The sequence below is a fragment of the Hevea brasiliensis genome, chromosome 10 (genome assembly GCF_030052815.1).
Source record: "Hevea brasiliensis isolate MT/VB/25A 57/8 chromosome 10, ASM3005281v1, whole genome shotgun sequence".
Lineage (NCBI taxonomy): Eukaryota > Viridiplantae > Streptophyta > Magnoliopsida > Malpighiales > Euphorbiaceae > Hevea > Hevea brasiliensis.
Genome location: NC_079502.1, coordinates 13,143,172 through 13,215,260, shown reverse-complemented (window position 1 = coordinate 13,215,260; position 72,089 = coordinate 13,143,172). Strand labels below are relative to the sequence as shown.

The window sequence follows — 72,089 nt, the reverse complement described above, 5'->3', positions numbered from 1 at the left end:
TTTTGCTTTAGGTTTTAATTAAATTAAGCTCAACCAATAATTTTAAAATCCTTTTTTCTATGTTTACAGACTTTTTAATTAGTCCAAGTCCTGAGTTCTTCTTGTGGGTCAGCCTAGCACTAAGACTTTGGGCAGCATATGTACTCGTGTCGATAATAAGCTTAACATAGTGAAACCATCAAAAGACTTATTATGTAAAACCCTAGGCAAATCCCACATCGGTAAAACACGGGAGAGATGCTGGGTTTATAAGTTGGCAGTTCGTAACTCCTAGTGACGCATTTTAAAACCGTGAGGGCTTCGGCCCAGAGCAAACAATATCACTAGTGGGCCGGGCTGTTAAATTTGTGGTATCAGAGCTGGACTCCCTCTAGTACGGTGTGTGGTGCGAGGACGCACCAGGCGAAAGCTGGTGGGCTTGTCATGACCCAGGGATGGGGTTGGGACGTGCTTGTTTAACCAGCTATGCACTGGGGTGGAAACTTCGTGTCCCACATCGAAAAATGAGAAGAAAAGATTTGGGCCATATATGTGGGAGCCTTCCTCACCTGGTCAGCGCGCTTTTGGGAATGAAACCTCCCAAGGGACAAATCCCTGAGGCCCATGGGCCAAAGTGGACAATACTAACTGGAGAAGGATCGGGCTGTTATAATTTGGTATCAGAGCCGCTCTGCGTGCAACCTTGAGCGATGGTGGGGCAAACCTCAGCGAGGACGCTGAGTCCCATAAGGGGGGTGGATTGTAACACCCTAGGCAAATCCCACATTGACAAAACATGGGAGAGATGCTGGATTTATAAGTTGGTAGTTCGTAACCCCTAGTGACGCATTTTAAAACTGTGAGGGCTTCAACCCAGAGCGAACAATTTCACTAGTGGGCCGGGCCGTTACATTTGTGGTATCAGAGCCACTCCGCGTGCAACCTTTAATGATGGTGGGACAAACCTCAGCGAGGACACTGAGTCCCATAAGGGGGGCGGATTGTAACACCCTGGGCAAATCCCACATCGGCTATAACACCCTAGGCAAATCCCACATCGGCAAAACACGGGAGAGATGCTGGGTTTATAAGTTGGTGGTTCATAACCCCTAACAATGCGTTTTAAAACTGTGAAGGCTTCGACCCAGAGCGGACAATATCACTAGTGGGCTGGGCCATTACATTTGTGGTATCAGAGCTGCTCCGCGTGCAACCTTGAGCAATGGTGGGGCAAACCTCAGCGAGGATGCTGAGTCCCATAAGGGGGGTGGATTGTAACACCCTAAGCAAGTCCCACATCGGAAAAACATGGGAGAGATGCTGGGTTTATAAGTTGGTGGTTCTTAACTCCTAGTGATGCGTTTTAAAACCTTGAGGGCTTCAGTCCAGAACGGACAATATCACTAGTGGGCCGGGCCATTACATTTGACAAATGTAATGGCCCGGCCCACTAGTGATATTGTCCGCTCTGGGTAGAAGCCCTCACAGTTTTGTCCCATAGGTGAAATGGAGAACTTCCCAGGAGGTCACTTATCCTAGGATTTCTCTCAAGCGAGCATGCTTAATCTTGGAGTTCCTCCAACTCTCCAGGCCATTCCACCAAAAGGCGCCTCTAGTGATTAGTTCCCCCATTTTCTATATCATTACTTTTTGAACCAAAGACCATCTTCGTACTTTGCTGATGTGGGATTTTCCTAAGGGACCTTTCTCCCCCCTTTTGGGACTCAGCGTCCTCGCTGAGGTTTGCCCCACCATCGCCCGAGAGGACACACGAGTAGCTCTGATACCAATTGTAACGCTTAACCTTGGAGTTCTTCCTACTCTCCAGGCCATTCCACCAAAAGGCTCCTCTAGTGATTAGTTCCCCCATTTTTCATATCATTACTTTTTGAACCCAAGACCATCTTCATGCTTGTGGGATTTGCCTAAGGGACCTTTTCAAATGTAACGGCCCAGCCTACTAGTGATATTGTCTGCTCTAGGCTGAAGCATTTACGGTTTTAAAACGCGCCACTAGGGGTTACGAACCACCAACTTATAAACCCAGCATCTCTCCCGTGTTTTGCCGATATGGGATTTTCCTAGGGTGTTACAATCCACCCCCCTTATGGGACTCAGCGTCCTCGCTGAGGTTTGCCCCACCATCACTCAAGGTTGCATGCGGAGCGGCTCTGATACCACAAATGTAATGGCCCGGCCCACTAGTGATATTGTCCGCTCTGGGCTGAAGCCTTCACGGTTTTAAAACGCGTCACTAGGGGTTACGAACCACCAACTTATAAACTCAGCATCTCTCCCGTGTTTTGCCGATGTGGGATTTGCCTAGGGTGTTACATCGGTAAAACAAGGGAGAAATGCTTGGTTTATAAGTTGGCGGTTCGTAACTCCTAGTGACGCATTTTAAAACCATGAGGGCTTCAGCCCAGAGCGGACAATATCACTAGTGGGCCGGGCTGTTACATTTGTAGTATCAGAGCTAGACTCCCTCTAGTATGGTGTGTGGTGTGAGGATGCACCAAGCAGAAGCTGGTGGGCTTGTCATGACCCAGGGATGGGGTTGGGACTTGCTTGTTCAACCAGCTACGCGCTGGGGTGAAAACTTTGTGTCCCACATCGGAAAACGGGAAGAAAAGATTTGGGCCATATATGTGGGAGCCTTCCTCACCTAGTCAGTGCGCTTTTGGGAATGAAACCTCCCAAGACACAAATCGGTGAGGCCCATGGGCTAAAGCGGATAATACTAACTGGAGAAGGATCAGGATGTTACAATTTGGTATCAGAGCCGCTCCGCGTGCAACCTTGAGCGATGGTGGGGCAAACCTCAGCGAGTACGCTGAGTCCCATAAGGGGGGTGGATTGTAACACCCTAGGCAAATCCCACATCGAAAAAACACAGGAGAGATGCTGGGTTTATAAATTGGCAGTTCGTAACCCCTAGTGATGCGTTTTAAAACCGTGAGGGCTTCAACCCAGAGCGGACAATTTCACTAGTGGGCTGGGTCGTTACATTTGTGGTATCAGAGCCGCTCCGCGTGCAACCTTGAGCGATGGTGGGGCAAACCTCAGCGAGGATGCTGAGTCCCATAAGGGGGGTGGATTGTAACACCCTAGGCAAATCCTACATCGGCAAAACAAGGGAGAGATGCTGGGTTTATAAGTTGGCGGTTCGTAACTCCTAGTGAGGCATTTTAAAACCATGAGGGCTTCAGCTCAGAGCGGACAATATCACTAGTGGGCTGGGCTGTTACATTTGTGGTATCAGAGCTGGACTCCCTCTAGTACGGTGTATGGTGCGAGGACGCACCATGCGGAAGCTGGTGGGCTTGTCACGACCCAGGGGTGGGGTTGGGACGTGCTTGTTCAACCAGCAACGCACTAGGGTGAAAACTTCGTGTCCCACATCGGAAAACAGGAAGAAAAGATTTGGGCCATATATGTGGGAGCCTTCCTCACCTAGTCAGTGTGCTTTTGGGAATAAAACCTCCCAAGGCACAAATCTGTGAGGCCCATGGGCCAAAGCGAACAATACTAACTGGAGAAGGATTCGGATGTTACAATTTGGTATCAGAGCCGCTCCGCGTGCAACCTTGAGCGATGGTGGGGCAAACCTCAACGAGGACACTGAGTCCCATAAGGGGGGTAAATTGTAACACCTTAGGCAAATCCCACATCGACAAAACACGAGAGAGATGCTGGGTTTATAAGTTGGCGGTTCGTAACCTCTAGTGATGCATTTTAAAACCGTGAGGACTTCAGCCCAAAATGGACAATTTCACTAGTGGGCCAGGCCGTTACATCTAGAGTCTTCTATTCACCCTTCCACACCCCCCCTATCCAGGTCCTTTCCCTTATTTCCTCCCTTCCTAACCAACCCAACACCCCAAAATTCTATGAGCTTTTCTAGATCTTCTTCTTAAAAGCTTGTTGACCCTCTCCTTCCACTTTCCTTGTTTATAAGATGTGTTGGAGATATGGAGGGATGATTGGTTTATGGGGGGAATCAAAGGTTCAAATGAGTTCTTTCTCTTCTCCTTTTCATATTTGATGAATTAGAGTTGTCTAACTTAGAACCTAAAGTTAGATTAGTAAAATAAAATGAAAAATGAGAATTTTAGGTTTTAGGTAAAATTATTAAATCTTTGATTAAATTGGTAGATCTAAGTTATTTGATGTTTATCATAATTTTTTAGTGTTTGAAGTAATTAAATATGGTTAGAAAGGGATTAAGAAAGATTGGATTTGAGTTGGAAGGGAAGGCTTAAGAATCGAATTTGGTAGCTGTAAGATGAATTCTAGAAATGTAACACCCTAGGCAAATCCCACATCGGCAAAACACAGGAGAGATGCTTTAACAGCCCGGCCCACTAGTGATATTATCCGCTCTGGGCCGAAGCCCTCACGGTTTTAAAATGCGTCATTAGGGGTTACGAACCACCAACTTAGAAACCCAGCATCTCTTCCATGTTTTGTCGATGTGGGATTTGCCTACGGTATTACAGATGCTGGGTTTATAAGTTGGTGGTTTGTAAGCCCTAGTGACTCGTTTTAAAACCGTGAGGGCTTCGGCCTAGAGCGGATAATATCACTAGTGGGCCGGGCTATTACATTTGTGGTATCAAAGCTACTCCACGTGTAACCTTGGGCGATGGTGGGGCAAACCTCAGCGAGGACGCTGAGTCCCATAAGGGGGGTGGATTGTAACACCCTAGGCAAATACCACATCGGCAAAACACGGGAGAAATGCTGGGTTTATAAGTTAGTGGTTCGTAACCCCTAGCGACGCGTTTTAAAACCGTGAGGGCTTCGGCCCAGAGCGGACAATATCACTAGTGGGCCGGGCCGTTACATTTATGGTATCAGAGCCGCTCCGCGTGCAACCTTGAGCGATGGTGGGGCAAACCTTATGAGTCCCATAAGGGGGGTGGATTGTAACACCCTAGGCAAATCTCACATCAGCAAAACACGGGAGAGATGCTGGGTTTATAAGTTGGTGATTCGTAAGCCCTAGTGACGCATTTTAAAACCGTGAGGGCTTCGGCCTAGAGTGGATAATATCACTAGTGGGCCGGGCCGTTACATTTGTGGTATCAGAGCCGCTCCGCGTGCAACCTTGGGCGATTGTCGGGCAAACCTCAGCGAGGACACTAAGTCCCATAAGGGGGGTGGATTGTAACACCCTAGGCAAATCCCACATCAGTAAAACACGGGAGAAATGCTGGGTTTATAAGTTGGTGGTTCGTAACCCCTAGCGACGCGTTTTAAAACCGTGAGGGCTTCGGCCCAGAGCGGACAATATCACTAGGGCTTACGAACCACCAACTTATAAACCCAGCATCTCTCCCGTGTTTTGCCAATGTGGGATTTGCCTAGGGTGTTACAAGAAATTTCAAGTTCAGCAGCCAAACTTGCATAAGTTGGGATGCCAAACTTTATGTGGATAGTGATGGAAATAGTGGATGGTAAGTTAGGCCACCGAACTTACCTTGCCTGAGGATGTCAAGTTTAATTGATTTTATTTATAACCTAAACTAAGAAATAGGTTAACTAAATTAATTTATAAGATGTTTTTGGCATGCAACAATAACGTGAAATGAATTATAACAACATGAAGGCATTGTATAGTACCTCCAGGAATGTTTCTATAATTTATAGGGCACTGGATTTACGTGATTGGACTATAGAAGGAGTTAAGGACCTTAATTAGAGAATTTGTGACGCCCCTTGTAACACCCTAGGCAAATCCCACATCGGCAAAACACGGGAGAGATGCTGGGTTTATAAGTTGGCGGTTCATAACCCCTAGTGACACTTTTTAAAACCGTGAGGGCTTCGGCCCAGAGCAAACAATTTCACTAGTGGGCCGAGCCGTTACATTTGTGGTATCAGAGCCGCTCCACGTTTAACCTTGAGCGATGGTGGGGCAAACCTCAGCGAGGACGCTGAGTCCCATAAGTAATTATATATGGTGGGGCAAATCTTGAGCACAGAGATGGTCTTGGGTTCAAAAAGTAATGATATATGAAATGGGGGAACTAATCACAGAGGCTCTTTTTGGTGGAATGGCTTGGAAAGTTGGAAGAACTCCAGGGTTAAGCATACTCGCTTGAGAGAAATCCTAAGATGGGTGACCTCCTGGGAAGTTCTCCATTCCACCTATAGGACAAAACCGTGAGGCTTATGGCCAAATGTGAACAATTCCTCTAGTGGTTAGAGCCCGATCGTTACACCCCTTACCCGTCTATTGTATAGCCGACCAAGAAGTGCCACATTCAGTGCTGGAGCACCCTATCTTGTCTTGTCATGTCTATTGTAAATTTTAATGTCATTTAAATCAGGTAATTTATGTGTAGAAATTTTTTTTTATTCATAATCATCTCACATATTTCCTTATCATATTCTCTTTTATCATATCATTCACAACTATTTATGAGATCTCAAAATGAAGTGTCATCTATTGCATTCATGTGAAATTCATAGACAATAAATTATAAGTTTTCATTTCAAGTCCAAATGAAATACATCATAAACTAGTAATTATATCATGACTAAACATAATGAACTAAAATACTACATAAATTACCTGATTTAAATGACATTAAAATTTACAATAGACATGACAAGACAAGATAAGGTGCTCCGGCACCAAATGTGGCACTTCTTGCTCGGCTATACAATAGACGGGTAAGGGGCGTCACATTTAGTGGTATTAGAGCCGCTTCGCGTGCAACCTTGAGCGATGGTGGGGCAAACCTCAGCGAGAATGCTGAGTTCCATAAGGGGGGTGGATTGTAACACCCTAGGCAAATCCCACATCGGCAAAACACGAGACAGATGCTGGGTTTATAAGTTGGTGGTTCGTAACTGTAACAGCCCGATCCTTCTCCAGTTAGTATTGTCCGCTTTGGCCCATGGGCCTCACAGATTTGTCCCTTGGGAGGTTTCATTCCCAAAAGTGCGCTGACCAGGTGAGGAAGGCTCCCACATATATGGCCCAAATCTTTTCTTCCCGTTTTCGATGTGGGACATGAAGTTTCCACCCCAGTGCGTAGCTGGTTGAACAAGCACGTCCCAACCCCATCCCTGGGTCGTGACAAGCCCACCAGCTCCTGCCTGGTGCGTCCTCGCACCACACACCATACTAGAGTGAGTCCAACTCTGATACCAAATTGTAATAGCCCGATCCTTCTCCAGTTAGTATTGTCCGCTTTAGCCCATGAGCCTCACAGATATGTCCCTTGGGAGGTTTCATTCCCAAAAGCGCGCTGACCAGGTGACGAAAGCTCCCACATATATGGCCCAAATCTTTTCTTCCCGTTTCCGATGTGGGACACGAAGTTTCCACCCCAGTGCGTAGCTAGTTGAACAAGCACGTCCTAACCCTATCCCTGGGTTGTGACAGTAACCCCTAGTGACGTGTTTTAAAACCGTGAGGGCTTCGGCTCAGAGCGAACAATATCACTAGTGGGCCAGGCTGTTACATTTGTGGTATCAGAGAGGACAATATCACTAGTGGGCCGGGCCGTTACATTTGATATTGTCCGCTCTGGGCCGAAGCCCTCACAGTTTTAAAACGTGTCACTAGGGTTTACAAACTGCCAACTTATAAACCCAGCATCTCTCCTGTGTTTTGCTGATGTGGGATTTGCCTAAGGTGTTACAATCCACCCCCCTTTTAGGACCCAGCGTCCTCACTGAGGTTTGCCCCACCATCGCTCAAGGTTGCATGCGGAGTGGCTCTGATACCACAAATGTAATGGCTCGGCCCACTAGTGATATTGTCTACTCTGGACCGAAGCCCTCACAGTTTTAAAACGCGTCACTAGGGGTTACGAACCACCAACTTATAAACCCAGCATCTCTCCTGTGTTTTACCGATGTGGGATTTGCCTAGGGTGTTACAGAATTTGACTTCTTGACTTAGCTTAGGCTTGTTGTAGGGCCTAGATGGGCATTATGATTATTGTTGTGGGCCTAAGGCCCTGTGTTTATTTTGCTTTGGAGGGAGGATAGGTTTAGCTATAGGGAAACTGCCAGATTTTTTATTGGATAATTAAGATATTTAAGAAAATTAAGTTAATTGAGTAATTAAAATTAATTTATGATAAAGTGTCTTATAAGTTATAGTACATTTGTATAGGTTCATCTGACCAACAGTGCTAGTTGTCTTAGCAAGCCCCACAACAGTGAAGGGTTAACCAGTAATGTAAGTAGAACTTACTTAAACTGTTTTAATTGAATTATTTAAAATGTATTTTCATGTCCCTTGTATATTCATGCATCATGGTAGTTAAATAATATCTTCTCTTATAAATTGCACAATGGTTCATATATGCAAGTACTATATATCATGAAGATGCTGCATTATAAATTGTGTTGTGCTGATGGTTTCACCATAAGAATTATGGCTTTTAATGACCAATTGTTTACTATTGGATTAAAAATTCCTGATTGTAATTTCTTTTTTTTTTTTTCAAAAACTACAGGTTTCTGTAGATTTGAACTCTGTGTCTTTCTATTAGTTGCTCTCCAATTAATATAATGCTCACCCAAAGAGGTATAATGTTCTGACTATCGAATTACAGATTATATTAGAATAAATATAAAGAAAAATTCAAAATTATGGATTTCAACTATATATGTAATGGCATTTCCTAATTGGGTATAGGTTTTTGGTTCATCATAGATGCAGTTCACAACACATCAAATCGGTTGCAATATCCTGGGACATTAAAATTCCAAAGCTAGCTCTAATTAAATGGAGGGTTGTGCATGAATAGGTTGCTAATAAAGAAAAAAAAAAGTGGGCATTATATTTGGTATATAATAGCATTTGCAAAAATTATGAATCACCTTGATACTGCAAGGAAGATTTTCATGTACAAAAGGTTTTTAAATTTAGGATTCTTGGTAGTTTATTTTTATGGATTTGAACTTGGTACTTGTATTTTACATAAGCATTATGTATAATAGGTTACGTTGGGTTTGCAGTAAAAGTAACTATGGATGCCAAAGCAAATCTATTAACATGCTTCGTGTACTTTTTTACGCAGGTAATAACTCAATGGGTAAATAGTTGAATGACACTTTGAGTATCAAAATGAGCGAGAATCACTATGGAATTCATTTCTTTGTTACCTTTTTCAAATGCTCATAATTTCTCCTTCAGGTTCCTTTGCGTTCTTTTGGTGTGTAATTCTTGTGCAATATGGATCTCTTATGGCTGTGGTTCTCACTAATTGTAAATATTTGATGTATTTAATTTCTTATTTTTTTGCTTTCATTGCACATTCTTTTACTTATTTTTCAAATTTCCTGTTTCCTTTCATTTATTATTATTTTTTTATTTTGTTATTTTGATGTGCTTCTGTAACACCCTAGGCAAATCCCACATCGACAAAACACGGGAGAGATGCTGGGTTTATAAGTTGTTGGTTTGTAACCCCTAGTGACGCGTTTTAAAACCGTGAGGACTTTAGTCCAGAGCGGACAATATCACTAGTGGGCTGGGCCATTACATTTGTGGTATCAGAGCCGCTCCGCGTGCAACCTTGAACGATGGTGGGGCAAACCTCAGCGAGGACGCTGAGTCCCATAAGGGGGGTGGATTGTAACACCCTAGGCAAATCCCACATCGACAAAACACGGGAGAGATGCTGGGTTTATAAGTTGTTGGTTCGTAACCCCTAGTGACGCATTTTAAAACCGTGAGGACTTTAGTCCAGAGCGGACAATATCACTAGTGGGCCGGGCCATTACATTTAGTGGTATCAGAGCAGAGGTTTAGGCGGTCCTAGACCTAGATAGATAGAAAGAAATAGTTGTATCACATGCATGGGCCTTTAAATAGAGTCAAGGTGACACTAATGCAGATCTGTTTCTTTGTCTGTTTTATAGGATCGATGGCATCTGATCCTTCAGAGTACGGACCTCTAAGACCGATATAGGAGGAAGTAGAGAGTCACGCACCTGCACCTGCACCTGCGTTTAATCAGGGGCGCAGTAGCAGTAGAGTAGAACCATCATTGGGTACTTTAGTAAGGACACAACAGGCCTTCCTAGAGCAAATGACTCAATTGCTCCTTCAGGTCACTGGAGATATGCCACCACCTCCCCAGCTAGTATATAGGACCCCAGTAGAGAGAGTTAGAAATGATGAGCAGTTTAGGAGAGACAAGCAGTGCAAGAGAGGGTCTGGACCTGGTCAATCCAGCGTAGCTGCTACAAAGAGCAAGAGACCCAGGGGGTCTCAGGGTTAGATTCAGAGTAGAGAACAGAGGCAGAGGTTCCGATTCGCCCCGAGGAGAGGAGGTCAGATGAGTGTATCAATTGACAATTCTGTGGGTCCTATAGCACGGATATCAATCCCGATGTCAGTTTGTACTAGGAAGAACCACAGAGGAAAGTGTAGATTAATAACAGGTGGATGTTTCAGATGTGGGCCCATAGAGCATTTTTTTTTTAGAGATTGCCCATGGAGGAGTGCTCCCACAGCTCCACACAGACTCAGAAGTCTGCCTCGACAGTACAGAGGGGTAGAAGAACGATGAGACCAGAGGTAGCTGGTACATCACTGAGAGCTTCTAAGACTATAGAACACCCCGAGGCTGAAGTAGCATCCCGCGTGTACGCTATGGCTCGAGAGGAGCCAAATCCGGTAGATGTTATCAGAGGTACATTTCCTAATTATAATACCTTTAAGTATGTATTGATAGACCCTAACTATGTTCACCCCTATATATGCATTATACATTCTATTGAAAGAGGATGCCAATAGATGGGTCAGAAGATGACATACTTGTCACCAACCCTTTAGGTCACCAGATGATTGTAGATTATCAACCGAAAAGGATTGTGTTAAAGATAATAGATGGAAATGAGAAGGGGGCTGTATGTGAGATGAAAGAAGATGAGCACAGAACTGGTTGAAAAAAAAAAAAAAAAGAGATAGTCTATTGGGATATACCGTGGTAACTATGCAATGCTCTTGATGTTTGTGCTGTAAGCTGCAGATTACAGTACCGACTTGGGACTATTATGTAGAGCTACGTATTTCCAATAGTAAATTGAGATAAGGATAAGATTGTAGAACTAGGATTAATAAGACAGACTAAAAAAAAAAAGTAAAGTATTATAACACAAAAAGGTGAAAAGACAAGGAGATAGCGGTCCCTCGATTAATTATACTGTGTAAATTTCGAGGATGAAATTTTATTTAGAGGGGAAAAATTGTAACGTCCTCACCAAAGGTAGTCCGTACATTTTACTGTTCTAATGACTAATGTCTGTTCGGATAATTAAAATGTCTGGAACTACACTTAAACTATAGTGAGGAGGCATAAATTAATGAAATAAATATTAAAAAAAATGTAGGAAAAATTTTGAGAAAATAAAATAAAATTTAGAGAATTTATTTATTTGGTACAAAAATAATAAAAATAACCCGATATGCACCATGAAGGGCATTTTGGTCATTTCACCCATAGAGGTGAATTTTGACATAAATATCAAATTAAAATTAGGAAATAAAATAAATAACATAAATTAAATTTATGAATTTGAATTTGAAAAATGAGAAGAGAAAGAAGAAGAAAAGAAAAAAAAAAGGAAAGAAAAGAAAAGAAAGGAAATAGATTTATGAAATTTAAAAACAATAAAGTACACATAAATGTATATATATAAATACCCACAAGAGACAAAACCCCACCAACCATCTTCTTCTTCCCTCTTCTCTCTCTCTCTCTCTCTCTCCTTGCCGTCCACCATGGGAGCTCTCTCCCTCCATTTTTGTCTTCCCTAAAGCTTGATTTTCCAAGCTTCCTCCTCACCAAAACCCATAGACCCCTTCACAAAAAATTTAGCCCACACCATAAGGAAGCTTTAGATACCCATAAGAAGAAGAAAGATTAAAGTTTGAAGTGGGTCACAAGAGGTTAGTGCTTTTCTCCCTTCCTTCTTCTTTAATACTTGAAAGTGACTTGAGATAAGTGGAAATTTCAAGAAATTAACAAGAAATTCATGAACCCATGATGCCCCCAAATTTTGGCAGCCATGAAATGTGTTAGGCTTTATTGTGTTCAAATAATGTAAATGAGTTTAGAGATGATGATTGGTATGATTATATGTATGAGAAGTGAAAAGGGATTGAATTGATTGAGTTTGAAACTTTGAAAACTAGGGTTTGTGTAAATGTTGAGCACTTTGTGTAAAATGTTGATATTGACCTATTGGGATGAGATTGTTGCTTATAGAAGTGTATTGCATGCAAATTGAAGTAAGAAAGTTAGAGGAGATTGAGTTTTGGAAGTGTTAATTTTCTGCAGGTTGTGTTTGTTGAGGGCAGTGTACATTTTAGGCCATAAATAAAATTGTGTGATCCCAATTGGTATGAGGCCAATTGGAGGTGAAACTAGACCCAAAATAGCCAATTTTCCATGAAGAAATCATGCCCAAATTCTGTCCAAAACTTGAGCTAAATACTGCCCAAATTCGGATTTCCCTGCACCCAACCCAGAAAATGACCAAATGAACAGTACGTGTTCATTTGGTCATAACTCTCTCTATACTGGTCCAAATGACCTAAAATTTCACCCATGGAAATTTTAGACATAGGGCTACACTTTTCATGAAGACCACTTAACCCAGTTTTGCCTTTAACCAATTCAAATTATTAGCATAAGTTGGGTCACTGAAACTGCCAAATCAGAAAATGACCAAATGAACAGTACGTGTTCATTTGGTCATAACTCTCTCTATACTGGTCCAAATGACCTAAAATTTCACCCATGTAAAGTTTAGACATAGGGCTATACTTTTTATGAAGACCACTTAACCCAGTTTTGCCTTTAACTAATTCAAATTATTAGCACAAGTTGGGTCACTGAAACTGCCAACCAGAAAATGACCAAATGAACAGTACATGTTCATTTGGTCATAACTCTCTCTATACCGGTCCAAATGACCTAAAATTTTACCAATGGAAAGTCTAGACATAGGGCTACACTTTTCATGAGGACCACTTAACCCAGTTTTTCTTTTAACCAAATCAAATTGTTAGCAAAAGTTGAGTCACTAAAACTGCCAACCCATAAATTGTCCAAAATACTATTCCTTTGGTATGCTTAACCAGTTTTGGCAAAAATGCCATAACTTGGTCTCCAAAGCTGCAAATCGAGTGACACTAGTGCCAAAAGTTTTATAAGACATAGCACAACAATTTTTATGTTTTGACCAAGCTCTAGAAACCATTTAATCCTAGGGAAAATATTAGCCAAATTTAGGAATTGAAATCTAGAAAATGTTAAGTTGAACCCAGAATGCCATTTGATACCTGTGTGTTCATTTGGCCATAACTCCCACTAGGAAATTCCATTTGAGATTTGCCAATATGATCTAGAAACATGATACTTAGGGATACACTATTGATTTAGACACCTTTGTCAAATTCTAAGTGTAAAGACCCTAAAAAGAGGGTCAAACATACTGCCCTGAAGTTGATTTTTGCCCTTATAAGACTGAGAGTCCAAGTTAATACATTGATCATAACTCACTATACCAAGCTTGAAAAATTATGAAATTGTACCTGGGAGTCCCTAAGACATAGAGGAACATATCTTGTGAAGGAACCTAAGTCTAAAAATGACAATAAAATGATCAAATGACTGGTCAAAGTTTATTGAAATTGTAAATTCTGGACAGCTTAGAGGCAAAGGGACCAGTTATGGTATTTTGACCATAACTTGAGTTCTATAAGTCCAAATTCAGTGATTCAAAAACTGAAATTCAAGTTTAAACATAGAGGAACAATTGTTATGAAGGAAGTGTGACTAAATAAACATCCTAACCTAGTCAAATTCCTAGATAAAAATAACACATCAATATGAACCTAAAGAAAGGTTCATGGGAAAAATGCTATATATGATAATTAAAATACTCATAAGGATAATTAAATATTAAAAATGATATGAATATGTAAATTGGGACTAATGTCCCATTAATATGAAATTAATGGTACCAATGAACAGTACTAGAAAATAGTAACAGTAAATAGTGCTAAAATAATTAAAAATGTTTAATTGCCCATAGTATACCTAGACTTATTTATTTAGTTTGGATAAATTGGTATACCAATTAGGGACCACAGATAGCAGTACTGCTTATAGAGCAAATCATGAACTGACAATATATGTCTGATATGATTGTTCTACAGGCTATATGCCTACTTACTGGCCATTGTGCCTACTTTATTTCTGGCTTTACAAGCCTGACAGCGGGTCTCGTGCCCGACAGCTGGCCTCGTGCCTGACAGATGTATACAGGGTAGACATATGGCTGTCTAACCCGTATACTCCCGTGTATCCAGCTTTTATAATTTGTTATAGGTTTCTTGGGCATTGATAATAATTAATTAATACTGAATATACAATAAGTAAACAGGAAAGACCCCAATAATTTTAATTGATTCCAAAGTGTAAAAAAATGTAAAAGACCCAGAATTTATGATTTGTAAATATTATTTCAATTGTTTAATTATTATTATTATAAATTATGCACCACTAAGCGTTATGCTTAGCGCGTTGGTTTTCCATCGCGTAGGTACTGAAGATCAGCAGCCGCCACAGTAGTATTCGGACAGAGTTCCGACCAGATCTGCCACCGATCAGAGTCACCTCATCAGTCTTTTATATTTTGGTAGGGCCCATGTGTAGACTAGTATTTTGGTTCATTATGTCTAGTCATGATGTAATTACTAGTTTATGATGTATTTTATTTTGGACTTGAAATGAAAACTTATAATTTATTATCTATAAATTTCCATATGAATGCAATAGATGACACTTCATTTTGAGATCTCATAAATAGTAAGGGGGTGGATTGTAACACCCTAGGCAAATCCCACATCGACAAAATACGGGAGAGATGCTGGGTTTATAAGTTGTTGGTTCGTAACCCCTAGTGACGCGTTTTAAAACCGTGAGGACTTTAGTCCAGAGCGGACAATATCACTAGTGGTCCGGGCCATTACATTTGTGGTATCAGAGCCGCTCCGCGTGCAACCTTGAATGATGGTGGGGCAAACCTCAGCGAGGACGCTGAGTCCCATAAGGGGGGTGGATTGTAACACCCTAGGCAAATCCCACATCGACAAAACACGGGAGAGATGCTGGGTTTATAAGTTGTTGGTTCGTAACCCCTAGTGACGCGTTTTAAAACCGTGAGGACTTTAGTCCAGAGCGGACAATATCACTAGTGGGACGGGCCATTACAGCTTCAATCAAATGACATCTTCATAAATGGAAGGAGCAGAGCCTGATGTTTTGGAAGAACAAAAGTAGAAGTTTGAATTTGGATATGTGAATTTTGGGGTGTTGAGTTTATTTTAATCTCTATGTGATTCGATTGCTTTTAATTTTGATAAACTGGTTGTCTTTTTTATGTATACGAGCTATAATTTGAGTTGTTTTTGTCTAAATCGATCTTGCATTTCTACATTAAAACTTGGAATTGTCAATACTCTACTTTTTTTGCTCTTAAAATTAATCAAATCCAAATGAATTTTATATTTAATATTCATTTGTGCTTTATCGTGTTTGATAACATCAAGTGATTAATGTCTAATTAGTTAGGAAATTGCAAAATCAAAAATTAAAATAACATAGTCTTTCTTTATTTTATTTTTTGGAATTTCTTTCTTTTTTTTTTTTTTTTTGAAAAACTACAGGTTCTATAGATATGAACTCTGTGTATTTCTATTAGATGCTCTCCAATTAATATAATGCTCACCCAAAGAGGTATAATGTTCTGACTATCGAATTACAAATTATATTAGAATAAATATAAAGAAAAATTCAAAATTATGGATTTCAACTATATATGCAATGGCATTTCCTAATTGGGTATAGGTTTTTGATTGATCATATATGCAGTTCACAACACATCAAATTGGTTGTAATATCCTGGGACATTAAAATTTCAAAGCTAGCTCTAACTAAATGGAGGGTTGTGGAAGAATAGGTTGCTAATAAAAACGAAAAAAGTGGGCATTATTTTTGGTATATAATAGCATTTGCAAAAATTATGAATCAACTTGATACTGCAAGGAAGATTTTCATTTACAAAAGGTTTTTTAATTTAGGATTCTTGGTAGTTTATTTTTATGGATTTGAACTTGGTACTTGTATTTCACATAACCATTATGTATAATAGGTTACGTTGGGTTTGCAGTAAAAGTAACTATGGATGCTAAAGCGAATCTATTAAAATGCTTCGTGTACTTTTTTACACAGGTAATAACTCAATGGGTAAATAGTTGAATGACACTTTGAGTATCAAAATGAGTGAGAATCACTATGGAATTCATTTCTTTGTTACCTTTTTTAAATGCTCATAATTTCTCCTTCAGGTTCCTATGCGTTCTTGTGGTGCATAATTCTTATGCAATATGGATCTCTTATGGCAGTGGTTCTCACTAATTGTAAATATTTGATGTATTCAATTTCTTATTTTTTTGCTTTATTTGCACATTCTTTTGCTTATTTTTCATATTTCCTGTTTCCTTTCATTTATTATTATTTTTTTATTTTGTTATTTTGATGTGCTTCTATCAAATGACATCTTCATAAATGGAAGGAGCAGAGCCTGATGTTCTGAAAGAACAAAAGCAGAAGTTTGAATTTGGATACGTGAATTTTGGGGTGTTGAGTTTATTTTAATCTCTATGTGATTCGATTGCTTTTAATTTTGATAAACTGGTTGTCTTTTTTATGTATACGAGCTATAATTTGAGTTGTTTTTGCCTAAATCGATCTTGTATTTCTACATTAAAACTTGGAATTGTCAATACTCTACTTTTCTTGTTCATAAAATTAATAAAATCCAAATGAATTTTATATTTAATATTCATTTGTGCTTTATCGTAATTGACAACATCAAGTGATTAATGTCTAATTAGTTAGGAAATTGCAAAATCAAAAATTAAAATAACATAGTCTTTCTTTATTTTATTTTTTGGAATTTCTTTCTTTTTTTGAAAAACTTCAGGTTCTGTAGATATGAACTCTGTGTATTTCTATTAGTTGCTCTCCAATCAATATAATGCTCACCCAAAGAGGTATAATGTTCTGACTATCGAATTACAGATTATATTAGAATAAATATAAAGAAAAATTCAAAATTATGGATTTCAACAATATATGCAGTGGCATTTCCTAATTGGGTATAGGTTTTTGGTTGATCATAGATGCAGTTCACAACACATCAAATTGGTTGCAATATCCTGGGACATTAAAATTCCAAAGCTAGCTCTAACTAAATGGAGGGTTGTGCATGAATAGGTTGCTAATAAAAAAAAAAGTGAGCATTACATTTGGTATATAATAGCATTCGGAAAAATTAAGAATCAACTTAATACTGCAAGAAAGATTTTCATTTACAAAAGGGTTTTAAATTTAGGATTCTTGGTAGTTTATTTTTATGGATTTGAACTTGGTACTTGTATTTTACATAACCATTATGTATAATAGGTTACGTTGGGTTTGCAGTAAAAGTAACTATGGATGCCAAAGCGAATCTATTAACATGCTTCGTGTACTTTTTTACGCAGGTAATAACTCAATGGGTAAGTAGTTGAATGACACTTTGAGTATCAAAATGAGTGAGAATCACTACGGAATTCATTTCTTTGTTACCTTTTCTAAATGTTCAAAACTTCTCCTTCAGGTTCCTATGAGTTCTTGTGGTGTATAATTCATATGCAATATGGATTTTTATGGCTGTGGTTCTCACTAATTGTAAATATTTGATGTATTCAATTTCTTATTTTTTTGCTTTATTTGCACATTCTTTTGCTTTTTTTTCATATTTCCTGTTTCCTTTCATTTATTATTATTTTTTTATTTTGTTATTTTGATGTGCTTCTATCAAATGACATCTTCATAAATGGAAGGAGCAAAGCCTGATGTTCTGAAAGAACAAAAGCAGAAGTTTGAATTTGGATATGTGAATTTTGGGGTGTTGAGTTTATTTTAATCTCTATGTGATTCGATTGCTTTTAATTTTGATAAACTGGTTGTCTTTTTTATGTATACGAGCTATGATTTGAGTTGTTTTTGCCTAAATCGATCTTGTATTTCTACATTAAAACTTGGAATTGTCAATACTCTACTTTTCTTGCTCTTAAAATTAATCAAATCCAAATGAATTTTATATTTAATATTCATTTGTGCTTTATCGTGTTTGACAACATCAAGTGATTAATGTCTAATTAGTTAGGAAATTGCAAAATCAAAAATTAAAATAACATAGTCTTTCTTTATTTTATTTTTTGGAATTTCTTTCTTTTTTTTTTTTTTGAAAAACTACAGGTTCTGTAGATATGAACTCTGTGTATTTCTATTAGTTGCTCTCCAATCAATATAATGCTCACCCAAAGAGGTATAATGTTCTGACTATCGAATTACAGATTATATTAGAATAAATATAAAGAAAAATTCAAAATTATGGATTTCAACTATATATGCAGTGGCATTTCCTAATTGGGTATAGGTTTTTGGTTGATCATAGATGCAGTTCACAACACATCAAGTTGGTTGCAATATCCTGGGACATTAAAATTCCAAAGCTAGCTCTAACTAAATGGAGGGTTGTGCATGAATAGGTTGCTAATAAAAAAAAAGTGAGCATTATGTTTGGTATATAATAGCATTCGCAAAAATTATGAATCAACTTAATACTGCAAGGAAGATTTTCATTTACAAAAGGTTTTTAAATTTAGGATTCTTGGTAGTTTATTATTATGGATTTGAACTTGGTACTTGTATTTCACATAACCATTATGTATAATAGGTTACGTTGGGTTTGCAGTAAAAGTAACTATGGATGCCAAAGCGAATCTATTAACATGCTTCGTGTACTTTTTTACGCAGGTAATAACTCAATGGGTAAATAGTTGAATGACACTTTGAGTATCAAAATGAGTGAGAATCACTACGGAATTCATTTCTTTGTTACCTTTTCTAAATGTTCATAACTTCTCCTTCAGGTTCCTATGAGTTCTTGTGGTGTATAATTCTTGTGCAATATGGATTTTTATGGCTATGGTTCTCACAAATTGTAAATATTTGATGTATTTAATTTCTTATTTTTTTGCTTTATTTGCACATTCTTTTACTTATTTTTCATATTTCCTGCTTCCTTTCATTTATTATTATTTTTCTTATTTTACTATTTTGATGTGCTTCCATCAAATGACATCTTTATAATTGGAAGGAGTAGAGCCTGATGTTCTGAAAGAACAAAAGCAGAAGTTTGAACTTGGATATGTGAATTTTGGGGTGTTGAGTTTATTTTAATATCTATCTGATTCGATTGCTTTTAATTTTCATAAACTGGTTGTCTTTTTTATGTATACGAGCTATAATTTGAGTTGTTTTTGCCAAAATCGATCTAGTATTTCTACATTAAAAATTGGAATTGTCAATACTCTACTTTTCTTGCTCTTAAAATTTATCAAATCCAAATGAATTTTATTTTTAATGTAACAGCCTAGACAAATCCCTCATCAGTAAAACACGGGAGAGATGTTGGGTTTATAAGTTGACAGTTCGTAACCCCTACAGACGCATTTTAAAACAGTGAGAGCTTCGGCCCAGAGTGGACAATATCATTAGTGGGTCGGGCCTTTACATTTGTGGTATCAGAGCTGCTCCGCGGGCAACCTTCAACGATGGTGGGGCAAACCTCAGCAAGGACGCTGAGTCCCATAAGGGGGGTGGATTGTAACACCCTAGGCAAATCCCACATCGACAAAACACGGGAGAGATGCTGGGTTTATAAGTTGACAGTTCGTAACCGCTATTGACGCATTTTAAAACCATGAGGGCTTCGGCCCAAAGCGAACAATATCACTAGTGGGCCGGGCCATTACATTTAATATTCATTTGTGCTTTATCGTGTTTGATAACATCAAGTGATTAATGTCTAATTAGTTAGGAAATTGCAAAATCAAAAATTAAAATAACATAGTCTTTCTTTATTTTATTTTTTGGAATTTCTTTCTTTTTTTTTTTTTTGAAAAACTACAGGTTCTGTAGATATGAACTCTGTGTATTTCCATTAGTTGCTCCCCAATTAATATAATGCTCACCCAAAGAGGTATAATGTTCTGACTATCGAATTACAGGTTATATTAGAATAAATATAAAGAGAAATTCAAAATTATGGATTTCAACTATATATGCAATGGCATTTCCTAATTGGGTATAGGTTTTTGGTTGATCATAGATGCAGTTCACAAGACATCTAATTGGTTGCAATATCTTGGGACATTAAAATTCCAAAGCTAGCTCTAACTAAATGGAGGGTTGGGCATGAATAGGTTGCTAATAAAAAAAAAAAAGTGAGCATTATGCTTGGTATATAATAGCGTTCGCAAAAATTATGAATCAACTTGATACTGTAAGGAAGATTTTCATTTACAAAAGGTTTTTAAATTTAGGATTCTTGGTAGTTTATTTTTGTGGATTTGAACTTGGTACTTGTATTTTACATAAGCATTATGTATAATAGGTTACGTTGGGTTTGCAGTAAAAGTAACTATAGATGCCAAAGCAAATCTATTAACATGCTTCGTGTACTTTTCTACGCAGGTAATAACTCAATGGGTAAATAGTTGAATGACACTTTGAGTATCAAAATGAGTGAGAATCACTATGGAATTCATTTCTTTGTTACCTTTTCTAAATGTTCATAACTTCTTCTTTAGGTTCCTATGAGTTCTTGTGGTGTATAATTCTTATGCAATATGGATTTTTATGGCTGTGGTTCTCACTATTTGTAAATATTTGATGTATTTAATTTCTTATTTTTTTGCTTTATTTGCACATTCTTTTACTTATTTTTCATATTTCCTGCTTCCTTTCATTTATTATTATTTTTCTTATTTTGCTATTTTGATGTGCTTCCATCAAATGACATCTTTATAATTGGAAGGAGCAGAGCCTGATGTTCTGAAAGAACAAAAGCAGAAGTTTGAACTTGGATATGTGTATTTTGGGGTGTTGAGTTTATTTTAATATCTATCTGATTCGATTGCTTTTAATTTTCATAAACTGGTTGTCTTTTTTATGTATACGAGCTATAATTTGTGTTGTTTTTGCCAAAATCGATCTAGTATTTCTACATTAAAAATTGGAATTGTCAATACTCTACTTTTCTTGCTCCTAAAATTAATCAAATCCAAATGAATTTTATACTTAATGTAACACCCTAGGCAAATCCCTCATCAGCAAAACACGGGAGAGATGTTGGGTTTATAAGTTGACAGTGCGTAACCCCTACATACGCATTTTAAAACAGTAAGGGCTTCGGCCTAGAGTGGATAATATCATTAGTGGGCCGGGCCTTTACATTTGTGGTATTAGAGCCTGTAACGGCCCGCCCACTAGTGATATTGTTCGCTCTGGGCCGAAGCCCTCACAATTTTAAAACGCGTCACTAGGGGTTACGAACTATCAACTTATAAACCCAGCATCTCTCCCATGTTTTGCCGATGTGGGATTTGCCTAGAGTGTTACAATCCACCCCCCTTATGGGACTCAGCGTCCTCGCTGAGGTTTGGCCCACCACCGTTCAAGGTTGCACGTGGAGCGGCTCTGATACCACTAAATGTGACGCCCCTTACCCGTCTATTGTATAGCCGAGCAAGAAGTACCACATTCGGTGCCGGAGCACCCTATCTTGTCTTGTCATGTCTATTGTAAATTTTAATGTCATTTAAATCAGGTAATTTATGTGTAGAATTTTATATATATATATATATATATATATATATATATATATATATATATATATATATATATATATATATATATATATATATATATATATATATATATATATATCTTATTTCTGTGGAGACCCGGACAGATCCTCCTCTGTTTTATTAGCATCTGGCGGGTTCCACTATCACGTGTTAACATATTCATAGTCATCTCACATATTTCCATATCATATTTTCTTTTATCATATCATTCACAACTATTTATGAGATCTCAAAATGAAGTGTCATCTATTACATTCATATGGAAATTTATAGATAATAAATTATAAGTTTTCATTTCAAGTCCAAAATAAAATACATCATAAACTAGTAATTACATCATGACTAGACATAATGAACCAAAATACTAGTCTAAACATGGGCCCTACCAAAATACAAAAGACTGATGAGGTGACTCTGATCGGTGGCAGATCTGGTCGGAACTCTGTCCGAATACTACTGTGGCGTTCACGATCTTGCACTCTACGCGATGGAAAACCAACGCGCTAAGCATAACGCTTAGTGGTGCATAATTTATTATAATAATAATTAAACAATTGAAATAATATTTACAAATCATAAATTCTGGGTCTTTTATATTTTTTTATTACACTTTGGAATCAATTAAAATTATTGGGGTCTTTCCTGTTTACTTATTGTATATTCAGTATTAATTAATTATTATCAATGCCCAAGAAACCTATAACAAATTATAAAAGCTGGATACACGGGAGTATACGGGTTAGACAGCCATATGTCTACCCTGTATACATCTGTCAGGCATAAGGCCAGCTGTCGGGCACTAAATATGACGCCCCTTACCCGTCTATTGTATAGCCGAGCAAGAAGTGCCATATTCGGTGACGGAGCACCCTATCTTGTCTTGTCATGTCTATTGTAAATTTTAATGTCATTTAAATCAGGTAATTTATGTGTAGAATTTTTTTTTTTTATATATATATCTTATTTTTGTGGAGACCCGGACAGATCCTCCTCTGTTTTATTAGCATCTGGCGGGTTCCACTATCACGTGTTCACATATTCGTAGTCATCTCACAAATTTCCATATCATATTTTCTTTTATCATATCATTCACAACTATTTATGAGATCTCAAAATGAAGTGTCATCTATTGCATTCATATGGAAATTTATAGATAATAAATTATAAGTTTTCATTTCAAGTCCAAAATAAAATACATCATAAACTAGTAATTACATCATGACTAGACATAATGAACCAAAATACTAGTCTAAACATGGGCCCTACCAAAATACAAAAGACTGATGAGGTGACTCTGATCGGTGGCAGAACTGGTCGGAACTCTGTTCGAATACTACTGTGGCGGCTGCTGATCTTTAGTACCTACGCGATGGAAAACCAACGCGCTAAGCATAACGCTTAGTGGTGCATAATTTATAATAATAATAATTAAACAATTGAAATAATATTTACAAATCATAAATTCTGAGTCTTTTACATTTTTTTATTACACTTTGGAATCAATTAAAATTATTGGGGTCTTTCGTGTTTACTTATTGTATATTCAGTATTAATTAATTATTATCAATGCCCAAGAAACCTATAACAAATTATAAAAGCTGGATACACGGGAGTATACGGGTTAGACAGCCATATGTCTACCCTGTATACATCTGTCAGGCACAAGGCCAGCTGTCGGGCACTAAATATGACGCCCCTTACCCGTCTATTGTATAGCCGAGCAAGAAGTGCCACATTCGGTGACGGAGCACCCTATCTTGTCTTGTCATGTCTATTGTAAATTTTAATGTCATTTAAATCAGGTAATTTATGTGTAGAATTTTTTTTTATATATATATCTTATTTCTGTGGAGACCCGGACAGATCCTCCTCTGTTTTATTAGCATCTTGCGGGTTCCACTATCACGTGTTAACATATTCGTAGTCATCTCACAAATTTCCATATCATATTTTCTTTTATCATATCATTCACAACTATTTATGAGATCTCAAAATGAAGTGTCATCTATTGCATTCATATGGAAATTTATAGATAATAAATTATAAGTTTTCATTTCAAGTCCAAAATAAAATACATCATAAACTAGTAATTACATCATGACTAGACATAATGAACCAAAATACTAGTCTAAACATGGGCCCTACCAAAATACAAAAGACTGATGAGGTGACTCTGATCGGTGGCAGATCTGTTCGGAACTCTGTCCGAATACTACTGTGGCGGCTGCTGATGTAACACCCCTAAGTTCGGTAGTGCGTTCTACTGCTCCAGTGATCAGTGTTGTCCGGACAGCTAGGATGCCTAGAACCACACCTTAATATGAGTGAGGAGACATAAAATAATGAAATACAAGAAAAGAAAACACAAGAAAAACAAAGGAAAAATCATAGCAAAGAAATGTGATCAAGTTAAACGAGCCGGGAAACCTAACGATGGGTGACCGCACCGGGAAGTCACGGCGTGGACCGTTGACTAGCCCTGGACTGCGGGGAACCCTGGAAAACATTTTTAGGACATAAATAGACCCTTATTGAAGTATAAATCTCATTAGAAAGATTAAAGAAAAATTAAATAATTAGTACAAAGAAAAGTGAGAAATCGAAAAACGGACAAAAATCGGTGTTACCGAAAAATCAGGAGTACAACCCAAATAGGGGCATTTTGGTCAATTCACACTTCGAGTTAACTTTTGACCTAAATGTTCTTTAAAAATAAATAGTATTAAATTTTGATAATGCCATAAAAAAATGAAATTTCATGGGTAGTATAATTAAAAACATAAAAGGATATAAAATGGGATAATGGAAAGTTTAATTATAATAATTAAAAAAACCTAAGTTAGTGGAGCACTAGGGAGGGGTATATAAATTCTTTAAGTGGACAAGTGCACGTCCATTTCACCTTCTTCTTCATTGATTTTCTTCTTGGCCGAATGAAACCACCTCCCAAATTCCACCATTGACGTCCCATGTTCAAGCTCCACCCATCCACTTCCAAGCCAATTTCTTCCTAAGTTCCTTCATCAAAGTTAGTCTACACATCACAAGGAAGATATTGATACCAATTTTGAGAAGTTTGGTGAAGGTTTAGCAAGTTACAATTAAAGGTAAGTTTGCATTTTTGAGAATTCCTTTGTTACATTTTGTGTGCATGTTATGGGTGTTAGTTTTGTGAAGGAAATTTTAGAGTTTAACTAGTTATTGAAATAGCCATTTTTGGACAGCCATGGGGTCATGCATTTGATGAATTATTATGCATATAATTGATGAGGAATAATGTTGATCATGGTGGTTTAATATCCTAATGAATTATCTCACATATATATGGTGATTTATGCACTTGGATGGGAATTGGTAAATTGTAGGGCACTTTGATGTTGAAGGACAAATTTGGCAGCCTTGGGGACACTTGAATAAATATGTATATTCATGGGAGTGTTGGCAGAATTGTGGCATTAAGGAATGAAGGATATGTGTATGAAATTATTGTGTAAAGTGTATGTGAGAATTAGTGGTGTTTAGGTGTGTATGTAATGGTATTGAGATATTGTAAATGTGAATTATATTTGGTGTGTTGAGGGTAATGGTAATCTGCCCAAAATAATGTTAATGTAAAGTAGATTATACTGTGGTTAATGTACCAAAACAGATTGGTAGGGAAGTAAACAAATTGCAAAGTAAATGTGTGTAGTTGATGTGTGTTAAGCAAAGTAATCAAGGGCAGTGTACATTTTAGCCTATAACCTTAAATGTGTAACCTCAATTGGTATGAGACCAATTTGAGGTGAAACTAGGCACAAAATGTGCCAACTTTCATTGAGAAACCATACCAAAATTCTGCTTGCAAGGTGACCTAAGAAAATGACCAATTCGGATTAGGTACACTTGAGACCTAAAACCTGACCATTTGGGCAGCAGTGAGTGTTTAGGCCATAACTCACTCAAAACAGGTCCAATTGACCTGAAATTTTAACCAAGAATAGTTAAGACCCATACCTACAAGTCTTATGAAGACACCAAAGCCCAGAAATGACCATAAGCAAGTCAAAAAGCTTGCACAAGTTCGGGTCCAAAAACTGGCCGAACCAGAGTTGACTAAATTGACCAAAAATTGACCTAAATTGATACCATTTGACCAGAAATAGTGTAATGACCATAACTTGGTCTACTTAACTCGGATTGACCTGAAATTTTGCACCGCGTGCAATAAGACCTAGATCTACAAGTTTGTAGTTTTGACCAAAGCCCGAAAACCGAGGGAACTAGACCGTCCGGTTAGGTCAAACCAGTGTCCCGGAATCCAGCAATTTGCATTAAAATGCACTAAGCAAGGAAATGACTTTGGTAAAACATACCAAACCTAAAACCTTATCGAATGTGACATATTAACGATACTAAAACCTAATGTACCTAAAACGCATAGGGTCGGTATATTAGGTGATTAAATGAATAATTGAGTTGTGCATTGTTTACCAAACACCATCGATAGAGACAGTTTAATTTAATCTTGAAACACTTCAAATTGTGTTTCTCAATTACTAAAGACTCAGGAAAAGAGAAGGAAACACTGAGTCCAGACCAGGGAGACAGTCATCAGAGGTTTGTGCACAACGGCTATTGCTTTTGAATTTTTCAATTGAAATAAATATTGACTATTTGCATATCATTGTTTTAAATTGTGGAAATGTGTTTGGTGGACACTTATTGATTGAAAAACATTGTGAATGGTTTGAAACTGTGAAAAATTGTTTGAATGATATTGATGGAAACTTATTGATTGAAAAGCACTTGTAAATGTTTTTTGTGGAAATTGAAGTTAATTATGAATTGGGTTGCCATTTTATGAATGAAACTATGAGTTTGGAAATTTATTGGATTCTCACGAATCATTTGAATAAAATGTTTGGAATTGATTTTGTGTTCACACTTAGCATGACAGTATCGTATCATTCCTTCTCCAATTATGGGGTTGTGATCGTTTATTTCCTTCTCCATTTATGGAGTCGTGATCGTTTATTTTTCTCCCTCTCTGGTTTACCAGTTGAGGTGATCGGATGAGTACTCATTATATAGCTAGCTCCCTTCCTCATTGATTTCGATTAGTGAGGTTGTGATTGCTTTGTCGTGGTGTACAACACGGCATTGATCGGAAATTTGTGTCATGGCTTAAGTTGTGAATGAATTGGCAACACTGTATTCTTAAATTATTCGACTAAATTGCGTTATTATGTATTATGAGATTGTGAAATTGATTTAAACTCTTGTTGACATATCATCTATTGAATTCAACCATGATCGACTTATTGAAAATTATTGTGATATTGACAAATGGAGTTTAAATTCTTGTTGACATTTCTTGTCTTGAATTTAACTATGATTTTAAGTATCCACTATTTACATGACTTATGAATTGTGATTTGAAATTGTATTTGGTTAATGTTGTGCACCACAGAGACATTGTCTCGTGATAGCTTTATTCTTGTCGCGCAGTAGAGAGACAGGCAGGCGGACTAAGTGCATATACATCCAATGAGGGATTTCTGGTATAATGAGTATACCAATATTTTGCATTTTGTCTTGTAATGTATGACCTCGTATGTACATTTTGTTTTTGGTTTTGAGCGTTGTAAATTCAAATTGTACCTTGAAGTTGTAAAATAATTACGAAATTTGTTTTGACTTGTTAAAGCTGTATTATATTTCCTTATCTCAGACTTTGAAAAATTTCTATGGAGTTGAGTTGATAAATTGTTGTGTTGAGAAATGTATTGGAGTTGAGATTTGGAAAATTATTGAAGTACTTTTTACAGGTTTTCTGAAGAACTGTTTTATCCAAAATACAGATGGCACTCTGCCAAAATTTTTACAGAAATTCCAAATAAACCAAATGAGTTAGTGGATTCACTTCAGTTCACCAAAGTTTTTAACACCTGTAAATAGTGCTCACCACTGTAAAAGAAGTAAGAAAAGTTTTTAAAATCCCTTGTAGTGTATTTAATGGGTTATCAGTAGACGGAGTTGGTAATTTATTAGGTATACTACGGGATCATGTTATGCCTTACAGAGGGGTAGGGTGTGACAGCTGATCTTCAGTACCTACGCGATGGAAAACCAACGCGCTAAGCATAACGCTTAGTGGTGCATAATTTATAATAATAATAATAATTAAACAATTGAAATAATATTTACAAATCATAAATTCTGAGTCTTTTACATTTTTTTATTACACTTTGGAATCAATTAAAATTATTGGGGTCTTTCGTGTTTACTTATTGTATATTTAGTATTAATTAATTATTATCAATGCCCAAGAAACCTATAACAAATTATAAAAGCTGGATACACGGGAGTATACGGGTTAGACAGCCATATGTCTACCCTGTATACATCTGTCAGGCACAAGGCCAGCTGTCGGGTACTAGACCCGCTGTCAGGCTTGTAAAGCCAGAAATAAAGTAGGCACAATGGCCAGTAAGTAGGCATATAGCCTGTAGAACAATCATATCAGACATATATTGTCAGTTCATGATTTGCTCTATAAGCAGTACTGCTATCTGTGGACTCTAATTGGTATACCAATTTATCCAAACTAAATAAATAAGTCTAGGTATACTATAGGCAATTAAACATTTTTAATTATTTTAGCACTATTCACTGTTACTATTTTCTAGTACTGTTCATTGGTACCATTAATTTCATATTAATAGGACATTAGTCTCAATTTACATATTCATATCATTTTTAATATTTAATTATCCTTATGAGTATTTTAATTATCATATATAGCATTTTTCCCATGAACCTTTCTTTAGATTCATGTTGATGTGTTATCTTTATCTAGGAATTTGACTAGGTTAGGATGTCTATTTAGTCACACTTCCTTCATAACAATTGTTCCTCTATGTTTAAACTGGAATTTCAGTTTTTGAATCACTGAATTTGGAGTTATAGAGCTCAAGTTATGGTCAAAATACCATAACTGGTCCCTTTGCCTCTAAGTTGTCCAGAATTTACAATTTCTAGTCAATAAACTTTGACCAGTCATTTTATCATTTTATTGTCACTTTTAGACTTAGGTTCCTTCACAAGATATGTTCCTCTATGTCTTAGGGACTCCCAGGTACAATTTCATAATTTTTCAAGCTTGGTATAGTGAGTTATGGTCAATGTATTAACCTGGACTCTCAGTCCTATAAAGGCAAAAATCAACTTCAAGGCAGTATGTTTGACCCTCTTTTTAGGGTCTTTACACTTACAATTTGGCAAAGGTGTCTAAATCAATATTGTATCCCTAAGTATCATGTTTCCAGATCATATTGGCAAATCTCAAATGGAATTTCCTAGTGGGAGTTATGGCCAAATGAACACACAGGTATCAAATGGCATTCTCGGTTCAACTTAACATTTTCTAGATTTCAATTCCTAACTTTGGCTAATATTTTCCCTAGGATGCAATGGTTTCTAGAGCTTGGTCAAAACATAAAAATTGTTGTGCTATGTCTTATAAAACTTTTGGCACTAGTTTCACTCAATTTGCAGCTTTGGAGACCAAGTTATGGCATTTTTGCCAAAACTGGTCAAGCATACCAAAGGAACAGTATTTTGGACAATTTATGGGTTGACAGTTTTAGTGACTCAAATTTTGCTAACAATTTGATTTGGTTAAAAGCAAAACTGGGTTAAGTGGTCTTCATGAAAAGTGTAGCCCTATGTCTAGACATTCCATTGGTAAAATTTTAGGTCATTTGGACCAGTGTAGAGAGAGTTATGACCCAATGAACATGTACTGTTCATTTGGTCATTTTCTAGGTTGGCAGTTTCAAAGACCCAACTTGTGCTAATAATTTGAATTGGTTAAAGGCAAAACTGGGTTAAGTGGTCTGCATGAAAAGTGTAGCCCTATGTCTAAAATTTCCATGGGTGAAATGTTAGGTCATTTGGACCAGTATAGAGAGAGTTATGACCAAATGAACACGTACTGTTCATTTGGTCATTTTCTGGGTTGGCAGTTTCAGTGACCCAACTTTTGCTAATAATTTGAATTGGTTAAAGCAAAACTGGGTTAAGTGGTCTTCATGAAAAGTGTAGCAGTATGTCTAAACTTTCCATGGGTGAAATTTTAGGTCATTTGGACCAGTATAGAGAGTGTTATGAACAAATGAACATTTGGTCATTTTCTGGGTTGGCAGTTTCAGTGACCCAACTTGTGCTAATAATTTGAATTGGTTAAAGGAAAAACTGGGTTAAGTGGTCCTCATGAAAAGTGTAGCCCTATGTCTAAACTTTCCATGGGTGAAATTTTAGGTCATTTGGACCAGTATAGAGAGAGTTATGACCAAATGAACACATACTATTCATTTGGTCATTTTCTGGGTTGGGTTGCAGGGTAATCCGAATTTAGGCAGAATTTAGGTCAAGTTTTGGACAGAATTTGGGCATGGTTTCTTCATATAATATGGGCTATTTTGGGTCTAGTTTCACCCCCAATGCCCTCATACCAATTGGGGTCACACAATTTCATTTATGGCCTAAAATGTGTACTACCCTCAACAACACAACCTGCAGAAAATAGCACTTCCAATAATTCATTTCTCCTCCAACTTCCTTGCTTCAATTTGACATTCAAGGCACTTCTAAATATCATCAACACATCTCAACAATCCCAATTGCATGGTGTAATACAAAAATACCAAAGTTAGGCCAAACCCTAACTCACAATTTCAACCTCATAAAATCTCAATGTAAATTAACTTCTAATACTTATAAAGGCATCAACCAACATCATTAAATCACTTTATATACATCATAGTCATCAAAAACCATCACTCAACATGGGTACCAAAAATTCACTCCCCTCATAACTCACCTATTTCTTTTAGTTTCTTACAAATTTCACTTCATTTTAACCTTAACTCAAGGATTAATAAAGGAAGGAAGGAAGATTAGGCACTAACCTCTTGGGTAACTTATTAAACTTCAACTTTTCTTCTTCTTTTCACTATCAATGGCTTCCTTATGGAGTGGGCTAAATTTTTAAAGAAGGGGTCTATGGGTTTTGGTGAGGTGGAAGCTTGGAAAATCAAGCTTTAGGGAAGACAAATGGAGGGAGAGAGCTCCCATGGTGGACGGCAAGGAGAGAGAGAGAGAGAGAGAGAGAGAAGAGGGAAGAAGAAGATGGTTGGTGGGGTTTTGTCTCTTGTGGGTATTTATATATATACATTTATGTGTACTTTATTATTTTTAAATTTCATAAATCTATTTCCTTTCTTTTCTTTTCTTTCCCTTTTTTTTTTCTTTTCTTCTTCTTTCTCTTCTCATTTTTCAAATTCAAATTCATAAATTTAATTTATGTTATTTATTTTATTTCCTAATTTTAATTTGACATTTATGTCAAAAATTCACCTCTATGGGTGAAATGACCAAAATGCCCTTCATGGTGCATATCGGGTTATTTTTATTATTTTTGCACCAAATAAATAAATTCTCTAAATTTTATTTTATTTTCTCAAAATTTTTCCTACATTTTTTTTAATATTTATTTCATTAATTTATGCCTCCTCACTATAGTTTTAGTGTAGTTCCAGACATTTTAATTGTTCGAACAGACATTAGTCATCAGAACAGTAAAATGTACGGACTACCTTTGGTGAGGACATTACAATTCTTCCCCTCTAAATAAAATTTCGTCCTCGAAATTTACACAGTGTAATTAATCGAGGGACCGCTATCTCCTTGTCTTTTCACCTTTTTGTGTTATAATACTTTACTTTTTTTTTTTTTAGTTTGTCTTATTAATCCTAGTTCTACAATCTTATCCTTATCTCGATTTACTATTGGAAATACGTAGCTCTACACAATAGTCCCAAGTCAGTACTGTAATCTGCAGCTTACAGCACAAACATCAAGAGCATTGCATAGTTACTACGGTATATCCCAATAGACTATCTCTTTTTTTTTTTTCAACCAGTTCTGTGCTCATCTTCTTTCATCTCACATACAACCCCTTTCTCATTTCCATCTATTATCTTTAACACGATCCTTTTCGGTTGATAATCTACAATCATCTGGTCACCTAAAGGGTTGGTGACAAGTATGTCATCTTCTGACCCATCTATCGATATCCTCTTTCAACAAGAGGTACAATGCATATATAGGGGTGAACATAGTTAGGGTCTATCAATACATACTTAAAGGTATTATAATTAGAGAATGTACCTCTAACAACGTCTACCAGGTTTGGCTCCTCTTGAGCCATAGTGTACACACTGGGTGCTACTTCAACCTCGGGTTGTTCTATAGTCTCAGAAGCTCTCTGTGATGTACTAGCTATCTCTGGTCTCATTGGTCTTCTACCCTCTCAGATTGTGGGGCCGGACCTGCAGTGCGTGGTGGAGCTGTGGGAGCACTCCTCCGTGGGCAATCTCTCAAAAAAATGCTCTGTGAACCCACATCTGAAACATCCACCTGTTAGCAATCTACACTTTCCTCTGTGGTTCTTCCCACAATGTGTACAAACTGGCATCGAGGCTGATCTCCGTGCTATAGGACCAGCAGAATTGCCAATTAATACACCCGTTTGACCTCCTCTCCTCGGGGTAAATTGGAACCTCTGCCTCTGTTCTCTGCTCTGAATCTGACCCTCAGACCCCCTGGGTCTCTTGCTCTCTGTAGCAATCGATCGGGTGGCAGTCGGACCCTCTCTTCTTGCTGTCCCTCTGAATCGCTCATCATTTCTAACTCTCTCTATTGGGGTCCTATATCTGGTGGGAGGTGGTAGCATAGCTCTGGTGACCTGACAGAGCAATTGAGTCATTTGCTCTAGGAAGGCTTGCTGTGTCCTTACTAAAGTACCCAACGATGGTTCTGCTCTACTGCTACTGCGCCCCTGACTACACGCAGGTGCAGGTGCGTGACTCTCTACTTCCTCCTCTATCGGTTCTGGAGGTCCGTGCTCTGAAGGATCAGATGCCATCGATCCTATAAAATAGACAAAGAAACAGATCTGCATTAGTGTCACCTCGACTCTATTTAAAGGCCTATGCATGTGATGCAACTATTTCTTTCTATCTATCTAGGTCTAGGACCACCTAAACCTCTGCTCTGATACCACTAAATGTAACGGCCCGCCCACTAGTGATATTGTCCGCTCTGGGCCGAAGCCCTCACGGTTTTAAAACGCGTCACTAGGGGTTACGAACCATCAACTTATAAACCCAGTATCTCTCCCTTGTTTTGCCGATGTGGGATTTGCCTAGGGTGTTACAGAGCCGCTCCGTGTGCAACCTTGAACGATGGTGGGGCAAACCTCAGCGATGACGCTGAGTCCCATAAAGGGGGTGGATTGTAACACCCTAGGCAAATCCCACATCGGCAAAACACAGGAGAGATGCTGGGTTTATAAGTTGACAGTTCGTAACCCCTATTGACGCATTTTAAAACCGTGAGGGCTTCGGCTCAGAGCGGACAATATCACTAGTGGGCCAGGCCATTACATTTAATATTCATCTTTGCTTTATTGTGTTTGATAACATCAAGTGATTAATGTCTAATTAGTTAGGAAATTGCAAAATCAAAAATTAAAATAACATAGTCTTTCTTTATTTTATTTTTTGGAATTTCTTTCTCTTTTTTTTTTTTTTGAAAAACTACAGGTTCTGTAGATATGAACTCTGTGTATTTCTATTAGTTGCTCTCCAATCAATATAATGCTCACCCAAAGAGGTATAATGTTCTGACTATCGAATTACAGATTATATTAGAATAAATATAAAGAAAAATTCAAAATTATGGATTTCAACTATATATGCAGTGGCATTTCCTAATTGGGTATAGGTTTTTAGTTGATCATAGATGCAGTTCACAACACATCAAGTTGGTTGCAATATCCTGGGACATTAAAATTCCAAAGCTAGCTCTAACTAAATGGAGGGTTGTGCATGAATAGGTTGCTAATAAAAAAAAAAAGTGAGCATTATGTTTGGTATATAATAGCATTCGCAAAAATTATGAATCAACTTAATACTGCAAGGAAGATTTTCATTTACAAAAGGTTTTTAAATTTAGGAATCTTGGTAGTTTATTATTATGGATTTGAACTTGGTACTTGTATTTTACATAACCATTATGTATAATAGGTTACGTTGGGTTTGCAGTAAAAGTAACTATGGATGCCAAAGCGAATCTATTAACATGCTTCGTGTACTTTTTTACGCAGGTAATAACTCAATGGGTAAATAGTTGAATGACACTTTGAGTATCAAAATGAGTGAGAATCACTATGGAATTCATTTCTTTGTCACCTTTTCTAAATGTTCATAACTTCTCCTTCAGGTTTCTATGAGTTCTTGTGGTGTATAATTCTTGTGCAATATGGATTTTTATGGCTGTGGTTCTCACAAATTGTAAATATTTGATGTATTTAATTTCTTATTTTTTTTGCTTTATTTGCACATTCTTTTACTTATTTTTCATATTTCCTGCTTCCTTTCATTTATTATTATTTTTCCTATTTTGCTATTTTGATGTTCTTCTATCAAATGACATCTTTATAATTGGAAGGAGGAGAGCCTGATGTTCTGAAAGAACAAAAGCCAAAGTTTGAACTTGGATATGTGAATTTTGGGGTGTTGAGTTTATTTTAATATCTATCTGATTCGATTGCTTTTAATTTTCATAAAGTGGTTGTCTTTTTTATGTATACGAGCTACAATTTGAGTTGTTTTTGCCAAAATCGATCTAGTATTTCAACATTAAAAATTGGAATTATCAATACTCTACTTTTCTTGCTCTTAAAATTAATCAAATCCAAATGAATTTTATATTTAATGTAACACCATAGGTAAATCCCTAATCAGCAAAACACAGAAGAGATGTTGGGTTTATAAGTTGACAGTTCGTAACCCCTACAGACGCATTTTAAAACAGTGAGAGCTTCGGCCCAGAGCGGACAATATCATTAGTGGGCCGGGCCTTTACATTTGTGGTATCAGAGCCGCTCCGCGTGCAACCTTGAACGATGGTGGGGCAAACCTTAGCGAGGACGCTGAGTCCCATAAGGGGGGTGGATTGTAACACCCTAGGCAAATCCCACATCGACAAAACACGGGAGAGATGCTGGGTTTATAAGTTGACAGTTCGTAACCCCTATTGACACATTTTAAAACCATGAGGGCTTCGGCCCAAAGCAGACAATATCACTAGTGGGCCGGGCCATTAAATTTAATATTCATTTGTGCTTTATCGTGTTTGATAACATCAAACGATTAATGTCTAATTAGTTAAGAAATTACAAAATAAAAAATTAAAATAACATTGTCTTTCTTTATTTTATTTTTTAGAATTTCTTTCTTTTTTTTTTTTTGAAAAACTACAGGTTCTGTAGATATGAACTCTGTGTGTTTCTATTAGTTGCTCCCCAATTAATATAATGCTCACCCAAAGAGGTATAATGTTCTGACTATCAAATTACAGATTATATTAGAATAAATATAAAGAAAAATTCAAAATTATGGATTTCAACTATATATGCAATGGCATTTCCTAATTGGGTATAGGTTTTTGGTTGATCATAGATGCAGTTCACAACACATCAAATTGGTTGTAATATCCTGGGATATTAAAATTCCAAAGCTAGCTCTAACTAAATGGAGGGTTGTGCATGAATAGGTTGCTAATTAAAAAAAAAAAGTGAGCATTATATTTGGTATATAATAGCATTCGCAAAAATTATGAGTCAACTTGATACTGCAAGGAAGATTTTCATTTACAAAAGGTTTTTAAATTTAGGATTCTTGGTAGTTTATTTTTATGGATTTGAACTTGGTACTTGTATTGTAACACCCTAGGCAAATCCCACATGGGCAAAACACGGGAGAGATGCTGGGTTTATAAGTTGGTGGTTTGTAACCCCTATTGACGCGTTTTAAAACCGTGAGGGTTATGGCCTAGAGTGGACAATATCACTAGTGGGCCGGGCCGTTACATTTGTGGTATCAGAGCCGCTCCGCGTGCAACCTTAAATGATGGTGGGGCAAACCTCAGCGAGGACGCTGAGTCCCATAAGGGGGGTGGATTGTAACACACTAGGCAAATCCCACATCGGCAAAACACGGGAGAGATTCTGGGTTTATAAGTTTGTGGTTCGTAACCCCTATTGACGCATTTTAAAACCGTGAGGGTTACGGCCCAGAGCGGACAATATCACTAGTGGGCCGGGCCATTACATTTGAAATTTTATATCTTATTTTTATGGAGACCCGAACAGATCCTCCTCTGTTTTATTAGTATATGGCGGGTTCCACTATCACCTGTTAACATATTCATAGTCATCTCACATATTTCCATATCATATTCTCTTTTATCATATCATTCACAACTATTTATGAGATCTCAAAATGAAGTGTCATCTATTGCATTCATATTGAAATTCATAGATAATAAATTATAAGTTTTCATTTCAAGTCCAAAATAAAATACATCATAAACTAGTAATTACATCATGACTAGACATAATGAACCAAAATACTAGTTTACACATGGGCCCTACCAAAATACAAAAGACTAGTGAGGTGACTCTGATCGGTGGCAGATCTAGTCGGAACTCTGTCCAAATACTACTGTGGCGACTGCTGATCTTCAGTACCTACGCAATGGAAAACCAACGCGCTAAGCATAACGCTTAGTGGTGCATAATTTATAATAACAATAATTAAACAATTGAATTAATATTTACAAATCATAAATTCTGTGTCTTTTATATTTTTTTTTTATTACACTTTGGAAACAATTAAAATTATTTGGATCTTTCCTGTTAACTTATTATATATTTAGTATTAATTAATTATTATCAATGCCCAAGAAACTTATAACAAATTATAAAAGCTGGATACACGGGAGTATACGGGTTAGACAGCCATATATCTACCCTGTATACATCTATCAGGCACGAGGCCAGCTGTCGGGCACGAGACCCGCTGTCAGGCTTGTAAAGCTAGAAATAAAGTAGGCACAATGGCCAGTAAGTAGGCATATAGCCTGTAGAACAATCATACCAGACATATATTGTCAGTTCATGATTTTCTCGGTAGGCAGTACTGCTATCTATAGTCCCTAATTGGCATACCAATTTATCCAAACTAAATAAATAAGTCTAGGTATACTATGGGCAATTAAACATTTTTAATTAATTTAGCACTATTCACTGTTACTATTTTCTAGTACTGTTCATTAGTACCATTAATTTCATATTAACAGGACATTAGTCCCAATTTACATATTCATATCATTTTTAATATTTAATTTTTCCTTATGAGTATTTTAATTATCATATATAGCATTTTTCTCATGAACCTTTCTTTAGGTTCATGTTGATGTGTTATATTTATCTAGGAATTTGACTAGGTTAGGATGTCTATTTAGTCACACTTTCTTCATAACAATTGCTCCTCTATGTTTAAACTTGAATTTCAGTTTTTGAATCACTGAATTTGGAGTTATAGAACTCAAGTTACGGTCAAAATACCATAACTGGTCCCTTTGCCTCTAAGCTGTCCAAAATTTACAATTCCTAGTCAATAAATTTTGACCAGTCATTTGATCATTTTATGGTCATTTTTAGACTTAGGTTCCTTCACAAGATATGTTCCTCTATGTCTTAGGGACTCCGAGGTACAATTTCATAATTTTTCAAGCTTGGTATAGTGAGTTATAGTCAGTGTATTAACCTGGACTCTTAGTCCTATAAGGGCAATAACCAACTTCAGGGCAGTATGTTTGGCCCTTTTTTTAGGGTCTTTACACTTAGAATTTGGCATAGGTGTCTAAATCAATGTTGTAGCCCTAAGTATCATGTTTCCAGATCATATTGGACATCTCAAATGGAATTTCCTAGTTGGAGTTATGGCCAAATGAACACACAGGTATCAAATGGCATTCTGGGTTCAACTTAACATTTTCTAGATTTCAATTCCTAACTTTGGCTAATATTTTCCCTAGGATGCAATGGTTTCTAGAGCTTGGTCAAAACATAAAAATTGTTATGCTATGTCTTATAAAACTTTTGGCACTAGTTTCACTCAATTTGCAGCTTTGGAGACCAAGTTATGGCATTTTTGCCAAAACTGGTCAAGCATACCAAAGGAACAGTATTTTGGACAATTTCCGAGTTGGCAGTTTTAGTGACTCAACTTGTGCTAATAATTTGAATTGGTTTAAGGCAAAACTGGGTTAAGTGGTCTTCATGAAAAGTGTATCCCTATGTCTAAACTTTCCATGGGTAAAAGTTTAGGTCATTTGGACTAGTATAGAGAGAGTTATGACCAAATGAATACATACTGTTCATTTGGTCATTTTCTGGGTTGGGTTGCAGGGTAATCCGAATTTAGGCAGTATTTAGGTCAAGTTTTGGACAGAATTTGAGCATAGTTTCTTCATAGAATATGGGCTATTTTGGGTTTAGTTTCACCTCCAATTGGCCTCATACCAATTGGGGTCACACAATTTCATTTATGGCCTAAAATGTACACTGCCCTCAACAAACACAACCTGCAGAAAATTGACACTTCAAAAACTCAATCTCCTCCAACTTCCTTGCTTCAATTTGCATGCATTACACTTCTATAAGCAACAATCTCATCCCAATTAGGTCAAATTTCAAGCATTTACACAAAATCTCCAAGTCATGTACACAAACCCTAATTTCCAAGTTTCAAACTCAATCAATTCAATCCCTTTTCACTTCTCATACATATAATCATATCAATCATCATCTCTAAACTCATTTACATTATTCGAACACAATAAAGCCCAACACATTTCATGGCTGCCAAAATTTGGGGACGTCATGGGTTCATGAATTTCTTGTTAATTTCTTGAAATTTCCACTTATCTCAAGTCACTTTCAAGTATTAGAGAAGAAGGAAGGGAGAAAAGCACTAACCTCTTGTGAACCAACTTGGAAATTTTCCCAAAACTTCAACTTTCCTTCTTCCTATGGGTACCTAGAACTTCCTTATGATGTGGGCTAAATTTTTAATGAAGGGGACTATGGGTTTTGGTGAGTGAAAGCTTGGGAAATCAAGCTTTAAGCTTGATAACAATGGTGGGGAGGGAGAGACCAAGAGAGATGGCAAGGAGAGAGAGGGAAGAGGGAGAAGAAGATGGTTGGTGGGGTTTTGTCTCTTGTGGTTATTTATATATATACATTTATGTGTACTTTATTATTTTTAAATTTCATAAATCTATTTCCTTTCTTTTCTTTTCTTTTCTTTTCTTCTTCTTTCTCTTCTCATTTTTCAAATTCAAATTGATAAAATTAATTTATGTTAATTATTCTATTTTCAAATTTTAATTTGACATTTAAGTCAAAATTCACCTCTAGAGGTGAAATGACCAAAATGCCTTTCATGGTGCTCATCGGATTATTTTTATTTTTTATACCAATTAATAAATTCCCTAAATTTTATTTTATTTCTCAAAATTTTTCCTATATTTTTTTAATATTTATTTCATTAATTTATGCCTCCTCACTATAGTTTAAGTGTAGTTCCAAATATCCTGACTGTCCGAACAGAAATTAGTCATCGGAACAGTAAAATGTACAAATTACCTACGGTGAGCGCGTTACAATTCTTCCCCTCTAAATAAAATTTCGTCCTTGAAATTTACACACTGTAATTAATCGAGAGACCGCTATCTCCTTGTCTTTTCACCTTTTTGTGTTATAATACTTTACTTTTTTTTTTAGTCTGTCTTATTCATCCTTATTCTACAATCTTATCCTTATCTCGATTTACTATTGAAAATACGTAGCTCTGCACAATAGTATCATGTCGGTACTGTAATCTGCAGCTTACAGCACAAACATCAAGAGCATTGCATAGTTACTACGGTATATCCCAATAAACTAATTCTTTTTTTTTTTCAACCAGTTCTGTACTCATCTTCTTTCATCTCATATACAACCTCCTTCTCATTTCCATCTATTATCTTTAAAACAATCCTTTTCGGTTGATAATCTACAATCACCTGGTGACCTAAAGGGTTGGTGACAAGTATGTCATCTTCTGACCCATCTATCGGTATCCTCTTTCAACAGGAGGTACAATGCATATATAGGGGTGAACATAGTTAGGGTCTATCAATACATACTTAAAGGTATTATCATTAGGAAATGTACCTCTGATAACATCTACCAGATTTGGCTCCTCTCGGGCCATAGCGTACACGCGGGATGCTACTTCAGCCTCGGGGTGTTCTATAGTCTTAGAAGCTCTCTGTGATGTACCAGCTACCTCTGGTCTCATCGGTCTTCTACCCCTCTATACTGTCGGGGCAGACTTCTGAGTCTGTGGTGGAGCTGTGGGAGCACTCCTCCATAGGCAATCTCACAAAAAAAAAAAAAAGCTTTATGTACCCACATCTGAAACATCCACCCGTTAGTAATCTACACTTTCCTCTGTGGTTTTTCCTATAATGTGTACAAACTGGCATCGGGATTGATCTTTGTGCTATAGGACCCACAAAATTGTCAATTGATACACTCATCTGACCTCCTCTCCTCAGGGCAAATCGGAACCTCTGCCTCTGTTCTCTACTCTGAATCTAACCCTGAGACCCCCTGGGTCTCTTGCTCTCTATGCCTACGCTGGATGGCAGTCGAGACCCTCTCTTGCTGTCTCTCCTAAAGCTAACATGTACCGATCCTTCTCCAGTTAGTATTGTTCGCTTTGGCCCATGGGCCTCACGGATTTGTCCCTTGGGAGGTTTCTTTCCCAAAAGCGCACTGACCAGGTGAGGAAGGCTCCCACATATATGGCCCAAATCTTTTCTTCCCATTTCCGATGTGGGACACGAAGCTCACTCCAATGCGTAGCTGGTTGAACAAGCACGTCCCAACCCCATCCCTGGGTCGTGACAAGCCCACCAACTTCCGCTTGGTGCGTCCTCGCACCACACACCGTACTAGAGGGAGTCCAGCTCTGATACCAAAAACAAAAATGTAATGGCCCGGCCCACTAGTGATATTGTCCGCTCTGGGCTGAAGCCCTCACGGTTTTAAAATGCGTCAATAGGGGTTAGGAACCTACATCTTATGAACCCAGCATCTCTCCAGTGTTTTGCCGATGTGGGATTTGCCTAAGGTGTTACAATCCACCCTCCTTATGGGACTCAGCATCCTCGCTGAGGTTTGCCCCACCATTGCTCAAGGTTGCACGCGGAGCAGCTCTGATACCACAAATGTAATGGCCCGGCCCACTAGTGATATTGTCCGCTCTGGGCCGAAGCCCTCACGGTTTTAAAACGCGTCAATAGGGGTTACAAACCATCAACTTATATACCCAGCATCTCTCCCGTGTTTTGTCGATGTGGGATTTGCCTAGGGTGTTACAATCCACCCCCCTTATGGGACTCAGCGTCCTCGCTGAGGTTTGCCCCACCATCGTTCAAGGTTGCACGCGGAGCAGCTCTGATACCACAAATGTAGTGGCCCGGCCCAATAGTGATATTGTCCGCTCTGGGCTGAAGCCCTCACGGTTTTAAAACGCGTCAATAGGGGTTAGGAACCTCCATCTTATATACCCAGCATCTCTCCCGTGTTTTGTCGATGTGGGATTTGCCTAGGGTGTTACAATCCACCCCCCTTATGGGACTCAGCGTCCTCGCTGAGGTTTGCCCCACCATCGTTCAAGGTTGCACGTGGAGTGGCTCTGATACCACAAATGTAATGGCCCGGCCCACTAGTGATATTGTCCGCTCTGGGCCGAAGCCTTCACGGTTTTAAAACGCGTCAATAGGGGTTACAAACCATCAACTTATATACCCAGCATCTCTCCCGTGTTTTGTCGATGTGGGATTTGCCTAGGGTGTTACAACTGCTCATCATTTCTAACTCTCTCTACTGGGGTCCTATATACTAGCTGGGGAGGTGGTGGCATAGCTCCAGTGACCTGATGGAGCAATTGAGTCATTTGCTCTAGGAAGGCCTGTTGTGTCCTTACTAAAGTACCCAACGATGGTTCTGCTCTACTGCTACTGTGCCCCTGATAAAACGTAGGTGCAGGTGTGTGACTCTCTACTTCCTCCTCTATCGGTCTTGGAGGTCCGTGCTCTGAAGGATCAGAAGTCATCGATCCTATAAAACAGACAAAGAATAGATCTGCAATAGTGTCACCTCGACTCTATCTAAAGGCCCATGCATGTGATGCAACTATTTCTATCTATCTATCTAGGTCTAGGACCGCCTAAACCTCTGCTCTGATACCACTAAATGTAATGGCCCGGCCCACTAGTGATATTGTCCGCTCTTGGCCGAAGCCCTCACGGTTTTAAAATGCGTCACTAAGGGTTACAAACCATCAACTTATAAACCCAGCATCTCTCCCGTGTTTTGCCGATGTGGGATTTGCCTAGGGTGTTACATGTATTTTACATAAGCATTATGTATAATAGGTTACGTTGGGTTTGCAGTAAAAGTAACTATGGATGCCAAATCGAATCTATTAACATGCTTCGTGTACTTTTTTACGCAGGTAATAACTCAATGGGTAAATAATTGAATGACACTTTGAGTATCAAAATGAGTGAGAATCACTATGGAATTCATTTCTTTGTTACCTTTTTTAAATGCTCATAATTTCTCCTTCAGGTTCCTATGCGTTCTTGTGGTGTATAATTCTTACGCAATATGGATCTCTTATGGCAGTGGTTCTCACTAATTGTAAATATTTGATGTATTTAATTTCTTATTTTCTTGCTTTATTTGCACATTCTTTTACTTATTTTTCATATTTCCTGTTTCCTTTCATTTATTATTTTTTTTTTATTTTTTTATTTTGATGTGCTTCAATCAAATGACATTTTCATAAATGGAAGGAGCAGAGCCTGATGTTCTGAAAGAACAAAAGTAGATGTTTGAACTTGGATATGTGAATTTTGGGGTGTTGAGTTTATTTTAATCTCTATGTGATTCGATTGCTTTTAATTTTGATAAACTGGTTGTCTTTTTTATGTATACGAGCTATAATTTGAGTTGTTTTTGCCTAAATCGATCTTGTGTTTCTACATTAAAACTTGGAATTGTCAATACTCTACTTTTCTTGCTCTTAAAATTAATCAAATCCAAATGAATTTTATATTTAATATTCATTTGTGCTTTATTGTGTTTGATAACATCAAGTGATAAATGTCTAATTAGTTAGGAAATTGCAAAATCAAAAATTAAAATAACATAGTCTTTCTTTATTTTATTTTTTGGAAATTCTTTTTTTTTTTTTTTTTTAAAAGCTACAGGTTCTGTAGATATGAACTCTGTGTATTTCTGTTAGTTGCTCTCCAATTAATATAATGCTCACCCAAAGAGGTATAATGTTCTGACTATGGAATTACAGATTATATTAGAATAAATATAATGAAAAATTCAAAATTATGGATTTCAACTATATATGCAATGGCATTTCCTAATTGGGTATAGGTTTTTGGTTGATCATAGATGCAGTTTTCAACACATCAAATTGGTTGCAATATCCTGGGACATTAAAATTCCAAAGCTAGCTCTAACTAAATGGAGGATTGTGCATGATAGACATCAATGCAATCAACATTAACCCTCTTGCAATATTCATAGCAAATACTTATTTTGATCACATTTAAAATCTGGTTTGCTTTATTGGGCCTTTTTTAAATCTATGATTAATTTGTTAATTCTTTGAGTGCTGCTAATCTTTTTTTTTTTTTTTAATTTTTACTATTATCTGTTTTGAATGGTCTCTTTTTAGCTTTTTATTTAGCTATCAGTGGAACCAATTAATCCATCGCAAAATTGTATTACTACGTGATCTTTATAGGGTCTCTTTCATTCCAACGTTTGAGTCATTTGTTGACCTTTGTTTTCTTTCCTATTTATTCTAAAAGAAATGGTAAATTTAAATTTAAATTGTTTACTTTCAATGAGATCATAGCATAATTATAGAGACAATTCAATTTGATTGTATCCAATTTCTTATAATATGTAAAAATAAAAGGATATTACATCACCATAAAAGGGAATCTTTGACCATGTGATTAATTGGTCTAAATTTATTATTATTATTATTATTATTATTATTATTATTATTATTATTATTACAACCGATTCACACAGTAGAATGTAACAATGAAAAATTATGAAATTATGTTTTCACTCTCTAATGCAAAGTCTAACAAATTAAGAGCAGCAATGGTCTTGTGTCTCTCATTAATAATAGACAGAAGATCATCAAAAACTGACATGATACCCATTATACATTATTATCTCAATTCATCCCAAGGCTTCCTCAACATGATGTTTCATGAGGAGAGCTTCTAAATCCATTTTCAAGTATGATTCAATCCCCCTTATAGACAATTTTTAAATCAGTTTGAAATTTTTAAAATTTTAATATATTCAATTGAATTAATTTTTTTAGAATAAAAACATAACCAATCAAAATGAGAATTGAGGTGTATATGATTGGATTGGAGATTGGTGAACATTTTTGAAGTTATGTTTTATGTAGGTTGAGAGTTTGAATTTTTTTCGTTGAAATTTTGGAAATGTCCAAAATACAAATAGAATTTTGACTGATTTTTTATTTAACATTTATACTTGAAATTTATTAGAAATAAAATATGAATAAATTTTAAATTAAATGTAAAGATTGTTTCAAGTTATTAACATATTTCAAAGTTCTTATAGTATAATTATTTTCCTATATTTTGATGCAGGTGTGATCTTGAAAATGGTGAAGGTGTCGCTGAAGTAACTTTTTTTTTTTTTTCACTGGGTGAAGTTATATAAAAGTAACTACAAAGAAATTATTGATTTTGTTTCAATCTTTATATATTTTTGTTATCTTCTTGACTTTCACAAACTAAGTGTGAACAATTAACTAAATCAATATTTGAAACGGTTGTTATGATATTATTCATATTAATATATGAATATTATTGTAGCTATGAATGCATCTTGTATATTATTGTTAACTTTATATTTAAATTTCAGCTAGTCTAAAATAAAAATAACTAAATTATGATCATTAGCAACAATTGTTGAATTTATATTGATTATTAATCATTTTTTTTCGTTGTTGTTTATAGTCTTTTACAATCACTTTGAACGGTCATCAATCATAGTTAACGACCATTTTCATCATTATTAATATTTAACATTCAATTTGTAACACCCTAGGTAAATCCCACATAGGCAAAACACAGGAGAGATGCTGGGTTTATAAGTTGGTGGTTCGTAACCCTTAGTGACGCGTTTTAAAACTGTGAGGGCTTCGGCCCAGAGCGGACAATATCACTAGTGGGCCGGGCCATTACATTTGTGGTATCAGAGCCGCTCCGTGTGCAACCTTGAGCGATGGTGGGGCAAACCTCAGCGAGGACGCTGAGTCCCATAAGGGGGGTGGATTGTAACACCCTAGGCAAATCCCACATCGGCAAAACACGGGAGAGATGCTGGGTTTATAAATTGGTGGTTCGTAACCCCTAGTGACGCATTTTAAAACCGTGAGGGCTTCGGCCCAGAGCGGACAATATCACTAGTGGGCCGGGCCGTTACACAATTCTATAGTTCATTAGTAATTTTTTGTGACTAATTTTTACCATCGCTAGTAGTTTTTAACAAACATCTTTTGCTCTCGTTTATAGTTTTTAACAACTATTTGCATTTTATCGTTAATAACCTTTAATGACCATTATTTACTATTGTTATTATTTTTCAACGACCAATTTTTTTCATCATCACTAATTTTTGATGATGATAATAGTCTTTTAATTCAAATTTAACGACCATTTTCTCCTTTGTTAATAACATTTACAATGGCTTAAATAGTCGTTAATACTATAATTTTAACGACCAATTATTATGTTCTCATTATTAGTATTAATGATGATTTATGAAAAGTCCTTGTTAGACTTTTTAATGACAAACTCTACAACGACGATTTAACGATCGACTGTCACAATCATTAAATATTATTAATGACTACTATTTAACTTTTAATGCAAATTTCTCCTCTAATTAAAGACCAATTTCCTTATATATTTGTAGATGACCCAATGGTTCCTAATGAGAAAGTAAATGAAAAAGTGATAAGTGCATAATTTATTAATCTTACTTCCATCACATTTAATGTTTCTAGGGTATCTTTATGCTTAATTCAGTTGATTAAAGTATAATTATCTATTAGCATATGTTTAGAGAGTTGTTGAAATAATTGTGTTAAATGGAGAAATTTTCAGCATTTGCATTAATTTGACTCTTCCTGTATTTTTCAGGGTTTTGGTGAAGTTCCAGAGCATAGAAGTGTGGAAAGAAACTTGGAAAGGTCGAAGGACTAATAATCATTATTGATACAAAGTACACGGGTTGTGTAAGCGCAACCATGGACCCGTGTAACATTCTGCTAGAAGAAATCCAGAGAACCGAGGAAGAAACAAAGTACACGAGCCGTGTAACTTCACCCGTGTAAATCTTAGAGACCCGTGTAACTTTCTATGCCAATACGAAACATGCCCATTCAGCTCCAGTAAGTTACACGGCCCTGGGCCTTGTAGTGATACAAGGGCCGTGTATCCATTGACAATCAGTTTCCTGATTTTGCTCCAGTTGTAGTTTTTGACAGAGACTTTGAAAAAAATCTAACCTTAGACCATTTGTTATAAATAGAAGAGGTAGCAGCCGATGCAGACAACCATTGAGCAGCCTCTCCATTTGTCTTTTAGAATTCTTCTTTTTCTTTATTTTTCTGTAAGTCATGAACATGAGTGGCTAAGTTGTTAATTCAGTTCAAGGGATTTAAGTTCTTTTGGTTGATTTGTGAGACCAGCTTCTTAATTTAATTTGTCTTTTTGAATATCTATTGTTTTTTGATTTCTTCGTCTTTGATCTATTGAATGATTTGCTAAAAAGCCCTATTAGTTAATTGTTTGATGAGATCAATTGCTAATTTATCTTCATAATCCATAATTGTTGTGTAAGATTAAACATGAGTAGCAATTAGGTTTTATTGATTATGATCCAAGTTTTCAATAATAACCTAAGGAAACAATAGGGTGGATTAAATGATTTATGCTTCATAAATTATTGTTCAACTTAACTACTTCCTTTTCTTAAAGCAGTTATTAATTTAATGAGGATTGCTTAATACCAATTTAGTTAATAATTAGAGTCAATAAGAGTACTGGGCTCAAATTAATGAGTATAGGGAAGTCAGGGGTTTACCTCACTGTTTGGTAAATCTATGTTAAGTATTCAATAAGAGATAATTGTATTTCTTTTGTCTATGATCAAATCAGTGCATTAGAATGAGAATTACCTTGGACTGAAGTTTGTTTAATTTGAGAGTTTCTTATTTAATTTTAGATCTTAATTTTGAATTATTGATTTCTTCTTTGGATTACGAATTACCACCCCCCCCAAACCTTTGCTTCATTTTTCCATTACACAAGTGCACAAAAATCCAATAATTGAGTCTCTAGGGTTTGACCTAGATTTATCACTTACTGCAGAAAATATTTCATAATTGGTGATTTCAATTAATTTAATTTCTAATGGATTCGACACCCATCAAAAAGGAAAAGGAAAGGTATATATGCAATGAGCTTATTTATGAAAAGTAAAGAACAAGGATGTCGGGTAAGGCAATACTGTCCCTAACATACGGGTACTAGGGATTCTATAATCCACTTCATGTAAGTCATGACTTCTAGGTTCCTGGTATCCATATGTACGAATGTTAAAAGGAAGTCTTAAGGAGCTTCTTTAATGGTCAGGGTATATTGGTCATGAGATTTGATTATGAGATGGGGAACCTTTGGTGACATAGCTACCTTATTGTAAATTTTTTGCACTGTGAAAACCACATGTGATCATTGAATTTTGTGTGGTTGATTATAATGGTTTTATTATTCATTTTAGGAATCTTATTTTAGCATAAAACATTTAATGTTTCCAAATGAAACAACAAAAAACAAGGTTTAAAAAAAAGGAAAATTTTGGCAGTATTCAATTAAATTTGGCAATTAGAAGCCTTATAAAAGCAACATAGAGAAAGATAAATCGACTAAACTTTGTAAAAACTTTATGCGAGGCAAAAAAAGGACAAAACTAATAAAAAAATGGATAACAAAAATATTTTCTCAATAATACATCTACTTTTCTCATATGTTTCTATTGTTAGAGCTCAACTTGTTGTTTTTGATGTAACAAAATATGGGGCAGTAGCTGAAGGGAAGGCAGATACAAGTCAGGTATGAACATGTTCTTTATCCTTGTGAGCATGTACTTTGTCTTTCATTTTATAATGTTAGCAAAAATTTTGCATTTTCCTTTCTCTCTCTTAGGCTATATTGAGTGCTTGGAAAGAGGCTTGTGCAGCAATAGGATCTAGCAAAATTTTGATTTCAACAGGGACATACTTGTCAGGTGAGTGTTGCAGGTCCTTGCAAGGGGAGAATAGAGATTGAAGTTCAAGGAACATTGTAGGTCCCACCAGACCTACAAGGGGAAGGTTGGTTTAATTTTGAACATGTTGATCAAATCACTATATCTGGAAAAGGAACTTTTAATGGTCAAGGGGAAAGTGCTTGGAAAGCAAATAATTGTGCCAATGATCTAAAGTGTAAGCCAATGTCTATGGTAATCTCTTTTTTGTATGATGTTACAAAATTTCACTACTTTACATTGGCCATGAGTTGTAATGGTTCTACCAAAATTTTTCTAATATGCTTTTTATTGCTTTGATAATTTTTATTGGAATTTTAGGTTTAGTTTCAATAAGAAAGGCCTAGTCCGTGATGTGACCTCTCTCAATAGTAAGAATTTTCACTTTAATGTGTTAGGATGTGAAGACTTTACATTCCAAAGCTTCATAATTACCGCACCTGAAACTAGCATTAAGGCAGATGGAATTCATATTGGACGATCAAAGGGGGTGATTATTATTGATACAAAAATAGGTACAGTTGATGATTGTATCTCTATTAGTGATGGAACCCAATATCTAAAAGTTTCAAAAGTTACATGTGGACCTGGTCATGGCATCAGCATAAGAAGTGTGACACCCCTCACCCGTCTATAGTGTAGCCGAGCAAGGCAAGTCACACTCGGTGCCGAAGTACCCTATCTCTTCTTACTTTATTCCTTTAATAATTTTATTCTCGTTATATTTTAATATCAATTATTTTTCTAAGGAGAAACCAGCGGAGTTTCCCCTATTTTATATCCAGTTGGCGTATTTCATTATACACTTGCTTGAAATTTGCAATAATATTTTATAATAAAAATCTCATCCACGCTCATCAAAATCATTTCACATTCAATTCTTACAACTCATTTCCATGCTCAATTCATATATCAAAATTCTCAAATTTCCATTAATTACATAATTTATAAACTAATTACATAAATTCACAATTTACATGATATACAAATTAATTACAATTCCATAATAACTAATTATAATGCACAAAATGCATAATATGACTTTTGTGAGCCTTATCTATATGCATTGCTGAGGAGGTGACAACCTTGAACACTTCTGACACTTCTGCATATCTAGACTCCAAAAATCCCATTCTAATGTCCACTGGGTTTTAGCTTCAGTACCTGCGCGATCGCGCTAAGCATTGCTGCTTAGTGTTGCAATAGTATAACAAGAAAATAATAGATACCAATAAAGAAAGAAATGAGGCATCATTTGGATACTCATGAATTCAATTTAATTTAATATGATTTTTCTAGTATTAATTATCTTTTGTTCTAATTTGTTTATTTCTCATTGGAGGTGCTTAGTTCATAAATTTATAATAAAAATATACAATATAAAAATAATCTAAAAATATTAAATTTATGCTTATATTATTATGTATGACACATTTGCAATGTTTATTTATGTTATAATTCCTTTGCTAATCTTTTTATCACTTCCTCAATTACTTACTAGGTTGTCTTAGATCATTTCATAATAATTAAAATTCTTAAAGTTATTTCATAATAGATAAATTTTAATACCAATCTAGTTCATTTCAGGTCTTTCAAACAAATAATTTCTTAGAGCTAATCTAATTTAGTTCAAGTCTTTCTAACTCGTTTATTTAATTTCTAATTTTTTTTTATTTCTAATATTCTTAATGTATTTCATTGCCCAAGTAACCTATGACAGGCTGATTAAATTGGATAAGTGGGTCACTGGGCATTAGACACTGTGGTGTCTCGTGTAACACCCTAGGCAAATCCCACATCGACAAAACACGGGAGAGATGCTGGATTTATAAGTTGATGGTTCATAACCCCTAATGACGCATTTTAAAATTGTGAGGACTTCAGTCCAGAGCAGACAATATCACTAGTGGGCCGGGCCGTTACATTTATTGGTATCAGAGCCGCTCCGAGTGCAAACTTGAGCGATGGTGGGGCAAACCTCAGCGAGGACGCTGAGTCCCATAAGGGGGGTGGATTGTAACACCCTAGGCAAATCCCACATCGATAAAACACGGGAGAGATGCTGGATTTTTAAGTTGATGGTTCGTAACCCCTAATGACGCATTTTAAAACTGTGAGGACTTCAGTCCAGAGCGGACAATATCACTAGTGGGCCGGGCCGTTACATCTCGGGTCATCATACCATGGGATGTAACACCCTAGGCAAATCCCACATTGGCAAAACACGGGAGAGATGCTGGATTTATAAGTTGGCGATTCGTAACCCCTAATGACGCGTTTTAAAACCGTGAGGGCTTTGGCCCAGAGCGGACAATATCACTAGTGGGCCGGGCCGTTACATTTGTGGTATCAGAGCCGCTTTGCGTGCAACCTTGAGTGATGGTGGGGCAAACCTCAGTGAGAACATTGAGTCCCACAAGGGGTGGGGGGGTTGGATTGTAACACCCTAGGCAAATCTCACATTAGCAAAACATGGGAGAGATGCTGGGTTTATAAGTTAGCGGTTCGTAACCCCTAGTGGCACGTTTTAAAACCGTGAGGGCTTCGGCCCAGGGTGGACAATATCACTAGTGGGCCGGGCTATTACATTTGTGGTATCAGAGCCGCTCCGCTTGCAACCTTGAATGATGGTGGGGCAAACCTCAGCGAGGACGCTGAGTCCCATAAGGGAGGTGGATTGTAACACCCTAGGCAAATCCCACATCGGCAAAACACAGGAGAGATGCTGGGTTTATAAGTTGGCGATTCGTAACCCCTAATGACACGTTTTAAAACTGTGAGGGCTTTGGCCCAAAGCGGATAATATCACTAGTGGGCCGGGCCGTTACATTTATGGGATGTGAAATACGGAATGTCAACCACATATGCAATCAATATGGCTAAAAAGCCATGGTAACAGATAATCAGACATACAAATAATGAAGGCAGGCATAAAGCCATAAATACAGACATAAAGCCTTACGCAGTACTGCTCAAACAATACCCTATTGGCATGCGAATCTATCAAATCTGACACACGTGTCTAGGTAATACATGGGCACATTGGTACCATTAAATGTTCATAAATTTTATTATTTCATTATATGTTGCAATTATAGTTCATAGTATTTTAATTTTATTCATAGTAGTAGGATAAATCTCCAAATCTCATTTTTATATAATTTATGCATTCATCATACCATTCACGTTAATTACAATTTACATCAATCAATTTTCATGTACCATTTGCACATCGAAATATTTTCCTTTCTCTCATGATGAGAGCAATTAACCCATTCACACATCCATGTGATTCAAATAATTGTTACAATATTTATATAAATTAGTATTCACATTATTACCTCTCATGTACCAATTTTTGTACAAGGTATTATTATCCTATTTGAAATAAAGACATAAATCCTAATGATAACTTTATCTCATTTATACTCTAAACAATCCATTTATGTTAATTACATTTCATATTTCAAGTTGTATTACTTATGTATTATGTGTCATTGTGTTTACTATTCACCTTACTAGTCATGCAAAATGTTGACTTTTTCATAATTAATAGGAATACAAATTCTAAATGTGTAGGAGTACCACATTTTGAGTTATAAACTTATTGGCATTAGTTGCCAATTACAATTTAAGTCTTTCTAGATGTATTTCCAAAATTTTAGTTTCGTCACTTAAGTTTACTATTCCATTGGACCTATCTACAGCGGGATTTTGGCTAACTTTTCTCCATCAAAGTTGTTCCTTAATGTCTCTACTTTAATTCCCTTTTTGAATCACTTCATTTGAAGTTTTTTAGCTCAAGTTATGATCAAATTACCACAACAGGTTCATTGACCCTTTCTGGATCTAGAACCAGACGGATTCTGGAGTCCAATTTAGTCCAATTTAGTGATATTGTCTGCTCTGGGCCGAAGCCCTCACGGTTTTAAAACGCGTCACTAGGGGTTACAAACCACCAACTTATAAACCCAGCATCTCTCCTGTGTTTTGCCGATGTAGGATTTGCCTAGGGTGTTACAATCCACCCCCCTTATGGGATTCAGCGTCCTTGCTGAGGTTTGCCCCACCATCGCTCAAGGTTGCACGCGGAGCGGCTCTGATACCACAAATGTAACGGCCCGGCCCACTAGTGATATTGTCCGCTCTGGGCCAAAGCCCTCACGGTTTTAAAACGCGTCACTAGGGTTTATGAACCACCAACTTATAAACCCAGCATCTCTCCCGTGTTTTGCCGATGTGGGATTTGCCTAGGGTGTTACATTTTTAGACCTAATATCCTTCATATGAGTTGTTACCTTATATCTTAAGATCACTCAAGTTTAAGAATCATAATTTTTCTAGTTATGTAGAGTGAATTATTGCCAAATAACTGACCTGGACTCATGAACCCTGTGCCTTCCGAATTTCAGGTTCAAGTCAACATCTTTGATTCACATTTTAGGGTACTTGCACTTAAAATTTAAGGAAGGTTCCTAAATTAAAGTTGGAGTCCTGTTTCTTAGGTTTCTAGAGTAATTTGGCTAATCTCAATTGGAGTTTCTGTGACGCCCCTTACCCGTCTATTGTATAGCCGAGCAAGAAGTGCCACATTCGGTGCCGGAGCACCCTATCTTGTCTTGTCATGTCTATTGTAAATTTTAATGTCATTTAAATCAGGTAATTTATGTGTAGAATTATATATATATATATATATATATATATATATATATATATATATATATATATATATATATCTTACTTCTGTGGAGACCCGGACAGATCGTCCTCTGTTTTATTAGCATCTGGCGGGTTCCACTATCACGTGTTAACATATTCATAGTCATCTCACATATTTCCATATCATATTTTCTTTTATCATATCATTCACAACTATTTATGAGATCTCAAAATGAAGTGTCATCTATTGCATTCATATGGAAATTTATAGATAATAAATTATAAGTTTTCATTTCAAGTCCAAAATAAAATACATCATAAACTAGTAATTACATCATGACTAGACATAATGAACCAAAATGCTAGTCTACACATGGGCCCTACCAAAATACAAAAGACTGATAAGGTGACTCTGATCGGTGGCAGATCTGGTCGGAATTCTGTCCGAATACTCTGTGGCATACGATCTTGAAGACCTACGCGATGGAAAACCAACGCGCCAAGCATAACGCTTAGTGGTGCATAATTTATAATAATAATAATTAAACAATTGAAATAATATTTACAAATCATAAATTCTGGGTCTTTTATATTTTTTTATTACACTTTGGAATCAATTAAAATTATTGGGATCTTTCCTGTTTACTTATTGTATATTCAGTATTAATTAATTATTATCAATGCCCAAGAAACCTATAACAAATTATAAAAGCTGGATACACGGGAGTATACGGGTTAGACAGCCATATGTCTACCCTGTATACATCATCGTGCACGAGGCCAGCACGAGACCATTGTCGGGCTTGTAAAGCCAGAAATAAAGTAGGCACAATGGCCAGTAAGTAGGCATATAGCCTATAGAATAATCATATCAGACATATATTGTCAGTTCATGATTTGCTCTATAAGCAGTACTGCTATCTGTGGTCCCTAATTGGTATACCAATTTATCCAAACTAAATAAATAAGTCTAGGTATACTACGGGCAATTAAACATTTTTAATTATTTTAGCACTATTCACTGTTACTATTTTCTAGTACTGTTCATTGGTACCATTAATTTCATATTAATGGGACATTAGTCCCAATTTACATATTCATATCATTTTTAATATTTAATTATCCTTATGAGTATTTTAATTATCATATATAGCATTTTTCCCATGAACCTTTCTTTAGGTTCATGCTGATGTGTTATCTTTATCTAGGAATTTGACTAGGTTAGGATGTCTATTTAGTCACACTTCCTTCATAAAAATTGTTCCTCTATGTTTAAAATTGAATTTCGGTTTTTGAATCACTGAATTTGGAGTTATAGAACTCAAGTTATGGTCAAAATACCATAACTGGTCCCTTTGCCTCTAAGCTGTCCAGAATTTACAATTTCTAGTCAATAAACTTTGACCAGTCATTTGATCATTTTATTGTCATTTTTAGACTTAGGTTCCTTCACAAGATATGTTCCTCTATGTCTTAGGGACTCCCAGGTACAATTTCATAATTTTTCAAGCTTGGTATAGTGAGTTATGGTCAATGTATTAACCTGGACTCTCAGTCCTATAAGGGCAAAAATCAACGGTATGTTTTACCCTCTTTTTAGGGTCTTTACACTTAGAATTTGGCAAAGGTGTCTAAATCAATATTGTATCCCTAAGTATCATGTTTCTATATCATATTGGCAAATCTCAAATGGAATTTTCTAGTGGGAGTTATGGCCAAATGAACACACAGGTATCAAATAGCATTCTGGGTTTAACTTAACATTTTCTAGATTTCAATTCCTAACTTTGGCTAATATTTTCCCTAGGATGCAATGGTTTCTAGAGCTTGGTCAAAACATAAAAATTGTTGTGCAATGTCTTATAAAACTTTTGGCACTAGTTTCACTCAATTTTCAGCTTTGGAGACCAAGTTATGGCATTTTTTCCAAAACTGGTCAAGCATACCAAAGGAACAGTATTTTTGACAATTTCTGGGTTGGCAGTTTTAGTGACTCAACTTTTGCTAACAATTTGATTTGGTTAAAAGCAAAACTGGGTTAAGTGGTCTTCATGAAAAGTGTAGCCCTATGTCTAGACTTTCCATTGGTAAAATTTTAGGTCATTTGGACCAGTATAGAGAGAGTTATGACCAAATGAACACGTACTGTTCATTTGGTCATTTTCTGGGTTGGGTTGCAGGGTAATCCGAATTTAGGCAGAATTTAGGTCAAGTTTTGGATAGAATTTGGGCATGGTTTCTTCATAGAATATGGGCTATTTTGGGTCTAGTTTCACCCCCAATTGGCCTCATACCAATTGGGGTCACACAATTTTATTTATTGCCTAAAATGTGTACTGCCCTCAACAACACAACCTGCAGAAAATAGCACTTCCAATAATTCATTTCTCCTCCAACTTCCTTGCTTCAATTTGACATTCAAGGCACTTCTAAATATCATCAACACATCTCAACAATCCCAATTGCATGGTATAATACAAAAATACCAAAGTTAGGCCAAACCCTAACTCACAATTTCAACCTCATAAAATCTCAATGTAAATTAACTTCTAATACTTATAAATGTATCAACCAACATCATTAAATCACTTTATATACATTATAGTCATCAAAAACCATCACTCACCATAGGTACCAAAAATTCACTCCCCTCATAACTCACCTATTTCTTTTAGTTTCTTACAAATTTCACTTCATTTTAACCTTAACTCAAGGATTAATAAAGGAAGGAAGGAAGATTAGGCACTAACCTCTTGGGTAACTTGTTAAACTTCAACTTTTCTTCTTCTTTTCACTATCAATGGCTTCCTTATGGAGTGGGCTAAATTTTTAATGAAGGGGTCTATGGGTTTTGGTGAGGAGGAAGCTTGGAAAATCAAGCTTTAGGGAAGACAAAAATGGAGGGAGAGAGCTCCCATGGTGGACGGCAAGGAGAGAGAGAGAGAGAGAGAGAGAGAGAGAAGAGGGAAGAAGAAGATGGATGGTGGGGTTTTGTCTCTTGTGGGTATTTATATATATACATTTATGTGTACTTTATTGTTTTTAAATTTCATAAATCTATTTCCTTTCTTTTCTTTTCTTTCCTTTTTTTTTTCTTTTCTTCTTCTTTCTCTTCTCATTTTTCAAATTCAAATTCATAAATTTAATTTATGTTATTTATTTTATTTCCTAATTTTAATTTGACATTTATGTCAAAATTCACCTCTATGGGTTAAATGACCAAAATGCCCTTCATGGTGCATATTGGGTTATTTTTATTATTTTTATACCAAATAAATAAATTCTCTAAATTTTATTTTATTTTTTCAAAATTTTTTCTACATTTTTTTTTAATATTTATTTCATTAATTTATGCATCATCACTATAGTTTAAGTGTAGTTCCAGACATTTTAGTTGTCCGAACAGACATTAGTCATCAGAACAGTAAAATGTACGAACTACCTTTGGTGAGGACGTTACAATTCTTCCCCTCTAAATAAAATTTCGTCCTCGAAATTTACACAGTGTAATTAATCGAGGAACTGCTATCTCCTTGTCTTTTCACCTTTTTGTGTTATAATACTTTACTTTTTTTTTTTAGTCTGTATTATTAATCCTAGTTCTACAATCTTATCCTTATCTCGATTTACTATTGGAAATACGTAGCTCTACACAATAGTCCCAAGTCGATCAGATGTCTGACTACAAAGACAAACATCAAGAGCATTGCATAGTTACCACGGTATATCCCAATATACTATCTCTTTTTTTCAACCAGTTCTGTGCTCATCTTCTTTCATCTCACATACAGCCCCCTTCTTATTTCCATCTATTATCTTTAACATGATCCTTTTCGGTTGATAATCTACAATCATCTGGTGACCTAAAGGGTTGGTGACAAGTATGTCATCTTCTGACCCATCTATCGGTATCCACTTTCAATAGGAGGTACAATACATATATAGGGGTGAACATAGTTAGGGTCTATCAATACATACTTAAAGGTATTATAATTAGAGAATGTACCTCTAACAACGTCTACTAGGTCTGGCTCCTCTCGAGCCATAGTGTACACACAGGGTGCTACTTCAACCTCGGGTTGTTCTATAGTTTCAGAAGCTCTCTGTGATGTACCAGCTATCTCTGGTCTCATTGGTCTTCTACCCCTCAGACTATGGGGCGGACCTGCAGTCTGTGGTGGAGCTGTGGGAGCACTCCTCCGTGGGCAATCTCTCGAAAAATGCTCTGTGGACCCACATCTGAAACATCCACCCGTTAGCAATCTACACTTTCCTCTGTGGTTCTTCCCACAATGTGTACAAACTGGCATCGGGGTTGATCTCCGTGCTATAGGACCCGCCGATTGATACACCCGTTTGACCTCCTCTCCTCGGGGTAATTGGAACCTCTGCCTCTGTTCTCTCGACCCTCGGACCCCACAGGTCTCTTGCTCTCTGTAATGGGTGGCAGTCTGGACCCTCTCTTCTTGCGCTTGTCCCTCTGAATCGCTCATCATTTCTAACTCTCTCTCGGGGTCCTATATCGCCGGGAGGTGGTGGCATAGCTCTGGTGACCTGACAGAGCAATTGAGTCATTTGCTCTAGGAAGGCTTGATGTGTCCTTACTAAAGTACCCAACAATGGTTCTACTCTACTGCTACTGCGCCCCTGACTACACGCAGGTGCAGGTGCGTGACTCTCTACTTCCTCCTCTATCGGTTCTGGAGGTCCATGCTCTGAAGGATCAGATGCCATCGATCCTATAAAACAGACAAAGAAACAGATCTGCATTAGTGTCACCTCGACTCTATTTAAAGGCACATGCATGTGATGCAACTATTTCTTTCTATCTATCTAGGTCTAGGACCGCCTAAACCTCTGCTCTGATACCACTAAAAGTGACGCCCCTTACCCGTCTATTGTATAGTCAAGCAAGAAGTGCCACATTCGGTGCCGGAGCACCCTATCTTGTCTTGTCATGTCTATTGTAAATTTTAATGTCATTTAAATCAGGTAATTTATGTGTAGAATTTATATATATATATATATATATATATATATATATATATATATATATATATATATATATATCTTATTTCTGTGGAGACCCGGACAGATCGTCCTCTGTTTTATTAGCATCTGGCGGGTTCCACTATCACGTGTTAACATATTCATAGTCATCTCACATATTTCCATATCATATTTTCTTTTATCATATCATTCACAACTATTTATGAGATCTCAAAATGAAGTGTCATCTATTGCATTCATATAGAAATTTATAGATAATAAATTATAAGTTTTCATTTCAAGTCCAAAATAAAATACATCATAAACTAGTAATTACATCATGACTAGACATAATGAACCAAAATGCTAGTCTGCGCATGGGCCCTACCAAAATAGAAAAGACTGATGAGGTGACTCTGATCGGTGGCAGATCTGGTTGGAACTATGTCCGAATACTACTGTGGCGGCTGCTGATCTTCAGTACCTACGTGATGGAAAACCAACGCGCTAAGCATAACGCTTAGTGGTGCATAATTTATACTAATAATAATTAAACAATTGAAATAATATTTACAAATCATAAATTCTGGGTCTTTTACATTTTTTATTACACTTTGGAATCAATTAAAATTATTGGGGTCTTTCCTGTTTACTTATTGTATATTCAGTATTAATTAATTATTATCAATGCCCAAGAAACCTATAACAAATTATAAAAGCTGGATACATGGGAGTATACGGGTTAGACAGCCATATGTCTACCCTGTATACATCTGTCAGGCACGAGGCCAGCTGTCGGGCACGAGACCCGCTGTCAGGCTTGTAAGCCAGAAATAAAGTAGGCACAATGGCCAGTAAGTAGGCATATAGCCTGTAGAATAATCATATCAGACATATATTGTCAGTTCATGATTTGCTCTATAAGCAGTACTGCTATCTGTGGTCCCTAATTGGTATACCAATTTATCCAAACTAAATAAATAAGTATAGGTATACTATGAGCAATTAAACATTTTTAATTATTTTAGCACTATTCACTGTTACTATTTTCTAGTACTGTTCATTGGTACAATTAATTTCATATTAATGGGACATTAGTCCCAATTTACATATTCATATCATTTTTAATATTTAATTATCCTTATGAGTATTTTAATTATCATATATAGCATTTTTCCCATGAACCTTTCTTTAGGTTCATGCTGATGTGTTATCTTTATCTAGGAATTTGACTAGGTTAGGATGTCTATTTAGTCACACTTCCTTCATAACAATTGTTCCTCTATGTTTAAACTTGAATTTCAGTTTTTGAATCACTGAATTTGGAGTTATAGAACTCAAGTTATGGTCAAAATACCATAACTGGTCCCTTTGCCTCTAAGCTGTCCAGAATTTACAATTTCTAGTCAATAAACTTTGACCAGTCATTTGATCATTTTATTGTCATTTTTAGACTTAGGTTCCTTCACAAGATATGTTCCTCTATGTCTTAGGGACTCCCAGGTACAATTTCATAATTTTTCAAGCTTGGTATAGTGAGTTATGGTCAATGTATTAACCTGGACTCTCAGTCCTATAAGGGCAAAAATCAACTTCAGGGCAGTATGTTTGACCCTCTTTTTAGGGTCTTTACACTTAGAATTTGGCAAAGGTGTCTAAATCAATATTGTATCCCTAAGTATCATGTTTCTAGATCATATTGGCAAATCTCAAATGGAATTTTCTAGTGGGAGTTATGGCCAAATGAACACACAGGTATCAAATAGCATTCTGGGTTTAACTTAACATTTTCTAGATTTCAATTCCTAGCTTTGGCTAATATTTTCCCTAGGATGCAATGGTTTCTAGAGCTTGGTCAAAACATAAAAATTGTTGTGCTATGTCTTATAAAACTTTTGGCACTAGTTTCACTCAATTTGCAGCTTTGGAGACCAAGTTATGGAATTTTTGCCAAAACTTGTCAAGCATACCAAAGGAACAGTATTTTGGACAATTTCTGGGTTGGCAGTTTTAGTGACTCAACTTTTGCTAACAATTTGATTTGGTTAAAAGCAAAACTGGGTTAAGTGGTCTTCACGAAAAGTGTAGCCCTATGTCTAGACTTTCCATTGGTAAAATTTTAGGTCATTTGGACCAGTATAGAGAGAGTTATGACCAAATGAACATGTACTGTTCATTTGGTCATTTTCTGGGTTGGCAGTTTCAGTGACCCAACTTGTGCTAATAATTTGAATTGGTTAAAGGCAAAACTAGGTTAAGTGGTCTTCATGAAAAGTGTAGCCCTATGTCTAAACTTTCCATGGGTGAAATTTTAGGTCATTTGGACCAGTATAGAGAGAGTTATGACCAAATGAACACGTACTGTTCATTTGGCCATTTTCTGGGTTGGGTTACAGGGTAATCCGAATTTAGGCAGAATTTAGGTCAAGTTTTGGATAGAATTTGGGCATGGTTTCTTCATAGAATATGGGCTATTTTGGGTCTAGTTTCACCCCCAATTGGCCTCATACCAATTGGGGTCACATAATTTTATTTATGGCCTAAAATGTGTACTGCCCTCAACAACACAACCTGCAGAAAATAGCACTTCCAATAATTCATTTCTCCTCCAACTTCCTTTCTTCAATTTGACATTCAAGAACTTCTAAATATCATCAACACATCTCAACAATCCCAATTGCATGGTATAATACAAAAATACCAAAGTTAGGCTAAATCCTAACTCACAATTTCAACCTCATAAAATCTCAATATAAATTAACTTCTAATACTTATAAATGTATCAACCAACATCATTAAATCACTTTATATACATCATAGTCATCAAAAACCATCACTCACCATGGGTACCAAAAATTCACTCCCCTCATAGCTCACCTATTTCTTTTAGTTTCTTACAAATTTCACTTCATTTTAACCTTAACTCAAGGATTAATAAAGGAAGGAAGGAAGATTAGGCACTAACCTCTTGGGTAACTTGTTAAACTTCAACTTTTCTTCTTCTTTTCACTATCAATGGCTTCCTTATGGAGTGGGCTAAATTTTTAATGAAGGGGTCTATGGGTTTTGGTGAGGAGGAAGCTTGGAAAATCAAGCTTTAGGGAAGACAAAAATGGAGGGAGAGAGCTCCCATGGTGGACGGCAAGGAGAGAGAGAGAGAGAGAGAGAGAGAGAGAGAGAGAGAGAGAAGAGGGAAGAAGAAGATGGTTGGTGGGGTTTTGTCTCTTGTGGGTATTTATATATATACATTTATGTGTACTTTATTGTTTTTAAATTTCATAAATCTATTTCCTTTCTTTTCTTTTCTTTCCTTTTTTTTTTTCTTTTCTTCTTCTTTCTCTTCTCATTTTTCAAATTCAAATTCATAAATTTAATTTATGTTATTTATTTTATTTCCTAATTTTAATTTGACATTTATGTCAAAATTCACCTCTATGGGTGAAATGACCAAAATGCCCTTCATGGTGCATATCGGGTTATTTTTATTATTTTTGTACCAAATAAATAAATTCTCTAAATTTTATTTTATTTTCTCAAAATTTTTCCTACATTTTTTTTAATATTTATTTCATTAATTTATGCCTCCTCACTATAGTTTAAGTGTAGTTCCAGACATTTTAGTTGTCCGAATAGACATTAGTCATCAGAACAGTAAAATGTACGGACTACTTTTGGTGAGGACGTTACAGTTTCCTAGCGGGAGATATGATCTAAATACTATTCTGGGGTCAAGTGTCCATTTTAGGATTTGGAATACTAACTTGTCCTAGCAATCTCTTCAAGTTCCATCAGGTTCTGCATCAGGTTTTAGTCAAAATAGCAAATTTGTAGTTATATGTCTTATAGAAATTTTGGCTTTGGTTTCATTTCATTTGCAGTGTTGTAGACCAAGTTATGACATTTTTACCAAAACTGGGTAGGCTGGTCAATGTCTAAAATTTTCTGGTCAGTTTGGTTCTGGCAGTTTTGTTGGACTATTTTTGGTTAACAATTTGATTAGGTTAGGGTCAGAACTGGGCTTTGCTTTCTTCATAGGAAATGTTCTCCTATGTCTAAGCTTTCTGATGATTCAAAAATCAGGTCATTTTGACCTTTTTAGAGTGAGTTATGACCATTTGAACATTTACTGTTCATATGGTCATTTTTCCAGGTCCAGCATATGGTTACCCGGATTTAAGCTAATTTTTTGTCATTTTGGGTTTGGCTTTCTGGACATGGTTTCTTCATAAAAAAAAAAATGTGACAAATTGTCCTAGGTTTCATCTCCAATTGGCCTCACACCAATTAGAGCAACCTAACTCTACTTATGGTTGTCTAACCTTGCTGGACTCATAAGTCCAGAAATCCTACAATGAAGCAACACTCCCAATTTTCAATTCCACCCAACTTCTAAATTTCAATTCACATTCATATCACTCCTAATAGTCATTCATCAACCTGAACAACATCAAATAGACTTCAATTCACAAAACCCTAATTTTTGGGTCAAAACCCTAACTTTAAATTCCTAGTTCATGCATAATACCATGCAATTCAACTTCTACCACATTCAAACTCATCAATAACACCACAAATCAAATTAATTTCATCAAAAACATAAATTTCTCACATGTTCTCATGGCTGCCAAAATTTTAGTCTTTCAATTCCTCATCATATTCTTTTAATTCCATGTGATTTCAACTTAGTTTAGCATGCTTATAACACTTAGAAAAGAAAGAGAACTTGGATAGTGCACTAACCTTGTGAGCAGAATTTCCCCTTAGTCAACTTCAATTTTTTCTTCACTTTCTTGGCAGCCAATCACCATAGCAAGGTTCTAGGACAATTTTTAGTATTGAGACTTAGGGGTAATATGGTGGGAATTAAAGAAAATTAAGCTTGAAATGAAGTAAAAATGGAGGAAGAGGGAATTCCATGGGGTTCGGCCAACCTAAGGTAAAAGGAAGAAGATGGCTTTTTTTTCCAATTTTTTAACTCATTTATCTCTCATTTTGTCCCTTGTTTAGATGTTGTCCAATTATAATTGGTTGAAAGTTTTAATTGCATCACTCTTATGTCATAATTAGGATTTTAATTTTTATTTGAATTTTTCTTTTTTTTTTCTTTTTCTTTTACCCATTTTTAATTAAATTTTTAGTAATATTTATTCACATTTTATGTCATATAATTTATTTACTTAATTGGACAAGTTGGTCAAAAATCATCTCTAAAGGTGAAATGACCAAAATGCCCTTCGTTTAGCTTAACGAAATAAAATTGTCTGTACCGATTTAGAAAATTCTCTAAATATTTTCTTGGCATTCTAGTGCCCTCAAAACCTCTATGACTCTTCACTGGAGTCCCAAAAATAATTTCATAGGGTTTCCTTATGGGTCATTTAACCTTAGTGTATTTCATTGCTTAAATTTTTTCTTAATTTTTCTTATCATTGTTTAGGTTATTTATGACTCCTCACTCTAGTCTAAATATAGTTTCAGATATTCTGGCTATCCGGATAGACATTAGTCATCGGAACAGTAGAATGTATAGACTATCTAAAGTGAGGGCGTTACAGGAACCTTGGGTAGGTATGAAAATAAAGAACCCGTGTCTGGAATCACCGTTACAGGTTGCACCCTTACCAATACAATGAATGGTGTCAGAATTAAATCTTGGCCTGCACAATTTGGTGGTAGTGCATCTGATATTCATTTTGAGCATATTACTATGGAAAATGTCTCAAATCCTGTCCTTATAGATCAAAATTATTGCCCATATGGGCAATGCAATGATAAGGTACTAACCATTGAAGAAAAAAAAATCTCATAGTATTGGATAATGGTAATTTATATTTATCTATTTAACTATAATTGATATTTTTTTAGGGGCCATCAAAAATCAAGATTAGTGGTGTGAGGTTCAAAAATATAAGGGGGACTTCTGCAAGTGCTCTTTCCGTTAAACTTGATTGTAGCAGTGGATTCCCATGTGAAAATGTGGAACTTGCTGACATCGACCTAGCATATAGTGGCGCTGAAGGACCTGCAAAATCTGAATGCACTAATGTTAAGCCAACAATTACAGGGAAGTTGAGTCCAGCCATCTGTCAATGAATAAAAGTAGCATATGCAATAATATATTTTATTAGTTATTATTTATATAGAGAGGAAAGCAAAATTGCATTTTCATGTGCAACATGTTACTACAAATAAGTGGTGACTAATGACAATAAACTTTTTTGGTTTTTGTTCAACTCTATCTTATTTTCATTTTTCATTTAGTGTCTAATAATAATAAAGGCCCTAACCTCGTATGCATTTTTCTTTTTTTAATTTTGCCATAATAATTTAGCATATGCAATTTTACTCAACATTGCACTATTGTTGTGATTTTTTTGCGTTAATCAAAATTAACAATAAAAATCGTACTTTATTATCATAAAATCCCTTTTTCTTTAGGATTTTGTACTTTAAAGAATTTGAACAGCATGGATTTGAAGTATATATTTTATAAAATTAGTTACATCAATTAAATTGTTTTTTTTCTTAGGTTTTAAGTAAATTAAGCTCTACCAATAATTTTAAAACTATTTTATTTTTATGTTTACATACTTTTTAATTGGTCCAAGTCTTGACTTCTTCTTGCTGGTAAGACTGACAATAAAACTTAGGTCAGCATAAGACCTTGTACCCATAATAAGCTTAACATAATGAAACCAACAAAAGACTTATTTGGAGGCCCATTTTAAAGATAATAAATGAATAGAGTCAGGCCATAAATTGGGCATCCTAGCGAAGGATAGAACTCGCCCAACTTGCAATCAAATTTAAACTCACAAATGGGAAGCGCAACTCACCCTCAGTACGTAAGATAAAAAACAAATCTATACAGAGGGAGCTTAGCTCATCCTCACAATTTATAACTCAAATAATAATCATAATTGAAGAGCTTAGCTCACCCTTTATAATGTCTAAGAGATATAATTATATAATTAATATTCTTAAAAGCATAGAAATAAAATTACTATATTAAGTGTGAAGTTCTAGAAATGAAATAAAAATATTTTTAATGCAAAAATAGTTCAAACGAATATATGAGTATGAATGCAAGATAATCTCACAATAAGAATGCTCGTCATGTCACTTAGAAAATATTAGAATAAGAGTGAGCATTCAGAAAGTGTAGATATTGATTATAGCTCTAATTTCTATAACTACCTAGGACTAATGTAGTCTTAAGATTAAAATGGACATATAACACTGAATAAACAAAAAACAATATATTCACAAAACAAGATAATTTGGAGCCTTACATGCCTTTCCCATAGTCATCACGTTTGTAAATATTGTAACAACCAAATCCAAATCCATTACTATTCACACCATTTATTGATCACATTTCGTAACTTGCATAGTAACTACATTTATAATATATTTGGTTTGATGATTTATCCTATCATTTAGTAAATAAAATTTATTTAACTTTAACTAGTTTGACCCTATTGAAAGTTTGATAAAGTTTCTACAATACCAATCTCTAAAACTCAAAACTTTTACTGCCAAACTTCTCAGGGTAGATTATTATAAATAGTGAGTGGTAGATAATTCTCCTACCAACCCTCTCCCTTTTAGGTTCTTTAGTCTTCTACTCTCCTCACTCCCACCCCTCCTTTCCCTAATTTCCTCCCTTCCTTACCAACCAAACACCTTAAAATCTTGAGAGCTTTTCCAAGATCTTTTTCTTAAAAGCATGTTGACCCTCTTCTTCCTCTTTCCTTGCTTATAGGATGTGTTGGAGATTTGGAGGGATGATTTATGGATGGAATCAAAGGTTCAAGTGAGTTCTTTCTCTTTTCCTTTTCCTATTTGATGAATTAGAGTCATCTAACCTAGAACCTAAAGTTTTAGTAAATTAAAATGGAAAATGAGAATTCTAGGTTTTAGGTAAAATCATTAAATCTTTGATTAAATTGGTAGTTCTAAGTTATTTGATGTTTATCTTAATTGTTTAGTGTTTGAAGAAGTTAAATATGGTTAAAAAGGGATTAAGTAAGCTTGGATTTGAGTTGGAAGGCTTAAGAATTGAATTTGGGAGCTGTATGGTGAATTTTGGAAATTCCAAGCTCAGTAGCCAAATTTTAGTAGCCAAATTTCCATAAGTTAGGCTGCGGAACTTTGTGTGAATGGTGATGTAAATAGTGGATGGCAAATTCGCCTATCGAACTTGCCCTGCTTGAGAATTTCAAGTTTAATTAATTTTATTTATAACCTAAACTAAGAGCTACGTTAACTGAATTAATTCATAAGATATTCTTGGCATGCAACATCAATGTAAAATGAATTATAATAACATGAGGACATTGTATAATACCTCCAAGAATATTTCTATAATTTATAGGGCACCAGATTTATGTGATTGGACTATAGAAGGTGTTAAGGCCCTTAACTTAAGAATTTAACTACCTCAAGATTATTGTAGGTGCTGGATGAGCATTGTCATTATTTTTGAGGGCCTAAGGTGCTGTGTTTTTTTGGCTTTATAGGGAGGATAAGTTTAGTTATAGCAAAAATTGCCAAATTTTTGATTGGATAATTAAGATATTTAAGAGAATTTATTTAAGTTCATTGAGTAAATAAAGTTAATTTATGATTAAGTGTCTTGTAAGTTATAGTATATTTGTATAGGTTCGTCTAACCAAAAGTGCTAGCAGTCTTAGGAAGCCCCACAACAGTAATGGGTTAACTAGTACTGTGAATAGAACTTACTTAAACTGTATTAATTGAATTATTTAAATTGTTTTATCATGTCCCTTGTATATTCATGCATCAAGGTAGTTAAATGGTATATTTTATTATTAATTGCACAATTGTTCATATATGCTAGTACTATATGCCATGAGGATGCTGCATTATGAATTGTGTTGTGTTGGTGGTTTCACTATAGGAATTATGGCTTTTAATGACCAATTATTAACAATAGGATTAAAATTTCCTTGTTAATGACATATAAATAACAATCAACAGTTCAATTGTTGTAATTGGGTAAAATTTTAACTACCATTATAAAATACCATTGTTAAAAAATAGAATGTTGGCCGTTATGTCTAAATTTTTTTGTGGATTTATTTTCTCATTTCTAAAGTTTATGAGGAGGACAATATTATCCTTGTGAATGAATTAATTTCTTTCGTAGAACTGGAGTTCTACTCCTGCGGGTTATTTACTAAAGACTTGTTGATGGAAATTTGATTCCAAATAATCTTTAAAAACTGATTCTTAATAAAATTGTTAGATTTATGGCCCAAAACCCTAGTTGATTTGGAAGACTTTTTTTCCTAATAATTTGTGAAGGAAAAATATTACTCAATAGGGTGGAGTTATATTTCCTATATGTAGTAAAACTCTTATTTTAGTGTTATTTCTAAATTGAGTAGGATTCCTAATTAGATTAGGACTGAAGGAATTAATATTATAAATAAAAGAATAGTAGAAAGGTTATATTTGACTTTCAGTTCATGAAGTGAGATTGTCATGCCTATTGAAGAAAGTGGCTTTGCCAATTGTTGAGGATTTGGCTTTGCCTGTGGATGACAGGTTTTTGCCTATTGTAGTCCATGGAGGGAAAGAGGCTTTGGCCTAAGGTGGAGAAGGGACATAAAATTCAAGAGGAATGAATTCTTGTCCATTGATGAGATGGCTCTTACCCATGTAGTTAAAGACAACCTAGTTAAAGTAGTAAATATATTAAGTTATATCTAGAAGAGACTGAGAGGACTAACAAATGTATTTACTATAAAAGTTATGTAGTATGAGTTCTCTTGGGCGCAACTGGGTTGATTGGTAGATAGCTTTGAGCTTGTAATTGATATAATTTATTTGAAGATAGTGGACGATGGCATGCTCATGTTGTAACCTTATGTTAAGAGGGTGAACCAAATAAATATTAGTGTTTTGTGTATTTTCTTTATTTCTTTATAGTTTATATGCTTCCGCGTGCACAACAAAAATTGCCTAATATTAATCCAAACACACCCAACTAGGACATATAGATAACAACCAAGAATACTTATTGATGGAAATTATTCAATTGCTAAGTTGAATCGTATGAGGGAGCAACATCATTCTATGTCTAATTTGTAACAACCCGATCCTTCTCCAGTTAGTATTGTCCGCTTTGGCCCATGGGCCTCACGAATTTGTCCCTTGGGAGGTTTCATTCCCAAAAGCGCGCTGACCAGGTGAGGAAGGCTCCCACATATATGGCCCAAATCTTTTCTTCCCGTTTCCGATGTGGGACACGAAGTTTCCACCCCAGTGCGTAGCTGGTTGAACAAGCACGTCCCAACCCCATCCCTGGGTCGTGACAAGCCCACCAGCTTCCGCCTGGTGCGTCCTCGCACCACACACCGTACTAGAGGGAGTCCAGCTCTGATACCAAATTATAACAGCCCGATCCTTCTCCAGTTAGTATTGTCCGCTTTGGAGAAGGATCGGGCTGTTACATAATTAATCCATGCACTAATGGGTGTTGTAGGCTCCAAGTTCAAGAAACTATCCTAGACCAGTTCCCTGAAGGCAAGCTATGCTTTGGTGTCGAGAATTTTGGCAAAACTTACTATTGCCACGATGTCTTACAAGTTCCTCGTCTTTACTTCGATTTCAACACCTCTATTTCATTATTGTTGTTGTTGTTTTTGGAATCATTATTCTTATTTTTGCTTATTGTTACTTATAGTTTTATCATATTATATAGTTTTATTATATTATTTTGAGCTTTTCAATTTGTGAATTGTTCACCTTTTCAATTAATTGTAATTGGGTGCTTCTATTTGGGCATGATTTAGCATTTTGGGTTTCTTTATCCTGCATTTTAGGGACTGAGGCATTTGTAATAGATAGGACAAAAGTTAGAGTTGTGCTATTATAAGTGAATATATGCAGAAAGTGTTGAATAAACCCCACCACTCAAAATCCTTTCACCGAACAAAAATTATCAAAAAATGATAGCAAATAAACATTAGCAAAGATGAGAGTCTCTTGCAGGCTAGGATTTTGTTTTTCATAAATTTGTATAAAATATTGATTGTTCTCAAGTTGTGGGGTGGAATTGTATATGTAGGTTTCTTCGGGGTGGCTTCAGCTGGGTATCTATAATCATCAATTGAATAGGTTGTTGATAAAAAAAAAGTTGGAGATTAAATTTCGGATATAATAGTAATAACAATAATTATGATTCAACTACTACAAGGAAGATTTTTACTTACAAAAATTTTTGTAATTTAGGATTCTTGGTAGTTTATTTTTGTGGGTTTGAACTTGGTACTTGTATTTTACTTAAGCATTATGTATAATAAGTTAAGTTGGGTTTGTAGTAAAAGTAACTAGTGATGCCAAAGAGAATCAACTAACATGCTTATAGTACACTTATACACAACGCAGGTAATAATTCCATGGGTAAATAGTTGAATAATACTTTGGGTATCAAAATGAGTGACATTCACTATGGAATTCAGTTCTTTGTTACCATTCTTGAATGCTCATAACTTTCCCCTTCAGGTTCCTATGACGTCTTGTGGTGTATAATTCGAATGTAATAAGGATATGTTTACAACTATAGTTCTTTCTAATTGTAAATGTTTGATGCATTTAATTTCTTATTTTTTTCCTCCATTTGCACATGCTTTTACTTATTTTCATGCGTTCCTTTTTCATTTTTTTTAAAAGTTTTTTGTTTTGTTATTTTGATGTGCTTCTATCAAATGACATCTTCAAAAATGGAAAGAATAGAGCCTGATGTTCTAAACGAAGAGAAGCAGAAGCTTGAACTTGGATATGTGAAGTTTGGAGTGTTGTATTTAGTTTAATCTCTATGTGATTCGATTGCTTTAATTTTGATAAACTGGTTGTTTTGCATGTATACTACTTATAATTTGAGCTGTTTTTGCCTAAATGGATCTTTTATTTTTGTTTTAAAAATTGCAGTTGCAGAGACTCTGCTTTTCTTGCTCTTAACAATAATCAAATCCAAATGAATTTTGTATTTAAGATTCTTTTGTGCTTTATTATGTTTGATAACATCATGGGATTAATGTCTAATTAGTTAGGAAACTGCAAACTCAAAAATTATAATAACATAGTCTTTCTTTATTTTAATTTTTTTCTGGAATTCTTTTCTTTATTTTATTTTATTTTTGTAAAAATTGTAGGTTATGCAGACATGGACTCTGTATTTCTATTAGTTGCTTTCCAATTGATATGATGTTTATCCATAGATGTATAATGTTTAGACTATCGAATTAGAGATTATATTTGGATAAATATCAAGAAAAATTCAGAGTTAGGATTTTCAACTATATATGCAATGGCATTGCCTAATTGGCTATAGGGTTTTGGTTGATAATAGATGCACTTCACAACACATCTAATTGGTTGCAATATCCTGGGACATTAAAATTCCGAAGCTAGCTCTAACTAAATGGAGGATTGCGCATGGTTGATTTCCAGACAATCAACAGTAAGCCTCTTGCTATATTCATAAAATATACTTGTTTTGATCACATTTGAAATCTGATTTGCTTTATTGGGCCTTTTTTTAAATCTATGATCAATTTGTTAATTCTTTGAGTGGTCCTAATCAATTTTTTTTTTTAAACTTTTACTGTTATCTATTTTGAACGGTCCTTTTTGTGCTTTTTTCTTTAGCTATCAATGGAGCCAATTAATCCCATTGCAAAATTGCATTTCTACTTGATCTTTATAGGGTTTCTCTCATTTTAACGTTTGAGTCATTTTGTTGACCTTTGTTTTCTTTCCTATTTATTCTTAAAGAAATGGTAAATTTAAATTTAAACTATTTGTTTTCAATAAAATTATAACATAATTATAAAGAGAATTCAATTTGATTATATAACCATAAAAGGGAATCTTCGACCATGTGATTAATTGGTCTAAATTGTATAGTTTTAATCTTTTAGAGCTCAATAGCACACAATTAATGGACTTTTTTCAAGTAAAAATCTTTGGAAATTATTCTTCTTATAGTTGGGAATCTGCTTCCCATTTCTGCAAGATTGAAATTCCCGTTCTATGGTAGATGCTTTCTAATTAGTGGCAAAAAGGCTCTTCATCCTATAAGATAAATAATTAACTCACAAGTAATCAATATAATAGTAAGCATATGTACTTGCATTATGCTGTGTAATTACTTCTAGCTAGATTTTTATATTTCTGTTTCACTCTAAAGAAAAAAAAAAGTTACATGACACAATTCTAATTATAATTTTAATCCCAAGAAAGGAGCATTATATATGGGCATGTCATATATCACATAAAGTGGTTGAACAATAGTTTGGGATTGGCTCAGCTCTCTTGAAGTCACAGTATTGGGATTGGAGGGCATCAAATTTAGTTTAATGATGGATTTTTTTTAGTTAAATGATTATTTCAAGATGTATTTTATTGATTATTTTTGTTAAATGCAAGTTTGTTCACATTGATGTGGTTCTCAATGTATTTTGCAAAAACATAATCTGTTTTTTTTTTTTATTTTAAAAATTCTTTTATTAGTTTTCTTTTATATTCCATATTCTCGCCACAACACCATATTATATACATATTTTTTTGCATGACATAACTTCTCACGAGAAATGCTTTTATTTCATCAAAGTTATGAACCCTACAACTTTCCTCTCTTCTTCCTTTTTTTTTTTTTTTTTTTTTTTCTCCAAGAAGTAAAAGATGTAGGGTTTTGGGCATCGGGTACAACACAACTACGATCCCACAGTGAAAGCCATTATGAAACAAGCAAATGAAGTATTTTCTATTGTTGGTCCAGATCTTCTTATTGAGGTGACTGCCTACTTTCTATTAAGTTTTATCTGATTCGTCTTGTCTTTATATTGACACTATGTTGGTTGATGGCTCCACTACAGTTCTTTAATTCAAGTTAATATGCCTTGTTGATTTAAGAAACATGTAAATTAAGTTTTAGAAAGCTAGAAAATGTGTGGAATTCGGTATTAAACAATACAGATAAGACTTTATAAGTTCATATCATTTAATGCAATATCACTGCTAGTGTAGCTTTTGAGAAATATTATTTTGGAATCAAACTATGATGCAGGGACACATATATGACATGACATGAATTAAGGTAGGACATTATTATTATTATTATTATTATTATTATTATTATTATTA

General features: G+C 35.8%; 1 long non-coding RNA gene and 1 pseudogene across 1 annotated transcript; both read left to right on the top strand.

Moving 5' to 3' along the window:
* Nucleotides 1-11,803: 11,803 nt before the first annotated feature.
* Nucleotides 11,804-14,804, top strand: LOC131169496 (uncharacterized). Its single transcript, XR_009140434.1, has 2 exons — nucleotides 11,804-11,908; nucleotides 14,572-14,804. It is a non-coding gene; the product is annotated as an uncharacterized LOC131169496 (long non-coding RNA).
* A 29,655-nt stretch (nucleotides 14,805-44,459) lies between these two features.
* LOC110666226 (exopolygalacturonase-like) lies at nucleotides 44,460-64,004 on the top strand (annotated as a pseudogene).
* The last annotated feature ends 8,085 nt before the right edge of the window (nucleotides 64,005-72,089 follow it).